The sequence below is a fragment of the Heterodontus francisci genome, chromosome 29, assembly GCF_036365525.1.
Source record: "Heterodontus francisci isolate sHetFra1 chromosome 29, sHetFra1.hap1, whole genome shotgun sequence".
In the NCBI taxonomy this organism is placed as follows: Eukaryota; Metazoa; Chordata; class Chondrichthyes; order Heterodontiformes; family Heterodontidae; genus Heterodontus; species Heterodontus francisci.
This window is the reverse complement of record NC_090399.1, coordinates 52249909-52321997: the sequence shown is the minus strand read 5'-3', so window position 1 is coordinate 52321997 and position 72089 is coordinate 52249909. Positions and strand designations below refer to the sequence as shown.

General features: G+C 47.5%; 1 protein-coding gene across 2 annotated transcripts; it reads right to left on the bottom strand.

The window, feature by feature from the left end:
- Positions 1–13405: 13405 nt before the first annotated feature.
- Positions 13406–63237, bottom strand: LOC137346293 (class I histocompatibility antigen, F10 alpha chain-like). Of its 2 annotated transcripts, XM_068009774.1 has the most exons (6): positions 63053–63237; positions 49160–49420; positions 29652–29927; positions 29256–29534; positions 21271–21390; positions 13406–16097 (listed from the first exon to the last, which is right to left on the bottom strand). In XM_068009774.1, the coding sequence occupies exons 1-6, from the start codon at positions 63102–63104 to the stop codon at positions 15766–15768; spliced, it is 1320 nt and encodes a 439-aa protein (XP_067865875.1). In that variant the 5' UTR covers positions 63105–63237; the 3' UTR covers positions 13406–15765. The 2 variants fall into 2 exon arrangements, with proteins under 2 accessions (XP_067865875.1, XP_067865876.1); XM_068009775.1 differs by lacking the exon at positions 21271–21390.
- Positions 63238–72089: the final 8852 nt, after the last annotated feature.

Genomic DNA, 72089 nt, shown 5'->3' with positions numbered 1-72089 from the left:
TAAGCCAGCAGATTTCCTTCCCGAAAGGACATTAGTGAATCAGTTGCCCTGGACAATATTTATCCATCAATCAACATCACAACAACAGATGATCTGGTCATTTTCACATTTCTGCTTATGGGAGCTTCCTGCGTGCAATTTGGCTGCTGTGTTTCCTACATTACAGCACTGTTTACACCTTGTTAAGAAAAAAAAACATGCTAAGCCAAATGAGGATTCTTAACTTATTAATTAGAACCTCACAATTAAACGTTTAAAAAGGAAAGGTGAGATCCTACATTTAACTTGTTGAAAGTTGGCAGCCAAGATGGCCACCAGAATTTGCATTGAAATACCTCATATTCCAGGACATCGAACTGGGGACACATGTCGAACAAGAATCCCATCCAAGACAATGCTTTAGATAACTGAGTTGATTATCCAATATCACCCTTGTTAGCAGGATATTCAAAGCCATCTTGAAGCATTCATGAGTGGAGTCGTAGCTCCAGGGGGTAAGTACTGGCAATACAACCTGAGAGAGATTTGGGGTTTAGACTTTGGACCTGATTTAAATCAAAGGGTATTGAGAGAACCATGTGACAGTCTCTTCAGCCTGTGTTAAACTTGGAGCCTTGATTTTTAACCCCTGACCCTTGACAGACAGGAAAGGGTCAGGAATGCGGATAAAATCTTAAAAATCAAGATCTTGCCTCCAGCCCAACCCCATTCCTGACCATCATAATATTAATGGCGTCATTCAGGCCCTGAGGAGAGTTTAAACTGTTTCTCTAGATGTGCAGTGAGGAGTAGGAGGGAGATCCTGTTCCCGAGCAGACCGTCAAAGTCATTTGGCGGAATGCCTCATCACCAGAACTTTCAAACAAGCACCAAGACGTAGCTTGGCTGGTGGTGAGAAGGGCCCTCCCCGTCAGATCCTTCATGCACACCCGAAGTTTCTCCCCCTCCGCACAGTGCCCCCGCGTTGGCTGTGGTGGGGAAGAGACGGTCGCCCACCTCCTCCTGGAATGTGCCTTTGCAAAGCAGGTGTGGAAAGAGATGCAGTGGTTTTTGTCAAGGTTCATCCCAAGCAGCTCTGTTACACAGGAGTCTGTGCTCTACGGGCTGTTCCCAGGGACGCACACCGAGACAAACATCAACTGCTGCTGGAGGACGATAAATTCGGTGAAAGACGCCCTTTGGTCTGCCCGAAACTTGCTGGTCTTCCAGCGCAAAGAGTTGTCCACCACCGAATGTTGCAGACTGGCACATTCCAAGGTCCAGGACTACGTGCTGAGGGACGCACTAAAGCTTGGGGCAGCCGCAGCAAAGGCTCAATGGGGAAAGACCACAGTGTAAGGTTCCCCCACCAAGCTAGACTGAGGGGCTGGATCCATGGGAAACCCCTCGAACTGTATCGTTAATATTCTGAATTGCTGTAAATGTAAAACTGTAATTGACATGACAATTGAGAAACGGAAGGGTTGGGAAGAAACTCATGACAGTATTGAAGGAAACTGATCTCCCTTGCAATGTTTGTATTTTTTGGTGCTGTTTGGAAACTGTTTGGCAATGTAATTTTTACAGATTTTTATGAATAAAGTATATTTTGGAAATAAAAAAAAAGATATGACCAGTTCAGGAAAGGTCAGCAAATGTCTCGGTGCATCTAAATTATATCGTGCACCCCCTCCCACTCTGTAATGTCAATCCCATTCCATTCACAGCAATCCTCACACTCACTTCACTTCCAACAGCAACATTGTTCCACTGTACATCCTCTCATCGTCACTCCTCTCACTCTCACCTCCGCCTTCCTCCATCCACACTCCCAATCACACTAATCCTCATGTAATCTGATAGCTCAGTCAGCTCCCCTGATTCCCAGTACACATCTTCAAATGGCATCATTAATACATTCCTCAAAAGCATATCACTGACATTCGTGATGCCTCTCCCTAACAGTCTCCCTCACCGAATACACTGAATTCATCGGTTGTACACATGCCTCTGAGTCACTCATTGGTTTGTCATTCCCCCCCCTGCCTTGCCTTAGGGAAGAAAGTTCAGAATGCCAGGGAGAGGGCGAGACCCAGACTGGGACCCAGAGATCATGGAGCTTTACTCAGCAGAGGAACAGGCTCTGCAAATACATAGTGTATACTGTAGGTCAGGAGGAATGGACTGGAGGAGGAGGCCAGCAAGCTTCATTATGAAGGCATGGCTGGAGGTGGCCGAGAAGGTCAACAACTGCCGGGTGGTCACACAAACATGTACGCAGTGCCACAAGCGTTTCAATGACCTGGTGCAGTCAGGCAAAGTGAGTAGTATTCATAACGGCAAACTCACAGCCCTGCATGTCTGAATTGGTGCCCATGAGATGTAAGGTGAGCTGGCTTACCCATCCATCGGGCCTGACCAGGGACCAGCATCCACACTGAAACACAGGGTTGCCTCACATGGCCCATGGTCAATGAGAGGTGAGCGCTGCATTGACAAGACTGAATGGCTATTCACTCTCATGCAGGAGTCCATGAGTGGCCCAATGTCTGTGGTGTATGAGCACATGGCCTCCTCCATTGAGCGAGGGGTGACCCTCATGGAGAGCCACATTCACCAAGGGAATGCAGGAGATGCACATCGACCTCCACATTATGGCTTCACCCATGAGCTGTGTTGAGCGATGGGTAGACCAGATGGCCCAGAGACACATGGACCCATTTTCAGGTCTTCAACCACTCCAGGTAAACAGGGACGGGCTGGTGGGGCCTCGAAAGGATTGAGGAGCAGCTGCCTGAAGCTTATGGGGGCTCCTTCTAAGGCAATCCTTGTGTTTACGATGGGTTCTCAGCCCCTTTGATGGTAAAATGAATGCTGCAGTTGCCTGAGTGAGACGTTTGCCAGAGTGAATTTGGAAATTTGGTGCATATGGGAATTCGGCGCAGCGGGGGAAGGAGGGGCTCCTTTTTTCTAACTTTTTCAGCCTCCAGCAGTTGGTGAGTCTTCTTCCTCTGTCTCCAAGGTAGGGGAGTGCAACTTTCCATTAATTCAGCTTGAATTATTAACTAATTGACTCAAAAAAGATTGTAGATGGATGGCAGGGGCGGTGCTGTGCTGGAACTGCAGCATGTGGGAATCTGTGGAATGCACTGCAATCCTAAATCCTGGACAACAATGTTTGCAGCTTGCCCGACTTCAGCTCTGAATTACTGAGCAGGAGACTGAGTTGCAGACATTGCGCAGAATCAGGGAGGGGAGAGTTACCTGGACACTTTGATCCAGGAGGCAGCCACACCCCTTATAGTAAGGCGAACATTAGAGATAGCCAATGGTCAGGGACAGGAGTATGTGACTGTGAGTGAGGCAGGTAGGGGGAATCAGCATGCAGTGATGGAGGAGCCTCAGCCCCTGACCTTGTCCAACAGGTCCGAGGTCCTTGCTACCTGTGTGGATGAAGAGAAGGACTGCAAGGTGGATGAGCGAACTGACAATGGCACCATAGTGAAAGATGCCATTTCAGTTGGGGCAATGAAGAGAAATGTGGTAGTGATAGGAGACAGTATAGTCAGGGGGATAGATACTGTTCTCTATAGCTGTGACCGGGTGCTCTGACGTCTGTGTTGCCTGCCCGGTGCCAGGGTTAAGGACATCTCGTCGCAGCTGGAGAGGAACCTGGAGTGGGAGGGGGAGGATCCAGTTGTCGTGGTCCATGTGGGAACCAATGACATAGGTAGAACCAGAAATGATGTTCTGCTTAGAGAATTTGAGGAGTCAGTGTCCAAACTAAAATGCAGAAGATCAAAGGTCATCATCTCCGGATTGTTACCTGAACCACACGCAAATTGGCACAGGGTCAATCAGATTAGCGAAATAAACGTGTGGCTCAAAGAGTGGTATGGGAAGAAGGGGTTTCGATTCTTGGGGCACTAGCATCAGTACTCACAGAAGAGGAGCTATTCTGTTCGGATGGGCTTCACTTGAACCGGACTGGAACCAGTGTCTTGCCCAAATGCATAACTAGGACTGTGGAGAGGGCTTTAAACTAACAGACGGGTGAGGGGAGGGTTTGGGGAATGCCAGATGCAATAACCTGCTCAGTGACTCTCAGTTTGGGTTCTGCCAGGGCCACTCAGCTCCTGACCTCATTACAGCCTTGGTTCAAGCATGGGCAAAAGAGCTGAACTCAAGAGGTGAGGTGACAGTGACTGCCCTTGACATCAAGGTAGCATTTGACCAAGTATGGCATCAAGGAGCCCTAGCAAAACTAAGGTCAATGGGAATCAGGGGGAAAACCCTCCGCTGGCTGGAGTCATACCAAGCGCAAAGGAAGATGGTTGTGGTTGTTGGAGGTCAATCATCTTATCTCCAGGACATTATTGCAGGAGTTCCTCAGGGTAGTGTCCGAGGCCCAACCACCTTCAGCTGCTTCATCAATGACCTTCCTTCAATCATAAGGTCAGAAGTGGGGATATCGCTGATGATTGCACAATGTTCAGCACCATTCATGATTCCTCAAATACTGAATCAGTCCATGCAGAAATGCAGCAAGACCCAGACAATATCCAGGCTTGGGCTGATAAGTGGCAAGTAACATTCGTGCCACACAAGTGCCAGGCAATGGCCATCTCCAGCAAGAGAGAATCTAACCATCTCCCCTTGACATTCAATTATTTTTTTATTCGTTCACGGGATGTGGGCGTCGCTGGCCAGGCCAGTATTTATTGTCCATCCCTAATTGCCCTTGAGAAGGTGGTGGTGAGCTGCCTTCTTGAACCGCTGCAGTCCATGTGGGGTAGGTACACCCACAGTGCTGTTAGGAAGGGAGTTCCAGGATTTTGACCCAGCGACAGTGAAGGAATGCCGATATAGTTCCAAGTCAGGATGGTGTGTGACTTGCAGCGGAACTTTCAGGTGGTGGTGTTCCCATGTATTTGCTGCCCTTGTCCTTCTAGTTGGTCGAGGTCGTGGGTTTGTAAGGTGCTGTCTAAGGAGCCTTGGTGCGTTGCTGCAGTGCATCTTGTAGATGGTACACACTACTGCCACTGTGCGTCGGTGTTGGAGGGAGTGAATGTTTGAAGATGGGGTGCCAATCAAGCGGGCTGCTTTGTCCTGGATGGTGTCGAGCTTCTTGAGTGTTGTTGGAGCTGCACCCATCCAGGCAAGTGGAGAGTATTCCATCACACTCCTGACCTGTGCCTTGTAGATGGTGGACAGGCTTTGGAAAGTCAGGAGGTGAGTTACTCGTCTCAGGATTCCTAGCCTCTGACCTGCTCTTGTAGCCACGGTATTTATATGGCTACTCCAGTTCAGTTTCTGGTCAATGGTAGCCCCTAGGATGTTGATAGTGGGGGTTTCAGCAATGGTAATGCCGTTGAATGTCTGTTCAACATAGAAGAGTACTGAGTCATCAGCTGAGGGAGGGCAGTAGGTGGTAATCAGTAGGAGGTTACCTTGCCCATGTTTGACCTGATGCCATGAGGCTTCATGGGGTCCAGTGTCAATGTTGAGGACTCTCAGGGCAACTCCCTCCCTACTGTATCCCACTGTGCCACCACCTCTGCTGGGTCTGTCCTGCCGGTGGGACAGGACGTACCCGGGGATGGTGATGGCTGTGTCTGGGACATTGTCTGCAAGGTATGATTCCGTGACTATGACTATGTCAGGCTGTTGCTTGACTAGTCTGTGGGACAGCTCTCCCAACTTTGGCACACGCCCCCAGATGTTAGTAAGGAGGACTTTGCAGGGTCAATAGGGCTGGGTTTGCCGTTGTCGTTTCCGGTGCCGATGTCGATGCTGGGTGGTCCGTCCGGTTTCATTCCTTTTTATAGACTTCGTAGCGGTTAGGTACAACTGAATGGCTTGCTAGGCATGTAAGAGTTAACCACATTGCCGTGGGTCTGGAGTCACATGTAGGCCAGACCAGGTAAGGACAGCAGATTTCTTTCCCTAAAGGACATTAGTGAACCAGATGGGCTTTTACAACAATCGACAATGGTTTCATGGCCATCATTAGACTAGTTTTAATTCCAGATTTATTAATTCAAATTCCACCTTCTGCTGTGGTAGGATTCGAACCCATGTCCCCAGTGGAATACCCTGGGTCTCTGGGTTATTAGTCCAGTGATAGTACCACTACGCCACCGCCTACCCTTTGCTTAAGTCCTGATCAATTGTTACCTTAAACCATAGTTTATTATGGTCACTATTGCCTAGATGTACCCCTACTTTCACTTCGCTTTTCTGCTCTGGTTCATTCCCCATTACTAGATTCAGTGATTCTTCGGCTTTTTATGTCATGAGTAATGAAGGAATCATGCACAAATTGTAGGAACTCCATTCCCTTATCCCCTTTATCCCCTCTTCTGGTCCATTAAAATCAGAATAATTAAAATCCCCCATGATTTTTTTTTGCTCATTTCCCTAAGTCTGTAGCTTTCACTATCTACGATCAAGTGAGGGGGGGGTGGGGGGGGGTCAAAGGCCTTCTTTCTTTTTCCTCTCCCTATTTGACTCAACAGGTTTAATTCATTTTTAAAGTCGATGTACTGGCCAATTCAGTAAGTGTTTGATTATTTACTTGCTATGATCATAACAAGAACCAATCAGACAGTTTTTCTTGAGTTTGACAAAGCAAAAGGTTAACTTTATTGCACCTAAACAGAATTAATGAAAATGATAAATGATGTGCCAACTTTCACTCACGCACACACACTAGAGGTTTACACACATACGGATAGGTTACAAAGTGAGGAAAGATAGATTGATTGTGTTAAAATCCATAGAAAAAAGAGGTATACAGTCTGTGGCATTTGGTGATTCAGCTGGCTTCTAGCTGAATTCGCTGGTCCTGAGACTTTTAGTTTGAAGAGGTAGATGACTGGTTTAATGGGTCTCTTGGAAACAACAAAGGGGTTGATTTCCTCCAATGGGGTTTCTGATTGTGGCCGGAGTATGCAAAAGTGGTCGGTCAACAGCCAGAGTTCGAAGATTGTAAGCTGAAATGGAGCGAGAGAGAGAGAGAGAGAGGGGTCCCCCACTTAGGGTCTGCACATGTCAGAGTGCATAAGCTTCCCACTTCTCTGCTGCAGAAAGACACAAACTTAAAACCACAGATGGGGGCGGGGGGTGGTGGGGGCTTGTCACATGGCAGTCACTCAGTGTTTCAAGCATAGTAATTAGCAGTATTTCTCTCCCTCTGGCTAAAAAGAAAAAAACAAGCAATTTCCTTAAACTTCCTGGGTCTTGGTTCATGCTGTGACATGAGCAGACATTTCGTCTCCCTCCTCACAAGCCTTGCATTGTATGATCCATTGTTGCAAATTAAGTAGCCAGCTTACCCTGCTAGCAAAGTCATCTTCTTTAAATGTGTCTTTTAAATTTCTTCAAAAAAATATAAATTCAGATCTCCAGTCAGTGGATTAAAGAAAATTATCATTCAACAAAGCTATTTGGTGGAACAGTAGTTTGTAGACTACCCCTATTATCTCTAAAGCCTACCTCGAGTCGCTCTGAACAGGCTCCAGAAGCTGGCCGAGCGCGTCTACCCTGAGGCACAGTGTGGCTTTCGTGCAGAGAGATCGACCATTGACATGCTGTTCTCCCTTCGTCAGATACAGAAGAAATGCCGTGAACAACAGATGCCCCTCTACATTGCTTTCATTGATCTCACCAAAGCCTTTGACCTCGTCAGCAGACGTGGTCTCTTCAGACTACTAGAAAAGATCGGATGTCCACCAAAGCTACTAAGTATCATCACCTCATTCCATGACAATATGAAAGGCACAATTCAACATGGTGGCTCCTCATCAGAGCCCTTTCCTATCCTGAGTGGTGTGAAACAGGGCTGTGTTCTCGCACCCACACTTTTTGGGATTTTCTTCTCCCTGCTGCTTTCACATGCGTTCAAATCCTCTGAAGAAGGAATTTTCCTCCACACAAGATCAGGGGGCAGGTTGTTCAACCTTGCCCGTCTAAGAGCGAAGTCCAAAGTACGGAAAGTCCTCATCAGAGAACTCCTCTTTGCTGACGATGCTGCTTTAACATCTCACACTGAAGAGTGCCTGCAGAGTCTCATCGACAGGTTTGCGTCTGCCTGCAATAAATTTGGCCTAACCATCAGCCTCAAGAAAATGAACATCATGGCGCAGAATGTCAGAAATGCTCCACCCATCAATATTGGCGACCACGCTCTGGAAGTGGTTCAAGAGTTCACCTACCTAGGCTCAACTATCACCAGTAACCTGTCTCTAGATGCAGAAATCAACAAGCGCATGGGTAAGGCTTCCACTGCTATGTCCAGACTGGCCAAGAGAGTGTGGGAAAATGGCGCACTGACACGGAACACAAAAGTCCGAGTGTATCAGGCCTGTGTCCTCAGTACCTTGCTCTACGGCAGCGAGGCCTGGACAACGTATGCCAGCCAAGAGCGACGTCTCAATTCATTCCATCTTCGCTGCCTTCGGAGAATACTTGGCATCAGGTGGCAGGACTATATCTCCAACACAGAAGTCCTTGAAGCGGCCAACACCCCCAGCTTATACACACGACTGAGTCAGCGGCGCTTGAGATGGCTTGGCCATGTGAGCCGCATGGAAGATGGCAGGATCCCCAAAGACACATTGTACAGTGAGCTCGCCACTGGTATCAGACCCACCGGCCATCCATGTCTCCGCTATAAAGACGTCTGCAAACGCGACATGAAATCGTGTGACATTGATCACAAGTCGTGGGAGTCAGTTGCCAGCATTCGCCAGAGCTGGCGGGCAGCCATAAAGACAGGGCTAAATTGTGGCGAGTCGAAGAGACTTAGTAGTTGGCAGGAAAAAAGACAGAGGCGCAAGGGGAGAGCCAACTGTGCAACAGCCCCGACAAACAAATTTCTCTGCAGCACCTGTGGAAGAGCCTGTCACTCCAGCATTGGCCTTTATAGCCACTCCAGGCGCTGCTTCACAAACCACTGACCACCTCCAGGCGCATATCCATTGTCTCTCGAGATAAGGAGGCCCAAAGAAGACCTCTTTGACCAGTTTTTGGTCACCTCTCCTAATATTTCCTTTGGTTCCATGCCCTTTATCTTTCATTACCTGTCTATGAGGCACCTGAGGAACTTTTCTAGGTTAAAGGCTCTATATAAACGCAAGTCATTGTTGTTCTTGTTAAATTTGCTTCCCAGTTCAGAGTTCAAACTACTGTCTGATAGGATATATATGCCACCCCTTTTCAAAGGCCAGGGGTTGCTCGAGCTGTGATTTGCAAATTTCTGTTTAGATGAAGAACCCCTTTTCAAATGGATTTGTAATCACGGATCTCCCCAACTAAATTAGAGAAAATTGGACTCAGAGATTTTTTAATTTTCCGCCCTTACTTATATTGATGCCCCTGAGTGTTGGATCCCCCACATTCCAATCTCATCATATCACAGTGTAATGGAAAGTGATTCCAGCCCCTCTCTGCCACCAGATGGTGATATTGCACTGTCCTGTCCGATTAACATCCTTCATCTTCCCTTTATATATCTTAAATAGTTCAGCACTTTCTAGTAATAAGCAAATTCCTTTTTAAAATAAGGGAAATCTGTGAATAGTGTTTTCTGGGAGAAAATCTGAAATGTCCTCTTCAGGGACATATGGGACCAGAACAAGAAGGACGGGTTGCATCTAAACTGGAAGGGCACTAATATCCTGGCTGCAAGGTTTGCTAGAGTCACTCGGGAGGGTTTAAACTAGTGTGGTAGGGGGGTGGGAACCAGAGCAGTAGGACAGCTAGTGAAGTAAATGAGGAGGGCATAGTAAATAAGGCCAGTAGGATGAAGAGGAAGTGCAGGCAGGGAGATGTTGTTGAGCACAGCGGGACTGGTGGTCTAAAGTGCATTTGTTTCAATGCGAGAAGTATAACAGGTAAGGCAGATGAACTTAGAGCTTGGATTAGTACTTGGAAATATGATGTTGTTGCTACAGAGAATTGGTTGAGGGAAGGATTGGCAGCTAAATGTTCCAGGCTTTAGAAGCTTCAGGCGGGATAGAGGGGGATGTAAAAGGGGTGGGGGAGTTGCATTACTGGTTAAGGAGAATATCACAGCTGTACTGCGGGAGGACACCTGATGAGTCATGCAGCGAGGCAATATGGGTGGATCTCAGGAATAGGAAGGGTGCAGTCACGATGTTGGGGGTTTACTACAGGCCTCCCAACAGCCAGCGGGAGGTAGAGGAGCAGATATGTAGACAGATTTTGGAAAGATGTAAAGGTAACAGGGTTGTAGTGGTGGGTGATTTGAACTTCCCCAATATTGACTGGGACTCACTTAGTGCTAGGGGCTTGGATGGGGCAGAATTTGTGAGGAGCATCCAGTCGGGCTTGTTGAAACAATATGTAGATAGTCCAACTAGGGATGGGGCCATTCTGGACCTGGTATTGGGGAATGAGCCCAGCCAGGTGGTCGAAGTTTCAGTGGGGGAACATTTCGGGAGCAGTGACCGTAATTCCATAAGTTTTAAGGTACTTGTGGATAAGGATAAGAGTAGTCCTCGGGTGAAGGTGCTAAATTGGGGGAAGGCTAATTATAACAATATTAGGCAGGAACTGAAGAATTTAGATTGGAGGCGGCTGTTTGAGGGTAAATCAACATCTGACAGTCTTCCAAATGTCAGTTGATTAGAATCCAGGACCGTCATGTTCCTGTGAGGAAGAAAGACAAGTTTGGCAAGTTTCGGGAAGATTGGATAACACGGGATATTGTGAGTGTAGTCAAAAAGAAAAAGGAAGCATTTGTAAGCGCTGGAAGGCTAGGAACAGTTGAAGCACTTGAGGAATATAAAGACAGTAGGAAGAAACTTAAGCAAGGAGTTAGGAGGGCTAAAAGTGGTCATGAAAAGTCATTGGCAAACAGGATTAAGGAAAATCCCAAGGCTTTTTATACATATATGAAGACCAAGAGGGTAACCAGGGAAAGGGTTGGCCCACTCAAGGACAGAGATGGGAATCTATGCGTGGAGCCAGAGGAAATGGGCGAGGTGCTAAATGAGTACTTTGCATCAGTATTGACCAAGGAGAAGAACTTGATGGATGATGAGCGTAGGGAAGGGAGTGCAGATAGTCTCAGTCATCTCATTATCAAAAAGGAGGAGATGTTGGATGTCTTGCAAAGCATTAAGGTAGGTAAGTCCCCAGGGCCTGATGGGATCTACCCCAGAATACTGAGGGAGGCAAGGGAAGAAATTGCTGGGGCCTTGACAGAAATCTTTGCATCCACATTGGCTACAGGTGAGGTCCCAGAGGACTGGAGAATAGCCAAAGTTGTTCCTTTGTTTAAGAAGGGTGGCAAGGATAATCCGGGAAATTACAGGCCGGTGAGCCTAACGTCAGTGGTAGGGAAACTATTAGAGAGGATTCTTCGGGACAGGATTTACTCCCATTTGGAAACAAACAAACTTATTAGCGACAGACAGCATGGTTTTGTGAAGGGGAGGTCGTGTCTTATTAATTTGATTGAGTTTTTTGAGGAAGTGAAGAAGATGATTGATGAGTGAAGGGCGGTGGATGTTGTCCATATGGACTTTAGTGAAGCCTTTGACGAGGTCCCGCATGGCAGACTGGTGCAAAAGGTGAAGTCACACGGGATCAGAGGTGAGCTGGCAAGATGGATACAGAACTGGCTCGGTCACAGAAAACAGAGGGTAACAGTGGATGGGTGTTTTTCTGAATGGAGGGATGTTACTAGTGGTGTTCCGTAGGGATCAGTGCTGGGACCTTTGCTGTTTGTAGCATATATAAATGATTTGGAGGAAAATGTAGCTGGTCTGATTAGTAAGTTTGCGGACGACAGAAAGGTTGGTGGAGTTGCGGATAATGATGAGGATTGTCAGAGGATACAGCAGGATATAGATCGGTTGGAGACTTGGGCGGAGAAATGGCAGATGGAGTTTAATCCGGACAAATGTGAGGTAATGCATTTTGGAAGGTCTAATGCAGGTGGGAGGTATACAGTAAATGGCAGAACCCTTAGGAGTATTGACAGGCAGAGAGATCTGGGCGTACAGGTCCACAGGTCACTGAAAGTGGCAACGCAGGTGGATAAGGTAGTCAAGAAGGCATTCAGCATGCTTGCCTTCGTCGGTCGGAGCATAGAGTATAAAAATTGGCAAGTCATGTTGCAGCTGTACAGAACCTTAGTTAGGCCACACTTAGAATATTGCGTGCAATTCTGGTCGCCACACTATCAGAAGGATGTGGAGGCTTTGGAGAGGGTACAGAGGGGGTTTACCAGGATGTTGCCCGGTCTGGAGGGTATTAGCTATGAGGAGAGGTTGGAAAAACTCGGATTGTTTTCACTGGAACGACAGAGGTGGAGGGGCGACATGATAGAGGTTTACAAAGTTATGAGCGGCATGGAGAGAATGGATAGTCAGAAGCTTTTTCCCAGGATGGAAGAGTCAGTTACTTGGGGACATAGGTTGAAGGTGCGAGGGGCAAAGTTTAGAGGGGATGTGCGAGGCAAGTTTTTTACACAGAGGGTGGTGAGTGCCTGGAACTTGCTGCCAGGGGAGGTGGTGGAAGCAGATACGATAGCGACATTTAAGAGACATCTTGACAAATATATGAATAGGAAGGGAATAGAGGGATATGGGCCCCGGAAGTGCAGAAGGTTTTAGTTTCGGCAGGCATCAAGATCGGCGCAGGCTTGGAGGGCCGAATGGCCTGTTCCTGTGCTGTACTGTTCTTTGTTCTTTGTAATTTGCTGTTCTTGATGAATTTGCTTCATAGTTTATAGCCCAAACTGCTGTTGAATAGGATATATATTCCACCACTTTTCAAAGTCCAGGGCTTGCTACAACATGCTGAAGATCAGAATAAGGGATGCTATTCAGTATCGGAGTCAGGCTACGTTATTATACATACATTTACAGTAACACTTTGGTTTGTAGGAATTGGAGGGTCACTAATGGAGTGATTTTTGGCATGAGGAAAGTATCCGAGTAAAAACATAGCAAGCACTTAATACTAAAGTAATGATATTACATATGACTCGGGAAGGTTGAACATTCATCCTCCAGTTACTGACTCTCTACATATCTTTGTCCGGGTATTTAATTGTTATTAATGATGACGCTGAGCTGGATTAAATCATTTGTTGTATTGACAAGCAGGTGACAACTGATTAACGTTTATACCGTTACAAAGCAAATAACTTGATAAAGTCCACTTGACTGATGGAAACCTTGCAAACTTATAGAAAATTAAACTAAGTTCAAAAACTGTTCTACAGAATTTAAGCATTTGTTTATTGTGGAATTAAAATTCCGAACTATTTCAAAAAGAATTTCAGGATATACTCTTAGACAGTATTGTTTGATGCGATGATTTTAAATTCGACAAACAGGATAACATTCCCAGGGATCACAGATTGTCCAATAATTGAACACAAGCAACATCATTTGTAATCTGCTGTTTAATTATTTGCAGAAAATAACTGAAATAATAAAATGATAAAACATAACTATAGAAATAGTCTAGTACAAATGTTAATGTAATGTTCAACCTCTCTGTATTACAGATTAGAAACCTGTTACAGTTACTATTTATTTCTGAAGTTAGTCTCTGGTTTCCTTTTGATATTGATACATAATGATTAAACAATGAAACTCTTATCTAATTCTAAAATAAAACAGATAAAAATAGAAAATAATGCAAGTGCACGACAGGCCAGTCAGCATTTGAAAACAGAAAACACAGTTTAACATTTCAGATTGAGATCCCCGAATCAAAAATGCTATTTTAATCTTATTGTTTCTATTTTTAGGTCCTGACAGGCCTGTTGTGAATTTACATTGTTTTATTTTGGATTTTCACCATTATTTCTTTGTATCTAAAAGGTCTGAGCTGTTATTTCCCCTCTCCATCATACAGAACCTTCAAAAGGGAGTTTGATAAACATTTGAAAGTGAAACATTTACAGGGCCAGGGGGAAAGGGCAGGAAGTGGGATTAATGAAATAGCTCTTTCAAAGAACCAGCACAGGTCTAATGGGCTGAATGGCCTCCTTCTGTGCTGCATCATTCTATGATGATAGGATATTGAAGAATGTCTTTTTTTCCCAATTATTCTCTCAAATGTTTGAGCTGTCTGGTTCTCTCTGGCTATTGCATGCTTCTTTTGTTGTTTTGACTCCAAACTGATCAGCGTACAATCATTTGTTACGGTATATAAGGTTAAACTTTTACCGAAAGATTACTTGCCAGAAGAAAATAATTCAGCCAAAAAGTTAAAATAATTAACTAGAAAAGCTGATAGAAATTCAAGGACTGGGTGACATAAATATCAACTGTGCTTGTCTTTACTTTCATATATTTATTGGGGAAATTGTCAATCCCAATCAGACAGAAAAACAGAAAATGTTGGAAATACTCAGCAGCTCAGGCAGTATTGGTGGACAGAAACAGAGTTAATATTTCAGGTCAATGGCCTTTCATCAGAACCTCTCATTGACTGGAAATATTAACTCTGTTTCTCTCTCTGCAGATGCTGCCTGACCTGCTGAGTATTTCCACTATTCCCCATTTTATTCTTTCTGATTAACTCTTTATACGAGGGAACCAGTGAAGCAAATTAACTTTCACCACCTGCTAAACAGTGGGAGCACGTTTCAATATAAACTCCTTCAAATCTATTAAATAGGCTGGAAAATTCCTCAGAGCCACTCCCAATCCCATACGACAAGCTAGCCAGAAGGACAGGATTTCCAGCAGAGTGACAGTGAGAGAACAGGAGCGACTCCGAGGAATTTCCCACCCATATGGAGTTGATTGTGACTTCAGATGGTGAAAAGGCCTCAGTGATTCTGAGGTTCTGGTAAGTGAGCTGTAGATGTTAAACAGGGATCCTGATGGAGCCCGCCCCATGCTTCAACCTGAGAAATACCAGTCTGGACATCAGCAGGTAGGAGCTTGGAGTGAAGACGAGGACATTCAGGTTCACTGAGCACTGCAGGTAGATACTTGGAGTGGGAGGAGGAGGGATGGAGGGAGGGAGGGAGGGAGCTTCTCTGGTTATGTTTTTAAAATGAATAAGTTAAGTGAAATCAATAATCTTCAGTCATACAAAAGCACAGTGGCGCAGTGGTTAGCACCGCAGTCTCACAGCTCCAGCGACCCGGGTTCAGTTCTGGGTACTGCCTGTGTGGAGTTTTGCAAGTTCTCCCTGTGTCTGTGTGGGTTTTCTCCGGGTGCTCCGGTTTCCTCCCACAAGCCAAAAGACTTGCAGGTTGACAGGTAAATTGGCCATTATAAATTGCCCCTCTAATAGGTAGGTGGTAGGGGAATCTAGGGACAGGTGAGGATGTGGTAGGAATATGGGATTAGTGTAGGATTAGTATAAATGGGTGGTTAATGGTCGGCACAGACTCGGTGGGCTGAAGGGCCTGTTTCAGTGCTGTATCTCGAAATCTAAAATCTAAATCTAAATCAAATACCGTGGATGCTGGAAATCTGAAATAAAAACAGAAAATGCAGGAAATACTCAGCAGGTCATACTCAGAGAGAAACAGAACTATTGACGGGCCATTGACCTGAAATACTAACTCAGTGATGAAGGATCATATATTTTCTGATTTGTATTGGCTAATGGCCTCTCTTTTAATCTCATTATAAATGTTTGCAGGCCTTGCTTTGTCTTGTGAACACAGCTTGTCATTCTCATCTATTTCAATTCCCATGTCCGTTCAGTTATTGCCCGGTCCTCCAAACTCTTGAGTCCAGCTGGTCATCTGTTGATGGATTATGTCCAGGGCTTTTTTCAATGTGGATCGCAGTGTCTCAGTAAACTCTGTGTTGTTTCTCGTTCCTCATAGTCTGTTAAGAATTCTACAATATCATTGTCTGGATTACGTTTTACATCAGAAACATTGTTTGCAGGAATTGCAGTGTCTGTTTGGACTGAACTCTGTTCTTGTACAGTTGTGGTTTTGTTAGCGTCCACTGGGTCATGTGGACTTGTTCTGACATGTGACCCTCTCTGAAAAGGCTCCGTTTTGATCTGTGGGTCGGATTCAGTCGACTCCAGTTCCACTTCATTATCCATGGTTTCCGGGTGATGGAGAGTGGGGTCGATCTTCAGAAATAGTTGTGCTGAAACAAATGAAAATACTAAACATGTAAACTACATGATATTTGAGAAAAGAGTAACTGTAGACATTAAAGGGCCAGTAATTTAAACAGAATTTTGTAAAACATGGACACTGGTTTGAAGTCCTTTCCCAGCATTCATGTGGAATAGTTGCTGTGGGTTTCCTGCTTTATTTGCTTCTAAGGAAGACAGTAAGGAGTTTTCAATGTGAATCCTTTTTAACTACATGTTACACACTGAGATGTGGCAGCTCTGGTGAATCTTATACTGAACTCTATTTTTAACCCTACTTGTGATACATCCTGGGTAAAAGCAGCTGAGAGGTGACCTGAAGGGAAACTGTGGTTTGGACCTTCGTTGATCAAATGTTTCATTGGCCTGAAAGGTTTAAAAGGAACCAAATGGTCAGAGGGTAAAATTCAGTAGAAATCCAGTAGAGATCAAAAAGAGACAGACTTCAGTGTCAGAACTGAAAGATTAGCAGATTAGCAGAATCTCAGAGCCCCAGATGTAGGTAGAACTGAAACAATATAACTGAGTACCAAGACCATGATTACCAAGATGGCAGTGGCCTGAGAAGGTCTATGAGGAATGCAAAGAAAGGATTACAATGCATGTGTAAATGCACAAAGTGTGGTGAATAAGGTTGGTGAGCTACAAGCACAAATAGCAGTCTGGGAATATGATGTAGTGACAATAACGGAAATGTGGCTTAAAAATGGTGAGGACGTGGTGCTTTATGTACAAGGATATAAAATGTTCAGAAAAGATAGAGAAAGAAAAAAAGGGAGGGAAGGTGCCAGTACTGATCAGGGCAGACATTGTCGTGTTGGAAAGGGAGGACGTCCTCGAAGGGGCAAGGACAGAATCCATTTGGTTAGAGTTGAGGAGAAAGTTGTTGAGTACTTTGTATCAATGTTCACTAAGAAAGAGGAATCTGACAAAATATCAGTAGAAGCAGAAAGGGGAGAGGAAATGGGTATGGTAATGGAAGGGGGGAGGTACTAAATATTTAATATCATTGGTGGGTAAGGTTTTCGAAACAATAATCAGGGGAAATATCAACAAGCACTTAAAGAGATTTGAGTTAGTTCAGGATAGGCAGCATGGATTTATAAAATGCTCAACTAATTCAACTGAATGTTTTGATGAAGTAATAGAGAAAGTTGATGAAGGGAATACAGTGGTTGTTGTTTATGTGGATTTTTAAAAAGCATTTGATAAGGTAACACATAAAAGAGTGGTTAGCAAAATTGAGGTTCATGGAATAGGAGGGTCAGTGTCCAATTGGATAAAAAAAACTGGCTTAAGTACAGACAAGAGTGAGTTGTAGTAAATGGTTGTTTCAGACTGGAGGATGGTTGACAGTGATGTTCCCCAAGCGTCAATGCTGGAACGACTGAGTTTTTTGCAATATATAAACGACTGGGGTTCATTTCCACAGGAATAGAACTGAAAATAGAGAAGTTATATTAAACTAAGAAAGACTCTTGGTTGGACCACACAGAGTCAAGTGAACAGTTTTGATCTCGATATCCAATAGGGTAGATGTGTAGCGGATGTTGCCACTTGTGGGTTGTCCAAAACTAGAGGCCTTGAAGATAAAACAGTCATGAATAAATTCAATAAGGAATTCAGGAGAAACTTCTTTATGCAGACTGTGGAACTCACTACCACAGGGAGTAGTGGAGGGGATTTGATAGATGCATTAGGGAGAAGCTAGATAAATAGATGAGGGAGAAAGAAATAACAGGATGTGCTGATAGGGTTAGATACAGTATGATGGGAGGAGGCCCATGTGGGACAGAAACACCAGGACAAAGCTGTTGGGTCGAATGGCCTGTGCTTTCTATAAATTCCATTTAGTCCTATAAAATTCCCCAGTCTCTCACTCTCTCCTCTCTCTGATTCTTACCTCTCAGTGTCCTGTACTCCCAGTACTGGAGATTCCCTCACACTCACTCTGTCCCCTCACTTCTACATTCCCCTCTCTCTCACTCTCCCCTCTCAGTGTCCTGTACTCCCAGTACGGGAGATTCCCTCAAACTCACTCTGTCCCCTCAGTTCTACATTCCCCTCTCTCTCACTCTCCCCTCTCAGTGTCCTGTACTCCCAGTACTGGAGATTCCCTCACACTCACTCTGTCCCCTCAGTTCCACATTCCCTCTCTCTCACTCTACCCTCTCAGTGTCCTGTACTCCCAGTACTGGAGATTCCCTCACACTCACTCTGTCCCCTCAGTTCTACATTCCCCCTCTCTCACTCTCCCCTCTCAGTGTCCTGTACTCCCAGTACTGGAGATTCCCTCACACTCACTCTGTCCCCTCAGTTCCACATTCCCCTCTCTCTCAGTCTCCCCTCTCAGTGTCCTGTACTCCCAGTACTGGAGATTCCCTCACACTCACTCTGTCCCCTCAGTTCTACATTCCCCTCTCTCTCACTCTCCCCTCTCAGTGTCCTGTACTCCCAGTACTGGAGATTCCCTCACACTCACTCTGTCCCTCAGTTCTACATTCCCCTCTCTCTCCCCTCTCAGTGTCCTGTACTCCCAGTACTGGAGATTCCTTCACACTCACTCTGTCCCCTCAGTTCTACATTCCCTCTCTCTCACTCTCCCCTCTCAGTGTCCTGTACTCCCAGTACTGGAGATTCCCTCACACTCACTCTGTCCCTCAGTTCTACATTCCCCTCTCTCTCACTCTCCCCTCTCAGTGACCTGTACTCCCAGTACTGGAGATTCCTTCACACTCACTCTGTCCCCTCAGTTCTACATTCCCCTCTCTCACTCTCCCCTCTCAGTGTCCTGTACTCCCAGTACTGGAGATTCCCTCACTCTCACTCTGTCCCCTCAGTTCTACATTCCCTTCTCCCTCACTCTCCCCTCTAAGTGTCCTGTACTCCCACTACTGTAGATTCCCTCACACTCACTCTGTCCCCTCAGTTCCACATTCCCTCTCTCTCACTCTCCCCTCTCAGTGTCCTGTACTCCCAGTACTGGAGATTCCCTCACACTCACTCTGTCCCCTCAGTTCCACATTCCCTCTCTCTCACTCTCCCCTCTCAGTGTCCTGTACTCCCAGTACTGGAGATTCCCTCACACTCACTCTGTCCCCTCAGTTCTACATTCCCCCTCTCTCACTCTCCCCTCTCAGTGTCCTGTACTCCCAGTACTGGAGATTCCCTCACACTCACTTTGTCCCCTCAGTTCCACATTCCCCTCTCTCTCAGTCTCCCCTCTCAGTGTCCTGTACTCCCAGTACTGGAGATTCCCTCACACTCACTCTGTCCCCTCAGTTCTACATTCCCCTCTCTCTCACTCTCCCCTCTCAGTGTCCTGTACTCCCAGTACTGGAGATTCCCTCACACTCACTCTGTCCCTCAGTTCTACATTCCCCTCTCTCTCACTCACCCCTCTCAGTGTCCTGTACTCCCAGTACTGGAGATTCCTTCACACTCACTCTGTCCCCTCAGTTCTACATTCCCCTCTCTCTCACTCTCCCCTCTCAGTGTCCTGTACTCCCAGTACTGGAGATTCCCTCACACTCACTCTGTCCCTCAGTTCCACATTCCCTCTCTCTCACTCTCCCCTCTCAGTGTCCTGTACTCCCAGTACTGGAGATTCCCTCACACTCACTCTGTCCCCTCAGTTCCACATTCCCCTCTCTCTCAGTCTCCCCTCTCAGTGTCCTGTACTCCCAGTACTGGAGATTCCCTCACACTCACTCTGTCCCTCAGTTCTACATTCCCCTCTCTCTCACTCTCCCCTCTCAGTGTCCTGTACTCCCAGTACTGGAGATTCCCTCACACTCACTCTGTCCCTCAGTTCTACATTCCCCTCTCTCTCACTCTCCCCTCTCAGGGTCCTGTACTCCCAGTACTGGAGATTCCTTCACACTCACTCTGTCCCCTCAGTTCTACATTCCCCTCTCTCTCACTCTCCCCTCTCAGTGTCCTGTACTCCCAGTACTGGAGATTCCCTCACACTCACTCTGTCCCCTCAGTTCTACATTCCCTTCTCCCTCACTCTCCCCTCTCAGTGTCCTGTACTCCCAGTACTGGAGATTCCTTCACACTCACTCTGTCCCCTCAGTTCTACATTCCCTCTCTCTCACTCTCCCCCTCAATGTCCTGTACTCCCAGTACTGGAGATTCCTTCACACTCACTCTGTCCCCTCAGTTCTACATTACCCTCTCTCTCACTCTCCCCTCTCAGTGTCCTGTACTCCCAGTACTGGAGATTCCCTCACACTCACTCTGTCCCCTCAGTTCTACATTCCCTCTCTCACTCTCCCCTCTCAGTGTCCTGTACTCCCAGTACTGGAGATTCCCTCACACTCACTCTGTCCCCTCAGTTCCACATTCCCTCTCTCTCACTCTCCCCTCTCAGGGTCCTGTACTCCCAGTACTGGAGATTCCCTCACACTCACTCTGTCCCCTCAGTTCTACATTCCCCTCTCTCTCACTCACCCCTCTCAGTGTCCTGTACTCCCAGTTCTGGAGATTCCTTCACACTCACTCTGTCCCCTCAGTTCTACATTCCCTCTCTCTCACTCTCCCCCTCAATGTCCTGTACTCCCAGTACTGGAGATTCCCTCACTCTCTCTCTGTCCCCTCAGTTCTACATTCCCTCTCTCTCACTCTCCCCCTCAATGTCCTGTACTCCCAGTACTGGAGATTCCCTCACACTCACTCTGTCCCCTCAGTTCTACATTCCCCTCTCTCTCACTCTCCCCTCTCAGTGTCCTGTACTCCCAGTACTGGAGATTCCTTCACACTCACTCTGTCCCCTCAGTTCTACATTCCCTTCTCCCTCACTCTTCCCTCTCAGTGTCCTGTACTCCCAGTACTGGAGATTCCTTCACACTCACTCTGTCCCCTCAGTTCTACATTTCCTTCTCCCTCACTCTTCCCTCTCAGTGTCCTGTACTCCCAGTACTGGAGATTCCCTCACACTCACTCTGTCCCCTCTGTTCCACATTCCCTCTCTCTCACTCTCCCCTCTCAATGTCCTGTACTCCCAGTACTGGAGATTCCCTCACACTCACTCTGTCCCCTCAGTTCTACATTCCCTCTCTCTCACTCTCCCCTCTCAGTGTCCTGTACTCCCACTACTGGAGATTCCCTCACACTCACTCTGTCCCTTCCGTTCCACATTCCTCTCTCTCTGTTTCTTACCTCTCTGTTGCCTTTTCCAGATGACTATTCCGATTATTCCCAATATAACAGCCGGTGCAGCGATCACTGATCCAGTTATAATTCCAAGGAGCAAGTGTCCCCCACTGTTTTCTGGCATTTCTGAAACATATTGAAAATGTCAGGATTGTCTCTCTATTCCCGGATCCATTCCCAGTCTGTCTGTCTGTGTGTTGTCTTTGTTCAATCTCTGAGATGACATTGTACAGCCCAGGAAACAGCCTCACTGCTGAATCTCACACGTCTGCTCGTAGAAAATACCTGATTTCCATTGTTACGAGGACAAGATTCACACCCGAGCAGCAAGTAAAAATTCCACCCTGGATCTCGGACTAGCAACACACAGGTAGTGGAGGGGTCAAGAGAGACGTTGTGGACAGGGAAAACTGAGCACAATTAGACTTCTGAGCACAAAAGCTAGGCTGACACTCCATTGCAGTATTGAGGGAGTGCCGCACTGTCGGAGGGCCAGTACTGAGGGAGTGCCGCACTGTTGGAGGGTCAGTACATGGGAGTGCCGTACTGTCGGAGGGCCAGTACTGAGGGAGTGCCGCACTGTCGGAGGGTCAGTACATGGGAGTGCCGCACTGTCGGAGCGTCAGTACTGAGGGAGTGCCGCACTGTCGGAGGGTCAGTACTGAGGGAGTGCCGCACTGTCGGAGGGTCAGTACTGAGGGAGTGCCGCACTATCAGTTGCCATCGTTCTACGAGACATTAAAATACGGCTGCATTTGCTGACAATGCCACCACCAGGTGGCGCTGCAATGGCACATGCACAAAAGCAGCCTGTGCCACTAAAACGTCACAGTCTGCAATGTCAGGCAGCTGCCAGGGTTAAAGATGGCACTGCTCAAATAATCACATGATGACAACCTAAACACATGGCAGCACACAATGGCCGGAGGGGAGAGCGCGAGTGGGCCAGGGAGGGGAGGGGGCGAGCGGGCGGGCGGGCGAGCCAGCGGTCGGGGGTGTGGCAAGAGGGCGGTGAGCGTGCGGTCGGGGAGGGGGGCAGTGAGCGGGCGGGCACGGCAACCCCATCTGCCCACGTTACATGATGATGTCATCTGCGCATGCGCCAACCAGTCCTGGCACTGAGGAATGCAGCGCATGCACAGAGGGTAGGGACCAAACTACGCATGTGCGCAGATTGGCGCAGTCGGATGACGTAAGCTGCTGGCTGCGTTGTCAGTAATCACTTTGTTAAAATACGCCCCAGTCTGCCCTCTCAGATGGATTTAAATATCCCATGGCACTATTTCGAAGAAGGGCAGGGAAGTTCTCCCTGCTGTCCTGGCCAAAATATTTTCCAGTCACTATTAAATTAATGTTTGTGGGAGGTTGCAGTGTGTAAATATTCTGATGCATTTCCTATATTACAGCAGTAACTACACTTCAAAAAGCTGTAAAGAGCTTTAGGATATTCTGAGTTAATGAAAGACGCTATGAAAATGTAAGTCTTTCCTTGCGAATTGCTCTGTTCATGTGCAGCTGTGTCCACTTAAGCCACAAAATCTAATGGTTATTAAGTAAACACAGACTCATTGCTGCACATTCAGAGAATTCTGAGATTGGAATTAGCTTGAAACTGAATAGATTGTTAGCTCTGGGGGCTTTAGGTCAGAAACCAGGAAGAAAGGTCTGGCTTCTCTTTAATGTTTTCTAAGATTGTTTGTGAAGTTATTTCTATTGTTGGGAGTCTCTCTGCATCTTTTAAATGATTGACATTCTCTGTTTAGTGATTGTGGGAAATGAAGTGTCTATGAGCATTAATCAGCTGCAAAATATTTGCTCTGAACAAGATTGCTTCAAATTCCCTCAATGTAAGTGTAACAGACTGGAAATGTGTTACATTTATCTGAGAGTTCTTTCTTAACTATTCATTGTGCACACATACTTGTATTTATCACTCAGTTCTGTCACACTCACTGCATGTGTCATGAACATGACTACCTCCTGACTGAATTTAATGCATAGAATTATTGGGATGTTTCTACAAACTTTTCTCAGGATATTAATTTCCCCCATCCCCCAGTCCCAGTGTGTCTCGGGGCTGACCAGCCCATCCCCCATCCCCCATCCCCCAGTCCCAGTGTCTCAGGTCTGACCAGCCCATTCCCCAGTCCCAGTGTGTCTCGGGGCTGACCAGCCCATCCCCCATCCCCCAGTCCCAGTGTCTCGGGGCTGACCAGTCAATCTCCAGTGCCATCATTTCATGTCTCACCAGCCCAAAAACAACCTCTATCAAACCCCCCTGGATTATTAAGCATTAGAAAACCCCTCTATCAAACCCCCTGGATTATTACCCATTAGAGAACCCCTCTGTCAAACCCCCCTGGAATATTACCCATTAGAGAACCCCTCTATCAAACCCCCCTGGATTATTACCCATTAGAGAACCCCTCTATCAACCCCCCACCCCGGAACATTACCCATTAGAGAACCCCTCTGTCAATCCCCCTTGGAATATTATCCATTAGAGAACCCCTCTATCAAACCCCCCTGGATTATTACCCATTAGAGAACCCCTCTATCAAACCCCCCGGAATATTACCCATTAGAGAACCCCTCTGTCAAACCCCCCTGGAATATTATCCATTAGAGAACCCCTCTATCAAACCCCCCTGGATTATTACCCATTAGAGAACCCCTCTATCAAACCCCCCGGAATATTACCCATTAGAGAACCCCTCTGTCAAACCCCCCTGGAATATTATCCATTAGAGAACCCCTCTATCAAACCCCCCTGGATTATTACCCATTAGAGAACCCCTCTATCAAACCCCCTGGAATATTACCCATTAGAGAACCCCTCTGTCAAACCCCCCTGGAATATTATCCATTAGAGAACCCCTCTATCAAACCCCCCTGGATTATTACCCATTAGAGAACCCCTCTATCAAACCCCCTAGATTATTACCCATTAGAGAACCCCTCTGTCAAACCCCCCTGGAATATTATCCATTAGAGAACCCCTCTATCAAACCCCCCTGGATTATTACCCATTAGAGAACCCCTCTATCAAACCCCCCGGAATATTACCCATTAGAGAACCCCTCTGTCAAACCCCCCTGGAATATTATCCATTAGAGAACCCCTCTATCAAACCCCCCTGGATTATTACCCATTAGAGAACCCCTCTATCAAACCCCCTAGATTATTACCCATTAGAGAACCCCTCTGTCAACCCCCCCCCCCCCTGGAATATTACCCATTAGAGAACCCCTCTATCAAACCCCCTTGATTATTAACCATTAGAGAACCCCTCTATCAAACCCCCCTGGAATATTGCCCATTAGAGAACCCCTCTATCAAACCCCCCTTGATTATTACCCATTAGAGAACCCCTCTATCAAACGCCCTGGATTATTACCCATTAGAGAACCCCTCTTTTAGACTCCCTGAATTATTACCCATTAGAGAACCCTTCTATTAAACCTCCCTGAATTATTACCCATTAGAGAACCCCTCTATCAAACCCCCGGATTATTAACCATTAGAGAACCCCTCTATCAAACCCCCCTGGAATATTACCCATTAGAGAACCCCTCTTTCAAACCCCCTGAATTATTACCCATTAGAGAACCCTTCTATCAAACCTCCCTGAATTATTACCCATTAGAGAACCCTTCTATCAAACCTCCCTGAATTATTACCCATTAGAGAACCCCTCTATGAAACCCCCCTGGATTATTACCCATTAGAGAACCCCTCTATCAAACCCCCCTGGATTATTACCCATTAGAGAACCCCTCTATGAAACCCCCCTGGATTATTACCCATTAGAGAACCCCTCTATGAAACCCCCCTGGATTATTACCCATTAGAGAACCCCTCTATGAAACCCCCCTGGATTATTACCCATTAGAGAACCCCTCTATCAAACCTCCCTGGATTATTACCCATTACAGAACCCCTCTGTCAAACCGCCCTGGATTATATCTCATTACAGAACCCCTCTGTCAAACCCCCCTGGATTATTACCCATTAGAGAACCCCTCTATCAAACCCCCTTTGGATTCCATTACAACAATTTCAATTGACAATCAGATATGTTTTATCATGGGTTTGTGATCTAATTTGCCATATTGCCTTTCAGAGAATGAAGAAAATCTGCCTCTAGAAGAGGGATTGAGGAGGAGCACACTGGGGTTATGCTGACGGTGAAATGAGGATCAGATCAGGCAGTTCTGAGCTGGGACAGAGGGACACGAGGCTGATTGGGCAAACAACCCGAGTAAGTAGGAAAGGTGCTGATCATGGCTGATCTTGGGCTTCAATTCCACTTTCCTGCCCACTCCCCAGATCCCTTGATTCCCTGAGAGACCAAAAATCTGTCTCAGTGATGGAGAATCCACTGCCCTCTGTGGTAAACAGAGTGAAGAAATGTCTCCTCATCTTAGTCCTTAAATGATCCTCCCCTTGCCCTGGGACTGTGCTGCCATGTTTTAGATTCCCCGGCCATGGGAAACGATGCCTCAGTATCTACCATATCAAGCCCCTTCATAATCTTGTATGTTTCAATGAGACCACCTCACATACTTCTAAACTCCAGAAAGTATAGGCCCAATTTACTCAGCTTCTCATCATCGGACAACCCTCTCACCTGAGAAACCAACATAGTGAACCTTCGCTGTGCTGCCTCCAATGTAAGTATTTCATCCTTGCGCACAGTATTCCAGGGGTGGTCTCACCAAATCCCTGTACTATTGTAGCAAGACTTCCTTATTCATGTACTCTAATCCTTTACAATAAAGGCCAACATTCCATTTGCCTTCCTAATTGCTTGCTGTACCTGTATGCTAACTTTCTGTGTTCCTTGTAGAGCACATCCAATTCAATTATAATTACTTTATCCAAGCCAATCTTTTACTATGAGATTACTAGTTAAAGCCACCTGATTGCACAATACAAGATATAAAATAGGTTTACTCCAAGTTTGGTTCCACGATGTATTTTTCCAGGAAACTGTTGGGACAGCATTCTACAAACTCATCTTCCAGATCACCTTTGCTAATTTGTATTTGTCCAGTCCATATGAAGATTAAAATGCTCCACAATTATTAGATTGGCTTTATTACAGTGTCCAATTATTTCTTGCTTAATACTCTGTCCAATTATATAACTACTATTAGGGGGCCTATAAACTACTCCCACGAGCGTTTTATGACCCTTGTTATTCCTAATCTCCACCTATACTGATTCTACTTCCTGATCCTCTGAGCCAAGATCCTATCTCAATACTGTCCTTATGTCATCCTTTACTATAGGGCTACTCCTCCTCCTTTTCCATTCTGTCTGTCTTTTCGAAATCTTGTGTACCTTGGAAAACGTATTTCCCAATCTTGGTCACCTTGTAACCATGTCACTGTAATGGTGATTAGAACAAAACCCTTTATCTCTATTCATGCCATGAGTTCATCTACATTATTACGAATGCTTCACCCATTCAGATAAAGAGATGTTAATTATATTTTTTTACGACTATTCTTTGCATGGACCTTATTCACTGATGCACTATTGCCGTTAAACTCTGTCACTTCCTGTCCTACTCTGTTTGTCTTTACCCAAATCACTACACTGCTCTTTTGGCTCGACTTTTCTCTTCAGATTTCTAAATCTTCCTTCACCTGAACCCTTCCAACCCTTTGTTAGTTTAAAACCCTATCCACAGCCCTAGTTATACAATTCGTCAGGACACTGGTCCCAGCCTGGTTGAAGCACATTCCATCCCAATGCAACAGCTCCCTCTTTCCCAACTACTGGTGCCAGTGCCCCATGAAGCAAACCCCTTCTTGCCACACCACTCTCGGAGCCACATGCTTAATTCTGGAATCTGCTTGACTCTATGCCAATTGGCATGTAGTTAAGGTAATAATGCAGAGATTATAATCTTTGAGATTCTGCATTTTAATTTGGATCCTAACTCCTCAAAGTTTCTCAGCAGAACATCACTCCTAGTTCTTTCTATGTGGGCCACGAAAGTTGGATCCTCCCCCTCCGACTCCAAGTCCATCTCCAGCTATGAGGAAATGCCTCTAACACTGGCACTAGGCAGGCATCACAACCTTTGGAACTCCCAGTCACAGCTGCAGAGAACTGAACCTATCCCCCTAACTATACTAAAAGAAAAGCAAAATTCTGCAGATGCTGGAAATCTGAAATAAAAACAAAAATGCCGGAAATACTCAGCAGGTCTGGCAGCATCTTGGGAGAGAGAAGCAGAGTTAATGTTTCAGGTCAGTGACCCTTCTTCAGAACTGACAAATATTAGAAATATAAAAGGTTTCAAGCAAGTAAAGCGGCAGTGGGGCAAGAGATAACAAAAGAGGTGTTGATAGGACCCGGTCACAGAGAAGAACTGACCAGAAGGTCATGGAACAAATGCAAACGGTATGTTAATGGTGCGCTGGAAGACAAAGCGTTAGTACAGAGAGGGTGTCAATTGACTGTAAAATGAACAGCCCTGGCCCCAAGTACAAACATGAAAAAAGCAGTGACTGGGCACAGTAGAAATAAACTAAAATAAAATAAAGAAATAAAAAATTAAAGAAAAAAAAACTAAAAATAAAAAGGGGGGTCTGTCATGCTCTGAAATTATTGAACTCAATGTTCAGGCTGTAGTGTGCCTAATCAGTCGATGAGATGCTGTTCCTTGTGCTTGCATTGATGTTCACTGGAACACTGCAGTTTTCCCAGGACAGAGATGTGAGCATGAGAGCGGCGGGGAGGGGGGGAGGGGTAGATGTTAAAATGGCAAGCAACCGGAAGCTCGGGGTCATGCTTTCGCACTGCAAAGCGGTCACCCAATGTAGAGGAGACCACATTGTGAGAAACGAATACAGTATACTACATTGAAAGAAGTACAAGTAAATCGCTGCTTCACCTGAAAGGAGTGTTTGGGGCCTTGTTCTCATCTACACAGGTAGCAAATACCTCGTACCCATTGGTCAAAGTCAAGGGCCGAGGCTCCCTCATCACTACATCCTGGATCCCCATACCTGCCTGACACTCAATCACATCCTCCGGTCCCTGACCATTGACCAACTTTAAAGTTCTACTTAACCTAAGGGATGTGACTGCCTCCTGAATAAAATGTCCAGGTAACTCCCCACACCACCACACTGCCCCCCGCACCACCACCCCCACCTCTCCCTGATACTCTGCAATGTCTGCAACTTGGACTTTAGTTCAACTCTGAGCCTGATTTGCTCAAACTGCAGGCACTTAGCGCAGATATGGTTGTCCAAGGCTGCAATACTTTGCACAAACTCCCACATGTTGCAGTCATGGCACACCACCTGCCTTGCCATATCTGTTGAAACTTATTATTTATTTGATTAGTTAACTAGTTACTGATTTAGTAAAGTGATAGCAAGTTACAGTCTCCTAGCTTGAAGACAAAAGTAGAACACTCACCAGCTACTGGAGAAACCAAGCAAAACTTGCCCCACGTTCTAATTTCTGGGCTCCGAGCAGCCACCTCGTGCTTTGCTCTGGGGGTTGAGGCCATCGTAATATTGGATGTGTGTTTGTCAGCACAGTACCAAGAAATCCCCATGTCTCCAACTGATGTGGTTTGTGAAAAACACAATTCAGACAGCCACTTTATAAAATCCCAGTTGCTGATCGAACAAGTTTTCCTAGAAAGCTTGTTCGCTGGGTGGATTTAACCACTTGTCTGCTAAATTTACTTTAACGGCAACATAGCAATGTAAGTCAGTTCAAAACTCCTGCAGCCAAACATGGGATAAATCCAAAAATATTATTTGCTTGGTGATGTCTTTTATTTTAATTTACCCAGTTCCACTCTTCTATTCATTTTTTTGAATCTGTTTCCTTGCCACAGTCTCAGTTTCTCCTGTCCATTACAATCTATATCTCATTCATTCTCCCCTCTCGCTCACACCCACTCTCTCTCTCATTCTCTGTCTCTCCTCTCACACACATCCAGGGCAGTTCCTTACCCCACTGAGAGAGCTTGGCCTCTGCCAGGCTGCTGTGATCAATTCGACAGGAGTATTGATCCTCTTCCCCAGCATTTATTTCAATCTCTTTCTGGATCTGATGGGTCCCATCGTGGTTCGGTCGCACCCCCGAGGATTGACTCTCAGACATTACCTCTCCATTCCTTAGCCAGTTCACCTCAATGACTACAGGATAAAATCCAGTAACCAGGCAGGAGAGAGTGAGAGGCTTGTACTGACTATTGGGGTCACTTCTGGAGATGAACACTTCAGGCTGAACTGTAATGGGAAAGGATAAAAACACAAACAATACACAAACACTGAATGGAACAGGATAATGGATTCATAGATTAGTGATGTTAGATCAGAACATGGGGTAAAAACTGAAATAAATACCTTTCCTTTGGAGATATTCCTTTCCAAAGTGTAAACGTAGTTTTAAACGTTCAACAAGTTCTACTTCCAAATTCCATTTCCAATAATTGTTCCAGGATTCATCAGAATCCCATTTCTCCTTGGTCTTCACTGCATTCTGATTGGTTGCAACCCATTTCATTCTGTCAGGTTCTAAACTAATATAATCCTTTCCATCATATCCAAAACGCATCGATCTCTTAATGGAGCCGTTGTCAGTGATCTCAACAGTTCTTATCCATTGGAAAGTGTGAATTCCTGTCAAGTCAACAGAAATTCAAAAATTGATTGTTAATGGAAAAAGTCCCTTTATTACGTGAGTAGATCCCAGTGTGGGCTCAGTATCACAGCAATAGATACCACCGCGGGCTCGGTATCACAGCAATAGATCCCACCGCAGGCTCAGTATCACAGCAATAGATCCCACCGCGGGCTCAGTATCACAGTAATAGATTCCACCACGGGCTCGATATCACAGCAATAGATACCAGTGCGGGCTCAGTATCACAGCAATAGATCCCACTGCGGGCTCAGTATCACAGCAATAGATCCCACCGCGGGCTCAGTATCACAGCAATAGATCCCACCACGGGCTCAGTATCACAGCAATAGATACCAGTGCGGGCTCAGTATCTCAGGAATAGATCCCACCGCGGGCTCAGTATCACAGTAATAAATCCCACAGCGGGCTCAGTATCACAGCAACAGATACCAGTGCGGGCTCAGTATCACAGTAATAGATCCCACCGCGGGCTCAGTATCACAGCAATAGATACCACCGCGGGCTCGGTATCACAGCAATAGATCCCACCGCGGGCTCAGTATCACAGTAATAGATTCCACCACGGGCTCGGTATCACAGCAATAGATACCAGTGCGGGCTCAGTATCACAGCAATAGATCCCACCGCGGGCTCAGTATCACAGCAATAGATCCCACTGCGGGCTCAGTATCACAGTAATAAGTCCCACCGCGGGCTCAGTATCACAGCAATAGATACCAGTGCGGGCTCAGTATCACAGTAATAGATCCCACCGCGGGCTCAGTATCACAGCAATAGATCCCACTGCGGGCTCAGTATCACAGCAATAGATACCAGTGCGGGCTCAGTATCACAGTAATAGATCCCACCGCGGGCTCAGGATCACAGCAATAGATCCCACCGCGGGCTCAGTATCACAGCAATAGATTCCACCACGGGCTCGGTATCACAGTAACAGATCCCACCACGGGCTCGGTATCACAGCAATAGATACCAGTGCGGGCTCAGTATCACAGCAATAGATCCCACCGCGGGCTCAGTATCACAGCAATAGATCCCACCGCGGGCTCAGTATCACAGTAATAGATCCCACCGCGGGCCCAGTATCACAGCAATAGATCCCACCACGGGCTCGGTATCACAGTAATAGATCCCACCACGGGCTCGGTATCACAGCAATAGATCCCACCGCGGGCAGAGTATCACAGTAATAGATCCCACCACGGGCTCGGTATCACAGCAATAGATCCCATTGCGGGCTCAGTATCACAGTAATAGATCCCACTGCGGGCTCAGTATCACAGTAATAGATACCAGTGCGGGCTCAGTATCACAGTAATAGATAACAGTGCGGGCTCAGTATCACAGCAATAGATCCCACTGCGGGCTCGGTATCACAGCAATAGATCCCATTGCGGGCTCAGTATCACAGTAATAGATACCAGTGCGGGCTCAGTATCACAGCAATAGATACCACCGCGGGCTCAGTATCAAAGCAATAGATCCCACTGCGGGCTCAGTATCACAGTAATAGATACCAGTGCGGGCTCGGTATCACAGCAATAGATACCAGTGCGGGCTCGGTATCACAGGCAATAGATACCAGTGCGGGCTCGGTATCACAGCAAAGGATAACACCACGGGCTCTGTATCACAGCAATAGATACCACCACGGGCTCTGTATCACAGCAATAGATTCCACCGCGGGCTCAGTATCACAGCAATAGATACCAGTGCGGGCTCGGTATCACAGCAATAGATCCCATTGCAGGCTCAGTATCACAGTAATAGATCCCACTGCGGGCTCGGTATCACAATATTGGATTCCACCGCGGGCTCAGTATCACAGCAATAGATCCCACTGCGGGCTCGGTATCACAGCAATAGATACCAGTGCGGGCTCAGTATCACAGTAATAGATACCAGTGCGGGCTCAGGATCACAGAAATAGATACCAGTGCGGGCTCAGTATCACAGTAATAAATCCCACCGCGGGCTCGGTATCACAGTAATAGATTCCACCACGGGCTCCGTATCACAGTAATAGATCCCACCGCGGGCTCGGTATCACAGCAATAGATCCCACCGCGGGCTCGGTATCACAGTAATAGATTCCACCACGGGCTCAGTATCACAGTAATAGATTCCACCGCGGGCTCGGTATCACAGTAATAGATTCCACCACGGGCTCGGTATCACAGCAATAGATCCCACCGCGGGCTCAGTATCACAGTATAGATTCCACCACGGGCTCGGTATCACAGCAATAGATACCACCACGGGATCAGTATCACAGCAATAGATCCAACACGGGCTCAGTATCACATCAATAGATCCCACCGCGGGCTCAGTATCACAGCAATAGATACCACCGCGGGCACGGTATCACATCAATAGATCCCACCGCGGGCTCAGTATCACAGCAATAGATCCCACCGCGGGCTCAGTATCACAGTATTAGATACCAGTGCGGGCTCAGTATCACAGTAATAGATCCCACCGCGGGCTCAGTATCACAGCAATAGATACCAGTGCGGGCTCAGTATCACAGCAATAGATCCCACCGCGGGCTCAGTATCACAGTAATAGATTCCACCACGGGCTCGGTATCAGAGCAATAGATCCCACTGCGGGCTCAGTATCACAGCAATAGATCCCACCGCGGGCTCAGTATCACAGCAACAGATACCAGTGCGGGCTCAGTATCACAGCAATAGATACCAGTGCGGGCTCAGTATCACAGTAATAAATCCCACCGCGGGCTCAGTATCACAGCAATAGATCCCACCGCAGGCTCGGTATCACAGTAATAGATCCCACCGCGGGCTCAGCATCACAGCAATACATCCCACCGCGGGCTCAGTATCACAGCAATAGATCCCACCGCGGGCTCGGTATCACAGTAATAGATTCCACCACGGGCTCAGTATCACAGTAATAGATTCCACCGCGGGCTCAGTATCACAGTAATAGATCCCACCGCGGGCTCGGTATCACAGTAATAGATTCCACCACGGGCTCCGTATCACAGTAATAGATCCCACCGCGGGCTCGGTATCACAGCAATAGATCCCACCGCGGGCTCGGTATCACAGTAATAGATTCCACCACGGGCTCAGTATCACAGTAATAGATTCCACCGCGGGCTCGGTATCACAGTAATAGATTCCACCACGGGCTCGGTATCAAAGCAATAGATCCCACCGCGGGCTCAGTATCACAGTATAGATTCCACCACGGGCTCGGTATCACAGCAATAGATACCACCACGGGATCAGTATCACAGCAATAGATCCAACACGGGCTCAGTATCACATCAATAGATCCCACCGCGGGCTCAGTATCACAGCAATAGATACCACCGCGGGCACGGTATCACATCAATAGATCCCACCGCGGGCTCAGTATCACAGCAATAGATCCCACCGCGGGCTCAGTATCACAGTATTAGATACCAGTGCGGGCTCAGTATCACAGCAATAGATCCCACCACGGGCTCAGTATCACAGCAATAGATCCCACTGCGGGCTCAGTATCACAGTAATAGATACCAGTGCGGGCTCAGTATCACAGTAATAGATACCAGTGTGGGCTCAGTATCACAGCAATAGATCCCACCGCGGGCTCGGTATCACAGCAATAGATCCCACCACAGGCTCAGTATCACAGCAATAGATCCCACCGCGGGCTCGGTATCACGGCAATAGATCCCACCGCGGGCTCAGTATCACAGTAATAGATCCCACCGCGGGCTCAGTATCACAGCAATAGATACCAGTGCGGGCTCAGTATCACAGTAATAGATCCCATTGCGGGCTCAGTATCACAGAAATAGATCCCACTGCAGGCTCGGTATCACAGCAATAGATCCCATTGCGGGCTCAGTATCACAGCAATAGATCCCACTGCGGGCTCGGTATCACAGCAATATATCCCATTGCGGGCTCAGTATCACAGTAATAGATCCCACTGCAGGCTCGGTATCACAGCAATAGATCCCACCGCGGGCTCGGTATCACGGCAATAGATCCCACCGCGGGCTCAGTATCACAGTAATAGATCCCACCGCGGGCTCAGTATCACAGCAATAGATACCAGTGCGGGCTCAGTATCACAGTAATAGATCCCATTGCGGGCTCAGTATCACAGAAATAGATCCCACTGCAGGCTCGGTATCACAGCAATAGATCCCATTGCGGGCTCAGTATCACAGTAATAGATCCCACTGCGGGCTCAGTATCACAGTAATAGATAACAGTGCGGGCTCAGTATCACAGTAATAGATAACAGTGCGGGCTCAGTATCACAGCAATAGATCCCACCGCGGGCTCAGTATCACAGCAATAGATCCCATTGCGGGCTCAGTATCACAGCAATAGATCCCACTGCGGGCTCGGTATCACAGCAATATATCCCATTGCGGGCTCAGTATCACAGTAATAGATCCCACTGCGGGCTCAGTATCACAGTAATAGATACCAGTGCGGGCTCAGTATCACAGTAATAGATAACAGTGCGGGCTCAGTATCACAGCAATAGATCCCACTGCGGGCTCGGTATCACAGCAATAGATACCATTGCGGGCTCAGTATCACAGTAATAGATACCAGTGCGGGCTCAGTATCACAGCAATAGATCCCACTGCGGGCTCAGTATCACAGCAATAGATCCCACTGCAGGCTCAGTATCACAGCAATAGATCCCACTGCGGGCTCAGTATCACAGTAATAGATACCAGTGCGGGCTCAGTATCACAGCAATAGATACCACCGCGGGCTCAGTATCAAAGCAATAGATCCCACTGCGGGCTCAGTATCACAGTAATAGATCCCACCGCGGGCTCGGTATCACAGCAAAAGATCCCACTGCGGGCTCAGTATCACAGTAATAGATACCAGTGCGGGCTCGGTATCACAGCAATAGATACCAGTGCGGGCTCGGTATCACAGGCAATAGATACCAGTGCGGGCTCGGTATCACAGCAAAAGATAACACCACGGGCTCTGTTTCACAGCAATAGATACCACCAGGGCTCTGTATCACAGCAATAGATTCCACCGCGGGCTCAGTATCACAGCAATAGATACCAGTGCGGGCTCGGTATCACAGCAATAGATCCCATTGCAGGCTCAGTATCACACTAATAGATACCAGTGCGGGCTCAGTATCACAATATTGGATTCCACCGCGGGCTCAGTATCACAGTAATAGATCCCACCGCGGGCCCAGTATCACAGCAATAGATCCCACCACGGGCTCGGTATCACAGTAATAGATCCCACCACGGGCTCGGTATCACAGCAATAGATCCCACCGCGGGCAGAGTATCACAGTAATAGATCCCACCACGGGCTCGGTATCACAGCAATAGATCCCATTGCGGGCTCAGTATCACAGTAATAGATCCCACTGCGGGCTCAGTATCACAGTAATAGATACCAGTGCGGGCTCAGTATCACAGTAATAGATAACAGTGCGGGCTCAGTATCACAGCAATAGATCCCACTGCGGGCTCGGTATCACAGCAATAGATCCCATTGCGGGCTCAGTATCACAGTAATAGATACCAGTGCGGGCTCAGTATCACAGCAATAGATACCACCGCGGGCTCAGTATCAAAGCAATAGATCCCACTGCGGGCTCAGTATCACAGTAATAGATACCAGTGCGGGCTCGGTATCACAGCAATAGATACCAGTGCGGGCTCGGTATCACAGGCAATAGATACCAGTGCGGGCTCGGTATCACAGCAAAGGATAACACCACGGGCTCTGTATCACAGCAATAGATACCACCACGGGCTCTGTATCACAGCAATAGATTCCACCGCGGGCTCAGTATCACAGCAATAGATACCAGTGCGGGCTCGGTATCACAGCAATAGATCCCATTGCAGGCTCAGTATCACAGTAATAGATCCCACTGCGGGCTCGGTATCACAATATTGGATTCCACCGCGGGCTCAGTATCACAGCAATAGATCCCACTGCGGGCTCGGTATCACAGCAATAGATACCAGTGCGGGCTCAGTATCACAGTAATAGATACCAGTGCGGGCTCAGTATCACAGAAATAGATACCAGTGCGGGCTCAGTATCACAGTAATAAATCCCACCGCGGGCTCGGTATCACAGTAATAGATTCCACCACGGGCTCCGTATCACAGTAATAGATCCCACCGCGGGCTCGGTATCACAGCAATAGATCCCACCGCGGGCTCGGTATCACAGTAATAGATTCCACCACGGGCTCAGTATCACAGTAATAGATTCCACCGCGGGCTCGGTATCACAGTAATAGATTCCACCACGGGCTCGGTATCACAGCAATAGATCCCACCGCGGGCTCAGTATCACAGTATAGATTCCACCACGGGCTCGGTATCACAGCAATAGATACCACCACGGGATCAGTATCACAGCAATAGATCCAACACGGGCTCAGTATCACATCAATAGATCCCACCGCGGGCTCAGTATCACAGCAATAGATACCACCGCGGGCACGGTATCACATCAATAGATCCCACCGCGGGCTCAGTATCACAGCAATAGATCCCACCGCGGGCTCAGTATCACAGTATTAGATACCAGTGCGGGCTCAGTATCACAGTAATAGATCCCACCGCGGGCTCAGTATCACAGCAATAGATACCAGTGCGGGCTCAGTATCACAGCAATAGATCCCACCGCGGGCTCAGTATCACAGTAATAGATTCCACCACGGGCTCGGTATCAGAGCAATAGATCCCACTGCGGGCTCAGTATCACAGCAATAGATCCCACCGCGGGCTCAGTATCACAGCAACAGATACCAGTGCGGGCTCAGTATCACAGCAATAGATACCAGTGCGGGCTCAGTATCACAGTAATAAATCCCACCGCGGGCTCAGTATCACAGCAATAGATCCCACCGCAGGCTCGGTATCACAGTAATAGATCCCACCGCGGGCTCAGCATCACAGCAATACATCCCACCGCGGGCTCAGTATCACAGCAATAGATCCCACCGCGGGCTCGGTATCACAGTAATAGATTCCACCACGGGCTCAGTATCACAGTAATAGATTCCACCGCGGGCTCAGTATCACAGTAATAGATCCCACCGCGGGCTCGGTATCACAGTAATAGATTCCACCACGGGCTCCGTATCACAGTAATAGATCCCACCGCGGGCTCGGTATCACAGCAATAGATCCCACCGCGGGCTCGGTATCACAGTAATAGATTCCACCACGGGCTCAGTATCACAGTAATAGATTCCACCGCGGGCTCGGTATCACAGTAATAGATTCCACCACGGGCTCGGTATCACAGCAATAGATCCCACCGCGGGCTCAGTATCACAGTATAGATTCCACCACGGGCTCGGTATCACAGCAATAGATACCACCACGGGATCAGTATCACAGCAATAGATCCAACACGGGCTCAGTATCACATCAATAGATCCCACCGCGGGCTCAGTATCACAGCAATAGATACCACCGCGGGCACGGTATCACATCAATAGATCCCACCGCGGGCTCAGTATCACAGCAATAGATCCCACCGCGGGCTCAGTATCACAGTATTAGATACCAGTGCGGGCTCAGTATCACAGCAATAGATCCCACCACGGGCTCAGTATCACAGCAATAGATCCCACTGCGGGCTCAGTATCACAGTAATAGATACCAGTGCGGGCTCAGTATCACAGTAATAGATACCAGTGTGGGCTCAGTATCACAGCAATAGATCCCACCGCGGGCTCGGTATCACAGCAATAGATCCCACCACAGGCTCAGTATCACAGCAATAGATCCCACCGCGGGCTCGGTATCACGGCAATAGATCCCACCGCGGGCTCAGTATCACAGTAATAGATCCCACCGCGGGCTCAGTATCACAGCAATAGATACCAGTGCGGGCTCAGTATCACAGTAATAGATCCCATTGCGGGCTCAGTATCACAGAAATAGATCCCACTGCAGGCTCGGTATCACAGCAATAGATCCCATTGCGGGCTCAGTATCACAGCAATAGATCCCACTGCGGGCTCGGTATCACAGCAATATATCCCATTGCGGGCTCAGTATCACAGTAATAGATCCCACTGCAGGCTCGGTATCACAGCAATAGATCCCACCGCGGGCTCGGTATCACGGCAATAGATCCCACCGCGGGCTCAGTATCACAGTAATAGATCCCACCGCGGGCTCAGTATCACAGCAATAGATACCAGTGCGGGCTCAGTATCACAGTAATAGATCCCATTGCGGGCTCAGTATCACAGAAATAGATCCCACTGCAGGCTCGGTATCACAGCAATAGATCCCATTGCGGGCTCAGTATCACAGTAATAGATCCCACTGCGGGCTCAGTATCACAGTAATAGATAACAGTGCGGGCTCAGTATCACAGTAATAGATAACAGTGCGGGCTCAGTATCACAGCAATAGATCCCACCGCGGGCTCAGTATCACAGCAATAGATCCCATTGCGGGCTCAGTATCACAGCAATAGATCCCACTGCGGGCTCGGTATCACAGCAATATATCCCATTGCGGGCTCAGTATCACAGTAATAGATCCCACTGCGGGCTCAGTATCACAGTAATAGATACCAGTGCGGGCTCAGTATCACAGTAATAGATAACAGTGCGGGCTCAGTATCACAGCAATAGATCCCACTGCGGGCTCGGTATCACAGCAATAGATACCATTGCGGGCTCAGTATCACAGTAATAGATACCAGTGCGGGCTCAGTATCACAGCAATAGATCCCACTGCGGGCTCAGTATCACAGCAATAGATCCCACTGCAGGCTCAGTATCACAGCAATAGATCCCACTGCGGGCTCAGTATCACAGTAATAGATACCAGTGCGGGCTCAGTATCACAGCAATAGATACCACCGCGGGCTCAGTATCAAAGCAATAGATCCCACTGCGGGCTCAGTATCACAGTAATAGATCCCACCGCGGGCTCGGTATCACAGCAAAAGATCCCACTGCGGGCTCAGTATCACAGTAATAGATACCAGTGCGGGCTCGGTATCACAGCAATAGATACCAGTGCGGGCTCGGTATCACAGGCAATAGATACCAGTGCGGGCTCGGTATCACAGCAAAAGATAACACCACGGGCTCTGTTTCACAGCAATAGATACCACCAGGGCTCTGTATCACAGCAATAGATTCCACCGCGGGCTCAGTATCACAGCAATAGATACCAGTGCGGGCTCGGTATCACAGCAATAGATCCCATTGCAGGCTCAGTATCACACTAATAGATACCAGTGCGGGCTCAGTATCACAATATTGGATTCCACCGCGGGCTCAGTATCACAGCAATAGATCCCACCGCGGGCTCAGTATCACAGCAATAGATACCAGTGCGGGCTCAGTATCACAGCAATAGATACCAGTGCGGGCTCAGTATCACAGCAATAGATACCAGTGCGGGCTCGGTATCACAGCAATAGATCCCATTGCAGGCTCAGTATCACACTAATAGATACCAGTGCGGGCTCAGTATCACAATATTGGATTCCACCGCGGGCTCAGTATCACAGCAATAGATCCCACCGCGGGCTCAGTATCACAGTAATAGATACCAGTGCGGGCTCAGTATCACAGTAATAAATCCCACTGCGGGCTCAGTATCACAGCAATAGATCCCACCGCGGGCTCAGTCTCACAGTAATAGATCCCACCGCTGGCTCAGTATCACAGCAATAGATCCCACTGCGGGCTCAGTATCACAGCAACAGATACCAGTGCGGGCTCAGTTTCACAGTAATAAATCCCACTGCGGGCTCAGTATCACAGTAATAGATACCAGTGCGGGCTCAGTATCACAGTAATAAATCCCACTGCGGGCTCAGTATCACAGCAATAGATCCCACCGCGGGCTCAGTCTCACAGTAATAGATCCCACCGCTGGCTCAGTATCACAGCAATAGATCCCACCGCGGGCTCAGTATCACAGCAACAGATACCAGTGCGGGCTCAGTATCACAGCAATAGATACCAGTGCGGGCTCAGTATCACAGTAATAAATCCCACCGCGGGCTCAGTATCACAGCAACAGATACCAGTGCGGGCTCAGTATCACAGTAATAGTTCCCACCGCGGGCTCAGTATCACAGTAATAGATCCCACCGCGGGCTCAGCATCACAGCAACAGATACCACCACGGGCTCGGTATCACAGCAAAAGATCCCACTGCGGGCTCAGTATCACAGTAATAGATACCAGTGCGGGCTCGGTATCACAGCAATAGATACCAGTGCGGGCTCGGTATCACAGGCAATAGATACCAGTGCGGGCTCGGTATCACAGCAATAGATACCAGTGCGGGCTCGGTATCACAGCAAAAGATAACACCACGGGCTCTGTATCACAGCAATAGATACCACCACGGGCTCAGTATCACACTAATAGATACCAGTGCGGGCTCGGTATCACAGCAAAAGATAACACCACGGGCTCTGTATCACAGCAATAGATACCACCGCGGGCTCTGTATCACAGTAATAGATCCAACCGCGGGCTCAGTATCACAGTAATAGACCCACCGCGGGGTCGGTATCACAGTAATAGATCCCACCGCGGGCTCAGTATCACACTAATAGATGCAACCGCGGGCTCAGTATCACAGTAATAGATCCCACCGCGGGCCCGGTATCACCGTAATAGATCCCACCGCGGGCCCGGTATCACCGTAATAGATCCCACCGCGGGCTCGGTATCACAGTAATAGATCCCACCGCGGGCTCAGTATCACAGTAATGGATCCCACCGCGGGCTCAGTATCACACTAATAGATCCAACCGCGGGCTCAGTATCACAGTAATAGATCCCACCGCGGGCCCAGTATCACTGTAATAGATCCCACCGCGGGCCCGGTATCACAGCAATAGATCTCACCGCGGGCACGGTATCACATTAATAGATCCCACCGCGGGCTCATTATCACACTAATAGATCCTACCGCGGGCTCACTATCACTGTAATAGATCCCACCTCGGGCTCTGTATCACAGCAATAGATCCCACAGCGGGCTTTGTATCACAGCAATAGATCCCACCGCGGGCCTGGTATCACAGCAATAGATCTCACCGCGGGCTCTGTATCACAGCAATAGATCCCACCGCGGGCTCGGTGTCACACTAATAGATCCCACCGCAGGCTCGGTATCACACTAATAGATCCCACTGCGGGCTGTGTATCACAGCAATAGATCCCACCGCGGGCTCGGTAGCACACTAATAGATCCCACCGCGGGCTCTGTATCACAGCAATAGATCCCACCGCGGGCTCGGTATCACAGTAATAGATCTCACCGCGGGCTCGGCCTCACAGCGATGGATGCCACCGCCGGCCCAGCATCACCACGATGGATGCCACCGCCGGCCTGGCATCACCACGATGGATGCCACCGCCGGCCCGGCATCACCGCGATGGATCCCACCGCCGGCCCGCAACCTTCGCGATGGATCCCACCGCCGGCCTGGCATCACCGCGATGGATGCAACCGCCGGCCCAGCATCACCACGATGGATGCCACCGCCGGCCTGGCATCACCGCGATGTATGCCACCGCCGGCCCGGCATCACCGCGATGGATCCCACCGCCGGCCTGGAAACATCGTGATGGATCCCACCACCGGCCCTGCACCACCGCAATGGATCCCAGCGCCGGCCCGCATCACCGCGATGGTTCCCAGCGTCGGCCCAGCGTCACAGCGATGGATGCCCCTGCCAGCCCGGCATCACCGCGATGGATCCCACCGCCGGCCCTGCACCACTGCGATGGATGCCTCCGCCAGCCTGGCATCACCGCGATGGATCCCACCGCCGACCCTGCACCACCGCGATGGATCCCAGCGCTGGCCCGCATCACCGCGATGGATCCCAGTGTCGGCCCGGCGTCACAGCGATGGATGCCTCCGCCGACCTGGCATCACCGCGATGGATCCCAGCGCCGGCCCGCCATCACCGCGATGGATCCCACCGCCGGCCTTGCACCACCGCGATGGATGCCTCCGCCGGCCTGGCATCACCGCGATGGATCCCACCGCCGACCCTGCACCACCGCGATGGATCCCAGCGCCGGCCCGCATCACCGCGATGGATCCCAGTGTCGGCCCGGCATCACCGCGATGGATGCCTCCATCGGCCCTGCACCACCGCGATGGATGCCTCCGCCGGCCTGGCATCATCGCGATGGATCCCACCGCCGACCCTGCACCACCGCGATGGATCCCAGCGCCGGCCCGCATCACCGCGATGGATCCCAGTGTCGGCCCGGCGTCGCAGCGATGGATGCCACTGCCAGCCCGGCATCACCGCGATGCATCCCAGCGCCGGCCCGGCATCACCGCGATGGATGCCTCCATGACTTTCTGCACAATCACTCTTTTATCTTTACTATGTATCACTGTAGAAAGACGGAATCTTGCTGCCATGTCTATGAAGTGCAAAACGAAAATGCTTTTATACTTGCCCCACTCCTTTTAAATCCCTAGCCGCTACTTCATTAAAGTCTCTTGCTAATGGGAAACCTACAACAGACCATGATGGTGTCCTCTGATACTTTTTGCATATATCAATGTTTTCATTAATCTCTGCAATATAAGCTTTCTGTACTCATCATCAGCCACCCCGCATCTTTTAATAAGATTTTTAATCTATGACAAGAGGGATGAGCAAATTGTTGATGTAACTTTAAGACAATTTGCTTTTTGTCTCTTAAACTCCTACCACCTGACAGAACACAAGAATAAGGAGCAGGAATGAAAACAAGAAATGCTGGAAATACTCAGCAGGTCTGGCAGCATCTGTGGAGAGAGAAGCAGAGTTAACGTTTCGGGTCAGTGTCCCTTCATCAAAACTGGCAAATATTAGAAATGTGAAAGGTTACAAGCAAATAAAGTGGGGGTAGGGCAAGAGATAACAAAGGAGAAGGTGCAGATAGGACAAGGCCACAGAATAGCTGACCAGATAGTCATGGAGCAAATGCAAACAATATGTTAATGGTGCGTTGAAAGACAAAGCATTAGTACCGATAGGGTTTTAACAGAGTGAAAATTGAACAGCCACAAGCTGTGGGTAAAGTGGGTAAGCAAACTGAACAAACTAAGATGAAATAAAATAAAACTAACACAAAAAAAGAAACAGAAAAAATAAATTAAAAAAAAATTAAAATGGGGGGCCCGTCATGCTCTGAAATTATTGAACTCAATGTTCAGTCCATCAGGCTGTAGTATGCCCAATCGGAAAATGAGATGCTGTTCCTCGAGCTTGCGTTGATGTTCACTGGAACACTGCAGTTTTCCCAGGACAGAGAGGTGAGCATGAGGGCAGGGGGGAGTGTTGAAATGGCAAGCAACCGGAAGCTCGGGGTCCTGCTTGCGGACTGAGCGGAGATGTTCCGCAAAACAGTCAGCCAGTCTGCGTTTGGTCTCCCCAATGTAGAGGAGACCACATTGTGAGCAGCGAATACAGTATACTACATTGAAAGAAGTACAAGTAAATCGCTGCTTCACCTGAAAGGAGTGTTTGGGGCCTGGGATAGTGAGGAGAGAGGAGGTAAATGGGCAGGTATTACACTTCCTGCGATTGAAGGGGAAGGTGCCGTGTTTGTCGATGGGGTGCCAATCAAGCGGGTTGCTTTGTTCTGGATGGTGTCGAGCTTCTTGAGTGTTGTTGGAGATCCAGCCATCCAGGCAAGTGGAGAGTATTCCATCACACTCCTGATATGTGCCTTGTAAATGGTGGACTGGCTTTGGGGAATCAGGAGGTGAGTTACTTGCCGCAGGATTCCTAGCCTCTGACCTGCTCTTGTAGCCACAGTGTGTATATGGCTACTCCAGTTCAGATTCCGGTCAATGGTAATCCCCAGAATGTTGATAGTGGGGGATTCAGCGATGATCATGCCATTGAATGTCAAGGGGAGATGGCTCGATTCTCTCTTGTTGGAGATGGTCATTGCCTGGCACTTATGTGGCACCAATGTTATTTGCCACTTATCAGCCCAAGCCTGGATATTGTCCAGGTCTTGCTGCATTTCTACACGGACTGCTTCAGTATCTGAGGAGTCATGAATGTTAGTTTAATTTAATTTTAGTTTTAGAGATACAGCACTGAAACAGGCCCTTCAGCCCACCGAGTCTGTGCTGACCATCAACCACCCATTTATACTAATCCTACACTAATCCCATATTCCTACCACATCCCCACCTGTCCCTATATTTCCCCACCACCTACCTATACTAGGGACAATTTATAATGGGCAATTTACCTACCAACATTGTGCAATCATCAGCGAACATCCCCACTTCTGACCTTATGATTGAAGGAAGGTCATTGATGAAGCAGCTGAAGATGGCTAGGCCTAGGACACTACCCTGAGGAACTCCTGCAGTGATATCCGGGAGCTGAGGTGATTGACCTCCAACAACCACAATCCTCTTCCTTTGCACTAGGTGCAACTCCAACCAGCAGAAAGTTTTCCCCTGATTCCCATTGACTCCAGTTTTGCTAGGGCTCCTTGATGCCATACTCGATCAAATGCTGCCTTGATGTCAAGGGCAGTCACTCTCACCTCACCTCTTGAGTTCAGCTTTTTTGGTCAAGTTTGAACCAAGGCTGTAATGAGGTCTGGAATTGAGTGGCCCTGACAGAACCCAAACTGAGCATCAGTGAGCAGGTTATTGCTAAGTACGTGCTACTTGATAGCACTGCTGAAGACACCATCCATCACTTTACTGATGTTTGAGAGCAGAGTGATGGGGCGGTAATTGACTTGTCCTGCTTTTTGTGTACAGGACATGCATGGGCAATTTTCCACATTGCTGGGTAGATGTCAGTGTTGTAGCCGAACTGCAACAGCTTGGCTAGGGGCCCGGCAAGTTCTGGAGCACAGGTCTTCAGTGCTATTGCCGGAATATTGTAAAGGCCCATCGCTTTTTCTGTATCCAGTGCCTTCAGTCATTTTTTGATATCACACGGAGTGAATTGAATTGCTGAAGACTGGCATCTATGATGCTGGGGACTTCGGGAGGAGGCTGCAATTGATCATCAACTCGGCACTTCTGACTTATGATTGTTGCAAATGCTTCAGCCTTATCTTTCGCACTGATGTGCTGGGCTCCCCCATCATTGAGGATGGGGATATTTGTGGAGCCACCTGCTCCAGCTAGTTGTTTAATTGTCCACCTGCAGAGCTTAGATCTGATCCGTTGGTTATGGGATCGCTTAGCTCTGTCTATCGCATGCTGCTTACACAGTTTGGCACGCAGATAGTCCTGTGTTGTAGCTTCACCAGGTTGACATCTCATTTTGAGCTATGCCTGGTGCTGCTCCTGGCATGCCCTCCTGCACTCTTCACTGATACAGGGTTAACCTCCCAGTTTGATGGTAATGGTAGAGTGGGGAATATGCCGAGCTATGAATTTACAGATTGTGGTTGAGTTCAATTCTGCTGCTGCTGCTGTTGGCCCACAGTGCCTCATGGATGCCCAGTTTTTAGCTGCTATATCAGTTCAAAATCTATCCCATTTAGCACGGTGTTAGTACCACACACACGATGGACGTTATCCTCAATGTGAAGATGGGGGTCTTCATCAAGGACTGTGTGGTGGTCACACATACCAATACTGTCATGGACAGATGCATCTGCGGCAGGCAGATTGGTGAGGATGAGGTCAAGTATATTTTTCCCTCTTGTTGGTTCCCTCACCACCTATGTCCTTTAGGATTTGGCCAGCTCGGTCAGTAGTGGTACTTTCGAGCCACTCCTGGTGATGGATATTGAAGTCCCCCACCCAGAGTACATCCTGCACCCTTGCCACCCTCAGTGCTTCCTCCAAGTGGTGTTCAACATGGAGGAGTACTGATTTATCAGCTGAGGGAGGGCAGTAGGTGGTAATCAGCAGAAAGTTTTCTTGCCCATGTTCGACCTGATGCCATCAGACTTCATGGACCTGGAGTCTATGTTGAGGACTGTTAGGGCAACTCTCTCCCTACTGCAGACCACTGTGCCACCACCTTTGCGGGGTCTGTCCTGCTGGGGAGATAGGGCATACCCAGGGATGGTGATGGTGGTGTCTGGGACATTACCTGTAAAGTATGATTTGGTGAGTATGACTGTGTCAGGCTGTTGCTTGACTTTTCTGTGGGACAGCTCTCCCAACTTTGGCACAAGCACCCAGATGTTAGTAAGGAGAACTTTGGATGGTCAATAGGGCTGGGTTTGTTGTTGTCATTTCGGGTGTGGATGTCGGGTGTTCTGTCCAGTTGCATTCCTTATTGATCTTGTAGCAGTCAAATACAATTGATTGGCTTGCTAGGCAATTTCAGAGGGCATTTATGAGTCAACTACATTGCTGTGGGTCTGGAGTCACTTGTAGGTCAGACCAGGTAAGGAGAGCAGATTTCCTTCTCTAAATGACATTTGTGAACCAGATGGGTTTTTACAAAAAGCAACAATGGCCATCATTAGACTAACTTTATAATTCCAATTATTTTTATTAATTGAATTTAAATTCTACCTTTTGACATGGTTGGATTTGACCCCACGTCGTCAGAGCAATACCTTGGGTCTCTAAGCTACTAGTCCGGTGACAATACCACTACACCACCACCTCCCATTTCCATCATTGGTACGACAAAATCTGAGGTTAATTGAGTGACACAATGGAATCCAGGTACATGTAAACATAAACAGCAAAAGTCTGGGAGTGTTTCAGATGTGGCAACTTGGGGCACTATGGAAGAGATGATCGCTGTCCTGCCAAGGAAAGATATGCAGAAAATGTGGGGGAAAAGACCATTTTGCCAAGCTGAACAAAGTGGGAAGCCTGGCAAACCATGTAAAGGAAGGAGATGGAAATATTACAACTGTGAGATGAGTTGAAGATGATGCAGTGAGTGAGGACATGAATAGCAATCATGGATGCATGTTTTCTGTCAATGGAAGCAACCATGAGAAAGTTCCAGTGATTGTTGGAGGTGTTGAAGTGAGTATTATTGTAGATTCAGGCAGTGAAGTAATGTCATCAGCAGAGCACTTTGGGAAGAACTGAAGACAAAGAGAATCAAGTGCACATCTCGAAAATGTGTCAAAAAGCTTTATCCTTACTAATCTAAAACCCCACTTCATACTGTTGTATGTTTCACAGTGAGTGAGAGCTGGGGATCAGAGTGCAGAGGAAGAATGTGTAGTTATTGAGGGGGATAGTGAGCCTCTTCTGAGCTGAGAAGCAGGCCAAGACTTGGGGGTGCTCCACACTGGATTGAAAGTGAATTCTGTGAAATCCTATGCAGAGCTTCCAGAGGTGGTTGAACCAGAGTTTCAAGGAATTGTGAAGTTGCACAACCACCAAGTGAAATTAACAATTGATGAGAACGTGAAGCCTGTAGTTCAGCCTGTACACAGAACACCTTTTGGTCTGAGAGGGAAAGTTGAGGCAAAGATCAAGGGACTGATTGACCAAGATACCATAGAGTCAGTTGAAGGACCAATCCCGTGGACGAGTCCTGTTGTGGTAGTGCCTAAACCAAATGGTGACATCAGATTCTGTGTCTATATATGACAGGTGAATAAAGCGGCAATGGGAGAATGTCACCCAATTCTCGCTGTGGATGAAATCTTTCAAGCAAGGTACTCTCCAAATTAGACTTAAAATGAAGATACCACCAGCTGGAGCTCCATCCTGATTCAAGGAAGGTGACAACTTTTGTCACTCATTGTGGACTTTAGTGATACAAGAGATTGGTATTTGACATCAGTGTGGCACCAGAGATTTACCAACATGAAATCCACTAGGTGACACAAAGGATCCTAGAAACAGTTAATATCTCTAAGGACATCATTGCTCATGCAGCCAATAGAGAGAAACATGACGAGAGGCTGAGATTAGTATTGGCTGGATTGCAGTCAGCAGGATTTACAGTAAATGCAGCTGGACATGACAGAGCTAAAGTTTTTGGGCCATAAACTCAAGTGCAGTGGAATCAATCCTGCCAAAGACAAAATAGAAGCAATAGCAGAGGCAAGTGGACCACAAAACTCTAGTGAAGTGAGAAGTTTTCTGGAATTTGTGAGCTATTGTGCGAGGTATATCCCAAACTTTGCTTGCTGATCCATTGAGGAAGTTAACCAGAAAGAGTGACTCAGATTTGATGAAGAACAGAAAGCTGCATCCAGAGCTTTGAAAGGCAGCTTGACAAATGCTCAAACCCTGGGATACTGTGATCCAAATGCAACAAAAGTCATTGCAGATGCTAGTCCAGTAGGATTAGGAGCAGTACTGGTGCAAATGCAGGCTGAGGGCCCGAGAATCGTTGCTTATGTGAGTATATCTCTGACTGATTTAGAGAGGAGATATTCTCAGATGGAGAAAGAGGCCTAGGATTGGTGTGGGCACGTGCACTATTCCATGCATACTTGTTCGGCATCGAGTTTGAATTAGCGATGGATCACAATCCATTACAGATGATTTATTCTCTCAGATCCAAACCATGTGCCCGAATTGAGAGATAAGTTTTGAGACTGCAGCAATACAAGTACAAGGTGGTTCATATTGCTGGAACAATGAACATTGCTGACTCACTGTCATGACTACTGAAAAAGGATCAAACACACAGATCTTCACTAGAGAAGGAAGCTGAATCGTTCGTGCGGTTTGTGGCCGTTTCTCTTTGGTAAGGACAGAACCCGTGACCACATATCTACTTTATTTTCCCATTGGTCATAAGGTTCAGCTTCTGAGAACATCGGTGGGAAGTCACAGCCTGACACTCTATACTTGGTTTCAGGCATTCTTCTCAAAAATAACTCCGATTACAACCCTCTGTTTGAGAAAAAAAAACCTTAGTTTCCAATCTTCTTGGCAGCCATCCTCTGCTATGTTAACTGGATCCATGCCAACAGGTGAAAAATGAAACTATACACAGATCCTATTCCTGATATTGAATTTATTCACAGAATGCAGCATTACATATCTGTTCAATCACCACCCTTGTATCCAACAGACTCTCTTTATATTCACTTCAAATCCTGAATTGAACAATGCCCTTCAGCTGTTTACCTTTAACATCATAATTAACCATTCATACAGACCACATTGTGAGCAGCAAATGCAGTATACTGTATTGAAAGAGTAAGGAGTGTTTGGGGCCTTGGACAGTGAGAGAGGAGGGAAAAGGGAAGGTGGGAGATTCTGCAGTGCTGATCTTACCCGATGTCTGGTTTCTCCCCTTCATTATCATATTCAGATTCTCCTTTGCAATTGCACAATGTTTATTCCCTCGATTTGTGAGATATTCCCAGTACTCTGCATCAAACGAGTCTGTCATCCACTGCTGCCGGGAGACTATGTGGTGGGTATCACTGTCGTAATAAGCTACTGGAACCTCATTGATCATTCCCACACCAACATACTCAGGTAATTCAGTCGTGCCAGAGGTTGCCAGATATATTACAGTAAAGACATTACTGTCTGTAAAACAAACAAATAAAGGGACAGGTTAAGTAAGCAGGCACAAAGGTAGCAGCTGGTGACTGAGTGCAGCTCGGGAATTTGGTTAAGTGTGGGAATTCAGTGCAGTGAGGGAGGAGGTGCTGCTCTGACCTTTTACAAAAAAGGAGTATTCAGAGGAAAGGAGCTGGAGACCAGCAGTGAGATGTGAGAACTGAAGCCCGGAAGCAGTAATTAGGTGAGCAGGCAGGCGGGTGGTTGGTGAGTTTTAAGTTTTTTTTTCTCTCTAAACAGGGCAGTAATTTAACTGGTTTTGGGGAATATAAGTACTGCATTAAATTAATAGATAGAGTGATGGATTAGAAAAGAGCGTGCCTGTGAGGGAGCAAAGCTAGAGCAGCGGACTAGAAAAGAGGGAGATAGTGTGTGGGTTCAGAGCTGACCAACAGCTCTTACCTTCGGGGAGCGGAGAGGAGCGGAGCAGACCTGTGGGGAGAACACCGAGAGCGGAGCCTATAAATCGAGCCCGAGGATCGAGGCCCAGTCTCTTACTTTCTGGGAGCGGAGCGGACCTGTGGGGAGAACGCCGAGAGCGGAGCCTATAAATCGAGCCCGAGGATCGAGGCCCAGTCTCTTACTTTCCGGGAGCGGAGAGCAGTCGGACCTCTTCCAGCGTGTCGAAGTTTTGAAAAAAAAAGCTAACAGTGACGTCACTGCAAAGTGATTGGTTGATGAGTCACTGCTGTTCAGGAATAGCTATAAATAACTGGGTAAGTATCTCAGATAAGAAAAGTTTAAAAGTTTAAACTTTATTTCAAATATAGTAAGTAGTGGTTTTTTTTAGGGAGTTCTGTAATAACGAGGACCAGGGAAGAAGGCCTCTAGAGTAACTGATATTATTGGACAGTAAGATCTTCCAGAAGGTTTAATTTAATTTAAAGGGTTAAGTCACGGCAGGAGAGCTCAAAGCCGTGGTGTGCTCCTCGTCCTCCATGTCGGAAGCCAGGAACAATTCCAGTGCCCGGGACCAGCATGTGTGCAGAAAGTGTCTCCAGCTGCAGCTCCTGGAAGCCCGGGTTTCAGAGCTGGAGGGGCAGCTGGGGACATTGTGGAGCATCCGTGGGTGGAGAGTATTGTTGATAGCACATATAGAGAGGTGGTCACATCGCAGGCTCAGACTCCACAGGCAGGACGGGAATGGGTGACCATCAGGCAGAGCAAGATGACTAGGCAGGCAGTGCAGGAATCTCCTGAGGCTATTCCCCTGCAAAACAGATATACTGCTTTGGATACTGTTGGGGGAATGGCCTCTCAGGGGAAAGCAGCAACAGCCCAAATCGTTGCACCACGGTTGGTTCTGCTGCACAGGGGAGGAGTAAAAAGTGTGGGAATGCAATAGTTATAGGAGATTCGATTATAAGGGGAATAGATAGGCATTTCTGTGGCTGCAAAAGAGACTCCAGGACAATGTGTTGCCTCCCTGGTGCTAGGGTTAAGGATGTCTCAGAGCGGTTACAGGACATTCTGAAGGGGGAGGGTGAACAGCCAGTGGTCGTGGTACACATTGGTACAAACAACATAGATTTTAAAAAAGGATGAGGTCCTAAAAGCAGAATATAGGGAGTCAGGAAGTAAGTTGAAAAGTAGGACCTCAAAGGTAGCGATCTCAGGATTACTACCAGTGCCACATGCAAGTCAGAGTAGAAATAGCAGGATATATCGGATGAATGCGTGGCTGAAGAGATGGTGTGAGGGGGAGGGTTTTAGAGTCCTGGGATATTGGGACCAGTTCTGGGGGAGGTGGGACCAGTACAAACTGGACAGGTTACACCTGGGCAGGATCGGGACAGATGTCCGAGGGGGAGTATTTGCTAGAGTGGTTGGGGAGGGTTTAAACTAAAATGGCAGGGGGATGGGAACCTTTGCAAGGAATCAGAGGAGGGGGGATCAAAGACCAGAACAAAAAACAGTAAGGGGAATAAGAAAAGTGATAGGCAGAGAAATCAAGGGCCAGAATCAAACAGGGCCACAGTGGAAAATAGTGGGAAGGGGACAAGTAATGTTAAAAGGACAAGCCTTAAGGCTTTGTGCCTTAATGTGTGGAGCATTCGCAATTAAGTGGATGAATTAATCACGCAAATAGATGTAAACGGTTATGATATAGTCGGGATTACAGAGACATGGCTGCAGGGTGACCAGGGATGGGAAATGAACGTCCAGGGGTATTCAGTATTTAGGAAGGACAGATAAAAAGCAAAAGGCGGTGGAGTTGCATTGCTGATTAAAGAGGAAATTAACGCAATAGTGAGGAAAGAGTAGGAATAAATGTGTCTTTTTCCGAATGGCAGGCATTGACTAGTGGGGTACCACAGGCATCAGTATTAGGACCCCAGCTATTCACAATATACATTAATGACTTAGATGAGGGAACTAAATGTAATAGAGTCATAGAGTCGTACAGCATAGAAACAGGCCCTTTGGTCCACCGCGTCTATACCGACCATAATGCCTATCTATACTAATCCCACCTGCCTGCATTAATTCCATATCCCTCTATGCCTTGCTCATTCAAGTACCTGTCCAGATGCCTCTTAAATGTTGCTACTGTTCCTGCCTCCACCACCTCCTCAGGCAGCTCAGTCCAGATACCCACTATTCTTTGTGTGAAAAATGTACCCCTTTGATCCCCTTTAAACCTCCACCCCCTCACCTTAAATCTATGCCCTCTAGTTTTAGTCACCCCTACCATGGGAAACAGACTCTGGCTATCTACCCTACCTATGCCTCTCATAATTTTATATACCTCTATCATGTCCCCTCTCAGCCTCCTTCGCTCCAGGGAAAACAGACCCAGCCTTTCCAATCTCTCTGAATAACTCAAGCCCTCTATACTAGGCAACATCCTTGTGAATCTTTTCTGCACCCTCTCTAGCTTAATCACATCTTTCCTGTAATGCGGTGACCAGAACTGCACACAGTACTCCAAGTGCGGCCTAACCAACGTTATGTACAACTGTAACGTGACGTCCCAACTCTTGTACTCAATGCCTTGACCGATGTAGGCAAGCATGCCATACGCCTTCTTTACCATCCTGTCCACCTGTGTTGCCACTTTCAGGGAACTATGTACTTGCACTCCAAGGTCTCTCTGCTCAACAACACTCCCCAGGGTGCCGTTCACTGTTTATGTCCTGCCCTGGTTTAACTTCCCAAAATGCATCACTTTACACTTGTCTGCGTTAAATTCCATTTGCCAATCCATTGCCCACTTTCCCAGTTTATCTATATCCTGTTGTAACCTCAGACAACCTTCTTCACTAACCAATATACCACAAATTTTGGTGTCATCTGCAAACTTACTAATCATGCCCCCTACATTCACATCCAAGTCATTAATATATATGACAAACAACAGAGGGCCCAGCAACGATCCCTGCGGCACACCGCTGGTCACCGGCCTCCAATCTGAAAAACAACCCTCCACTACCACCCTCTGCCTCCTATCACCAAGCCAATTTTGTATCCAATTTGCTAGCTCACCCTGGATCTCATATGTTCAAACCTTCTGGACCAGCATACAATGCGGGACCTTGTCAAAGGCCTTGCTAAAGTCCATGTAGACAACGTCCATCGCCCTGCCCTCGACAATCCTCTTGGTCACCTCCTCAAAAAACCCAATCAAATTTGTGAGACATGATTTCCCACGCACAAAGCCATGCTGACTATCCCTAATCAGACCTAATATCTCCAAATTTGCAGATGACACAAAACTGGGTGGGAGGGTGAGTTGTGAGGAGGATGCAGAGAGGCTTCAGGGTGATTTGGACAAGTTGAGTGAGTGGGCTAATGCATGGCAGATGCAGTATAATGTGGATAAATGTGAGGTTATCCACTTTGGTAGCAAAAACAGGAAAGCAGATTATCATCTGAATGGCTATAAACTGAGAGAGGGGAATCTGCAGTGAGACCTGGGTGTTCTCGTACACCAGTCGCTGAAGGTAAGCATGCAGGTGCAACAGGCGGTAGAAAAAGCAAATGGTATGTTGGCCTTCATAGCGAGAGGATTCGAGTACAGGAGCAGGGATGTCTTGCTGCAATTATACAGGGCCTTGGTGAGGCCACACCTGGAATATTGTGTGCAGTTTTGGTCTCCTTATCTGAGGAAGGATGTTCTTGCTATAGAGGAAGTGCAGCGAAGGTTTTCCAGACTGATTCCTGGGATGGTGGGACTGACATATGAGGAGAGATTGAGTCGGTTATGATTATATTCGCTGAAGTTCAGAAGAGTGAGGGGGAACTCATAGAAACCTATAAAATTCTAACAGGACTTGACAGGATAGATGCAGGAAGGATGTTCCCTATGGTGGGGGAGTCCAGAACCAGGGGTCATAATCTAAGGATACAGGGTAAACCTTTCAGGACTGAGATGAGGAGAAATTTCTTCACCCAGAGAGTGGTGAGCCTGTGGAATTTGCTACCACAGAAAGCAGTTGAGGCCAAAACATTGAATGTTTTCAAGAAGGAGTTAGATATAGCTCTTGGGTCTAAAGGGATCAAAGGGTATGGGGCGAAGGCAGGAACAGGTTACTGAGTTGGATGATCAGCCATGATCATAATGCATGGTGGAGCAGGCTCGAAGGGCCAAATGACCTACTCCTGCTCCTATTTTCTATGTTTCTATGAAACAGGTTGGTGAGTACTTTTAACCTTTAATTTTTTTCTTTTTTCCTCTCTCTCTCCACTCGGCTATTTATTAGTGGTACCCAGGTTTATTAGTGGTACCAAGGTTTATTGTCTAATAGGTAGAGGAATGGCAGGGCTGCTTCGATCTCTGGAGTGCACATCCTGTGCTCTGTGGGAACACCAGGACACTACTTGTGCCCTGGATACCTATATGTACAGTAAGTGTCATCAGTTGCAGCAGCTCGAGCTCCTGGTTACGGAGGTTAGAGCAACAGCTGGCGTCACCGTTGCGCATCCGTGAGGTTGAGAGCTTTGTGAACAGCAGGTTTATAAATGATGTGACCCCGCAGCTTAAGAATATGCAGGGATAGAGGGAATGGGTAACTATCAGGCAGTTATGAAGAAACAGGCAGTTAGTGTAGGAGTGCCCTGAGTGTGTCTCTCTCTCTAACTGGCATTCAGTTCTGAATACTGATGAGAGTGATGGTTCATCTGGGACTGCAGCCAGAGCCAAAGCCATGGCACCATAGCTGCACAGGGGGACACAAAGAATACTGAAAGAGCAATAGTAATAGGAAATCCGATAGGGGAATAGACAGGCATTTCTGTGGCTGCAGACGTGACTCCAGAATGATGTGTTGCCTCCCCGGTGCCAGGGCTAATGATGTCACTGAATGATTGTTGAGCACCCTGAGGGGAGAGGGTGAACAGCCAGCAGACATGGTCCACATTGGTATCAAGGACATAGGTGGGAAGAGGGATGTGGTCCTGGAGAAAGTGTTTCATGAGCTAGGTAAGAAATTAGCAAGCAGGACCTCAAAAGTAGTAATCTCCAGATTATTTCCAGTACCACACACAAGTGAGTATAGAAATAGGAGGATAGCGCAGATGAATGCATGGCTGGAGAGATGGTGCAGGAGAGAGGGGTTTATATTCCTGGGATACTGGGACCTGTTCTGGATGAGATTGGACCTTTACAGGCCAGAGAGGTTGCACCTGAACAGAGCTGGGAGAAATTTCCTTGTGGGGTAATTTGCTAGTGCGATTGGGGAAGTTTTAAATTAACTTGGCAGGGGTGTGGGAATCAGGAGATCATACAAAACAGGAACAGCAAGAGAATTGGGAGAGATAGATTGCATTACAGTAAGAAATAGTAAATTATGAGGTGGGGTCAGAGTAAGAGGGAAAGTAATAAAGTCTGAATTAGGGTTATGCATGTATGTGAATGTGCGGAGTGTGGCAAATAAGACTGATGAGCTACAGGCGCAGATAGCCACATAGAAATATGATGTTTTGGCAGTAACAGCCACCTAGCTCAAAGGAGGACAGGACTGGGTGTTAAACATTCCTGGTTACAGGGTTATCAGGCAAGATAGAAAAGGAAGGGAAGGGGGAGGGGTGGCAGTTTTGATTAAGGAGAGCAATGCAGTGCTGGAGGGAGAGGATGACCCAAAGGGGTCAAGGACAGAATCTATTTTGCTGGAGCTGAGGAATAAAAAAAGGTGCAGTTACATTGCTCAGTTAGTCTATAGACCACCTACTCGTGGAAAAGATGTAAAGGGACAAATTTGCAAGGAAAGGTGCAGGAATTATAGAGTGGTTATAATAGAGGATTTTAATTATCTGAATATAGATTGGAAAGCAGTAGTGTAAAGGATATAGAGGGGCAAGAGCTGCTAGAGTGTATTCAGGAGACTTTTCTACAGCAGTATGCTTCCAGTCCAATGAGAAAGGAGGCACTGCTAGACCTGGTTCTTGGGAATGAGGTGGGCCAAGTGGATCAAGTGTCAGCAAAGGAACAATTAGGAGACAGTGATCATTATATTTTTTTATTTGTTCATGGATATGGATGTCACTGACAATGCCAGCATTTATTTCCCATCCCTAATTGCCCTTGAGAAGGTGGTGGTGAACATCCTTCTTGAACCACTGTTGTCCATGTGGGGTAGGTACACACACAGTGCTGTTGGGAAAGGAGTTTATGTTGACTATGGAAAATGACAAGGAACAATCTAGAGTAAGAATAATTCACTGGGGGGAAGCCAACTTCAATGGGGTAAAAATGGATCTGGGCCAAATAAATTGGAATCAAAGATTGGCAGGCAAAACAGTAACTGAACAATGGGCTGCCTTTAAAGAAAAGATAGTTCGGGCACAGTCAAGGTATATTCCCAAGAAGGGCAAACAAATCCAAATTTTAAATTGCATGCTGGGATGTTGGTCACCTGATCGGGTTGCGTAGTGACGTCTGGCGTTAAGGAAAAAAATCTCATCGCTGGAGAGGCGGATGCTGTTTTCTAAACTGTTACTAAACTAATGATGAAAGAGAGAGATTAAGATGAAGAAGAAAAAGTGCACTTATGCCAGATATCAGGTGGATAATACATCCGAGAACCAGGCTAAATATGGAAGGTTCAGAGGGGAAATGAAAAAGCCAATAAAAGAAGCAAAGAGAGAGTATTTTCATACTGGCAGCTAATATAAAAGGGAATCTAAAAGTCTTTGATAGACATATAAATAGTAAAAAGTTGGTAAAAGAAGGAGTGGGGCTGATTTGGGACCAAAACGGGGATTTACACATAAAGGCAGGGCCCATGGCTGACGTGAATACTTGGCATCTGTCTTTACCAAGGAAGATGATGCTGTACAGGTAATGGTGAAAGAGGAGGTAATTCAGACATTTGAAGGGTTTAAAATTGATAAGTTGAAGTTATTGGATAGGCTGCCTGGATATTGGATAGGCTGCCTACATACTGGATAGGCTGTCTGTACTTAAAGGTGATAAGACACCAGGACCAGATGACATGTATCCAAGGATACTGAGGGAAGTGAGAGTGGAAATTGCGGAGGCACTGACCATAATTTTCCAGTCTTCCTTAGATTCAAGGGTGCTGATCGAGGACTGGAAAATTACAGTCAAGTTTGCTCAAAAAAGGGTGTACAGATAAACCCAGCAACTACAGGCCAGTCAGTTTAACTCTTGTAGTGGGAAGCTTCGAGAAAAAATAACTTGGGACAAAATTAAGTCACTTGGACAAATGCAGGTTAATTAAGGAAAACCAGCATGGATTTGTTAAGGGCAAGTCATGTTTAACTAACTTGCTGGAGTTTTTTGAAGAGGTAACAGAGAGGGTTGATGAGGGCAATACTGTTGATGTGGTGTACATGGACTTTCAAAAGGCATTTGATACTTTGCCACACAATAGACATCTGAGCAAAGTTACAGCTGATGGAATAAAAGGGACGGTAGCAACATGGATACGGAATTGGCTGAGTGACAGAAAACAAAGAGTAGTCATTAATGGGTATTTTTCGGGCTGGAGGAAGGTTTGTAGTGGAGTTCCCCAGGGATCAGTGTTGGGACCCTTGCTTTTCCTGATGTATATTAATGACCTAGACCTTGGTGTACAGGGCACAATTTCAAAATTTGCAGATGATACGAAACTTGTAAACATTGTGACCTGTGAGGAGGATAGTGTAGAACTTCAAACGTACATAGAAAAGTTGGTGGAATGGGCAGACAGGTGGCAGATGAAATTTAATGCAGAGAAGTGTGAAATGATTCCTTTTGGTAGGAAGGACACAGAGAGACAATATAAAATAAAGTGTGCAGTTCTAAAGAGGGTGCAGGAGCAGAGCGACCTGGCTCTATATGTGCATAAGTGATTGAAGGTGGCAGGACAAGTTGAGAGCGTGGTTTATAGAGCACACAGCATTCTAGGCTTCATTACAAACAAAGAACAAAAAAAATTACAACACAGGAACAGGCCCTTCGGCCCTCCAAGCCTGCGTCGATCCAGATCCTCTATCTAAACCTGTCGCCTATTTTCTAAGGGTCTGTATCTCTTTGCTTCCTGCCCATTCATGTATGTCTAGATACATCTTAAAAGACGCTATCGTGCCCGCGTCTACCACCTCCGCTGGCAACGCGTTCCAGGCACCCACCACCCTCTGCGTAAAGAAATTTCCACGCATATCCCCCCTAAACTTTTCCCCTCTCACTTTGAACTCGTGACCCCTCGTAATTGAATCCCCCACTCTGGGAAGAAGCTTCTTGCTATCCACCCTGTCTATACCTCTCATAATTTTGTACACCTCAATCAGGTCCCCCCTCAACCTCCGTCTTTCTAATGAAAATAATCCTAATCTACTCAACCTCTCTTCATAGCTAGCGCCTTCCATACCAGGCAACATCCTGGTGAACCTCCTCTGCACCCTCTCCAAAGCATCTACATCCTTTTGGTAATGTGGCGACCAGAACTGCACACAGTATTCCAAATGTGGCCGAACCAATGTCTTATACAACTGTAACATGACCTGCCAACTCTTGTACTCAATACCCCGTCCGATGAAGGAAAGCATGCCGTATGCCTTCTTGACCACTCTATTGACCTGCGTTGCCACCTTCAGGGAACAATGGACCTGAACACCCAAATCTCTCTGTGCATCAATTTTCTCCAGGACTTTTCCATTTATTGTATAGTTCACTGTTGAATTGGATCTTCCAAAATGCATCACCTCGCATTTGCCCGGATTGAACTCCATCTGCCATTTCTCTGCCCAACTCTCCAATCTATCTATATTCTGCTGTATTCTCTGACAGTCCCCTTCACTATCTGCTACTCCACCAATCTTAGTGTCGTCTGCAAACTTGGTAATCAGACCACCTATACTTTCCTCCAAATCATTTATGTATATCACAAATAATAGTGGTCCCAGCACGGATCCCTGTGGAACACCAATGGTCACACGTCTCCATTTTGAGAAACTCCCTTCCACTGCTACTCTCTGTCTCCTGTGGGCCCAGCCAGTTCTTTATCCATCTAGCTAGTACACCTTGGACCCCATGCAACTTCGCTTTCTCCATCAGCCTACCATGGGGAACCTTATCAAACGCCTTACTGAAGTCCATGTATATGACATCTACAGCCCTTCCCTCATCAATCAACTTTGTCACTTCCTCAAAGAATTCTATTAAGTTGGTAAGACATGACCTTCCCTTCACAAAACATAGGAGCATAGGGTAAAAAAGCAAGGAACTTATGTTAAACTTGTATAGAACACTGGTTCAGCCTCAACTGGAGCATTGTGTCCAGTTCTGGGGACACATTTTAGAAAAGATGTGTAGACATTAGAGAGAGTGCAGAAAAGATTCACGAGAATGGTTCCAGGGATGAGGAACTTCATTTACATGGATAGATTGGAGAAGCTGGGACTGTTTCCCTTGGAGAAGAGAAGATTGAGAGGAGATTTAATAGAGATATTCAAAATCATAAGGGATCTGGACAGAGTAAATTGGGAAAGACTGCTCCCATTGGTTGGAGGATTGAGAACAAGAGGGCACCGATTTAAGGTGATTGGCAAAAGAAGCAACGGGGACATGAGGAAAACATTTTCAGACAGCGACTGGTTAGGATCTGGAATGGACTGCCTGAGAGTGTGATGGAGGTATTCAAGAGAGAATCGGATTGTTACCTGAAAAGGAAGAATGTGCAGGGCTATGGGGAGAAGGTGGGCAGTAGCTCTCGGTAAATTGTTGTTTCAGAGGCCCAGCACAGACACAACTGGGAGAATGGCCTCTTTCTGTGCTATAAACAATTTTATTCACATAAATTTACAAACACCAATATCTGACCATAGTGAAGCCCATCCACACAGTGATCTCCAGTAATCAATCCTCTATGTCAAATTGGATTCAAAATTGGCTTAGTGGCAGGAGGCAGAGGGTGGTGGTCGAGGGTTGTTTTTGCAATTGAAAGCCTGTGACCAGTGGTGTATCACAGGGATCAGTGCTGGGACCCTTACGATTTGTAGTGTACAATAATGATTTCGACATGAATATAGGAGGTATGAGCAGTAAATTTGCAGATGACATGAAAATTGGTGGTGTCGTAAATAGTGAGGAGGAAAGCCTTAGACTACAGGACGATATAAATGGGCTGGTAAGGTGGGTGGAGCAGTGGCAAATGGAGTTAAATCCTGAGAAGTGTGAGGTGATGCACTTTGGGAGGTCTAACAAGGCAAGGGAATATACAATGGATGGTAGGAACCTAGGGAGTACAAAGGGTCAGAGGGACCTTGGTTTACTTGTCCATAGACCACTGAAGGCAGCAGCACAGGTAGAAAAGGCAGTTAGGAAGGCATATGGGATACTTGCCTTTATTAGCCAGGCATAGAATATAAGATCCGGGAGCTGTATAAAACATTGGTTAGGCCACAGCTGGAGTACTGTGTACAGTTCTGGGCACCACACTATAGGAAGGATGTGATTGCACTGGAGAGGGTGCAGAGGAGATTCACCAGGATGTTATCTGGGCTGGAGCATTTCAGCTATGAAGAGAGACTGTTTAGGCTGGGGTTGTTTTCCTTGGAGCAGAGAAGGCTGAGGGTGGACCTGATTGAGGTATACAAAATTATGAGGGGTATTAATAGGATAGATGGGAATAAACTTTTTCCTTTCGCAGAGAGGTTAATAACTAGGGGGCATAGATTAAAAGTAATGAGCAGGAGGTTTAGAGGGGAGTTGAGGAAGAATTTTTTAACCCAGAGGGTGGTTGAAATCTGGAACACACTGCCGGAAGCGATGGTAGAGGCAGGAACACTCACGACATTCAAGAAGTATTTAGATAAGCACTTGAAACGCCATAACATACAAGGTTACGGGCCAAGTGCGGGGAAATGGGATTAGTTAGGACGGGTACTTGATGGTCGGCACAGGCGCATTGGGCCGAAGGGCCTGTTTCTCTGCTGTAAAACTCTATGACTCTATGTATTATCAATGACAGGAATTATGAAATAAAGCCAGACAGTGCATTCACACCAGGGAATAGGCAGCCGTATCTCAAACAGCAGCTGGAAGCAGTGCTGAACACAATGAACCTTAAAACAACAGTCAGGCAGGTACCAGAAAGGTTCTTTATGGTAAAAAGAAAATGTTTCCGGAAGCTGCCAATTCAATATGTATAATCCTTTCAGATCAAACATTAAACAGACACCTGGAGCTGGGACTCAGAAACCATCAGCTCATTTTAAATCTTGTGGGCAACAAACAGTGGGAGAAAGAAACTTTTGTTTGCCTCCAATCCCAGTAAAAACGCAGGCAGGGAGTGTGTGTGAGAGAGAGAGACAGATACTCACAGGGAGTGAGACACACACACACAAACTCACAGGGCCTGCTGGACACACACACACACACACACTGGAAATGAAAGAGACACACATGGAATGAGAGAGACACACCCACATGTACACAGGGAGTGAGAGAGACAGAGAGAGACATACACATGCGCGCAGACACAGGAAAGTGAAAGAGACACACACAGACAGAAGTGAGACACCCACACACACATGCACACACAGGGAGTGACAGAGACAAACACACAAGGCGTGATAGAGACAAACACACAGGGAGTGATAGAGACAAACACACAGGGAATGATAGAGAGATACACATAGAGGGAGTTAGAGACACACACAGGGAATGAGTGTGTGAGAGAGAGACACACACACATAGGGAGTGTGAGACAGAGACACACACATGCACACACATACACAGGGAGTGAGAGACACACACATACATACAGGGAGTGAGAGAGAGAGAGGCACACACACAAGGAGTGAGAGAGAGACACACACACACAGCGGGTGAGAGAAAGACACACACAGGGAATGAGAGACCCACACACATACAGGGAGTGATAAGGAGAGACAGACACACACAGGGAGTGAGAGACACACGGAGGAAGTGAAAGGCACATGCATGCATGCACAGGGAGTGAGAGAGACACACACGGAGTGAGCGAGAGACACACATACAGGGAGAGATATACACACACACACATGAGGTGAGAGAGGGACACACACACAGGAAGTTAAAGACATACACACACACAGGGAGTGAGACACACGCGCTCACACACAGTCAGTGAGAGACACAACACATGCACACACACACAGTGTGAGACCCACACAGGGAGTGAAGGAGACATATACACACACAGGGAGTGAGACACAGGGAGTGAGAGACAGACACACACATACACAGAAAGTGAGTGAGAGAGAGAGAGACACACACAGGGAGTGAGAGACAGACACACACACATACACAGGGAGTGAGAGACACACACACAGGGAGTGAGAGAGGGGCACACATACACAGAGTGAGAGAGAGACACACACACACACACGGAGTGAAAGAGACATATACACACACAGGGAGTGAGAGACTCACATATACGGACACTGGGAGTGAGAGAAACACACACAGGGAGTGAGAGACACACACATACAGAGAAAGTGAGAGACACACACATACAGACACTGGGAGTGAGAGAGACAGACACACACAGGGAGTGTACGAGAGGTCATAGTTTTAGGATAAGGGGATTTAAAACAGAGATGAGGAGAAATTACTTCTCTCAAAGGGTCGTGAGTCTGTGGAATTCACTACCCCAGAGTGCGGTGGATGCCGGGACATTGAGTAAATTTAAGGAGGAGATAGACAAGTTTTTAATTAGTAATGGGTTGAAGGGTTATGGAGAACGGGCAGGAAAGTGGAGTTGAGGCCGAGATGAGATCAGCCATGATCGTATTGAATGGTGGAGCAGGCTCGAGGGGCTGAATTGCCTACTCCTGCTCCTAGTTCTTATGTTCTTATGAAAGACACACACACACACACACACAGGGAGTGAGAGAGAGAGAGAGACAGACACACACAGAGGGAACGAGAAAGACACACACACAGGGAGTGAGAGAGACACACACACGGGGAGTGAGAGAGACACACACACGGGGAGTGAGAAAGAGAGAGAGACACAAAGGCCTGTCAGTACAACATTGCGACACACTTTGCCTGCAGACACTGACACTCCTACTCCCAGTAAAATCCCAGGAAGTTTCCTGCTTAGGATCTGAGCTGGAGAAATGAGAGTGACAAGAGAGTGAGAATAGAAAGCTGAATCCTGTACTTACCGGGATAGACCCAGGAAAAACACAGGGATATGGAGAAAAGAATCAGTAACATTCTGGGAATCCACTGTCCCTATTCAATCAGTGACTGGGAAAAAAACATGAGAGGGACACAACTACTGTTCATAGTCTGGTAACACAACAAATCCATCAAGACTTGATCTTACTGTCGAACTTGAACTTTGATCATTTCCTGAACATAAACTGTTGAATGAGTTGGTGGATGATTGGTCAATACACTGAAAAATATCCAATGAAAGGGATAAAGAAAGAGTCCTCCTTCCCAGTTACTAGGAAGCAGAATACAGGCAGATTGAGTTTCAGACTGAAACAGAAACTCAGAGTGAGATTGAACAGGTCTCATGACCAGCTCCAGTGTAAAAAGAGGAGACACTGGGACCCTGGGCTCCCCCCACCCCCTCACAGTAAACACACTGACACTGGTCCCACTCCCACTGGGAACTGTTAAACTGTCTCTGGTCAGACTGGAGTTATACCACAACAAGTTACAGTTATAAACCACCTTTAATATAGTGACCATCACAAAGGGGGAGACACTGGGATCCTGGGCTTCCCCCTCACAGTAAACTCATTGATGTAGAGTTTCTGCCCAGGACTACTGGATGTTTCAGTGTAAATTACTCAAAACTGATAGAACTCGCACAAAAAATCACACAATTGTAAATGCAAAATATATTAACTTTGCCCCCACACCCTGCGGCTGCATTCCCACTCATGACTCCCGAAACCCCGCTCCCCTCCACTTCCCCTGGGACTGCACTCTCACTCTTCCCCCACTCCCCCCACCCCGGGGTCACACTCTCACTCTTCCCCCACTCCCCTCACACCGGGGTCACACTCTCACTCTTCCCCCACTCCCCCCACCCCAGGGTCACACTCTCACTCTTCCCCCACTCCCCCCACCCCAGGGTCACACTCTCATTCTTCTCCCACTCTCCCCTCCCCGGGGTCACACTCTCACTCTTCCCCCACTCCCCCCACCCCAGGGTCACACTCTCATTCTTCTCCCATTCTCCCCTCCCCGGGGTCACACTCTCATTCTTCTCCCACTCTCCCCTCCCCGGGGTCACACTCTCACTCTTCCCCCACTCCCCCCACCCCAGGGTCACACTCTCATTCTTCTCCCATTCTCCCCTCCCCGGGGTCACACTCTCATTCTTCTCCCACTCTCCCCTCCCCGGGGTCACACTCTCACTCTTCCCCCACTCCCCTCACACCGGGGTTGCACTCATACTCTTCTCCCACTTCTCCCACTCCCCCCACCCCGGGATCACACTCTCACTCTTCCCCCACTCCCCTCACACCGGGGTTGCACTCATACTCTTCTCCCACTTCTCCCACTCCTCCCACCCCGGGATCACACTCTCACTCTTCTCCCACTCTCCCCTCCCCGGGGTCCCACTATTACTCTTCTCCCACTCCCCCCACCCCGGGATCACACTCTCACTCTTCTCCCACTCTCCCCACCCCGGGGTCACACTATCACTCTTCTCCCACTCCCCCCACCCCGGGATCACACTCTCACTCTTCTCCCACTCCCCCCACCCCGGGATCACACTCTCACTCTTCTCCCACTCTCCCCAACCCGGGGTCACACTCTCACTCTTCCCCCACTCCCCCCACCCCGGGGTCACACTCTCACTCTTCTCCCACTCCCTCCACCCCGGGATCACACTCTCACTCTTCTCCCACTCTCCCCAACCCGGGGTCACACTCTCACTCTTCCCCCACTCCCCCCACCCCGGGGTCGCACTCATACTCTTCTCCCACTCCCCCAACCCCGGGATCACACTCTCACTCTTCTCCCACTCCCCTCACAACAGGGTCCCACTCTCAATCTTCTCCCACTCCCCCCACCCCGGGGTCCCACTCTCAATCTTCTCCCACTCCCCCCACCCGGGTTCACACTCACTCTTCTCCCACTCCCCCCACCCCGGGATCACACTCTCACTCTTCTCCCACTCCCCCCACCCTGGGATCACACTCTCACTCTTCTCCCACTCCCCACCATGGGGTCACACTCTCACTCTTCCCCCACTCCGCTCATCCCGGGGCCGCACTCTCACTCTTCCCCCACTCCGCTCACCCGGGGCCGCACTCTCACTCTTCCCCCACTCCGCTCACCCCAGGGTCACACTCTCACTCTTCCCCCACTCCCCTCCCCGGGGTCACACTCTCACTCTTCCCCCACTCCCCTCCCTGGGGTCGCACTCTCTCTCTTTCCCCACTCCCCTCTCCGGGGTCACTCTTTCCCACCACCCCGCTTGCATCTACATTTATTGCCTGCTTCGAGCCAGAGTAAGGGACATCTCGAATTCGCATGAATGGATTTTGGTGAGGGAGGGGCCGATCCAGTCATTGTGATCCATGTTGGAAATAACTACATAGGGAAGAATTGGCAAGAAGTCCTGTTTGGTGAGTACCAGGAACTAGTAGCTCTATTAAAGCACAATTGGCATAGGGATAAGGAGATTAGGGAGATGAACACGTGAGTGAAGGAGTGGTGTGAGAAAGAAAGGTTTCATTTCATGGGACATGAACACCCGTACTGGGACAGGCAGGGAGTGTACCATTAGGACAGGCTTCGCCTGAACTGGACAGGGCCCAGAGTCCGAGTGGAAGGGATAAACAGGGTAGGACTTTAAATTAGTCAGTGTTGGGGAGGAGTTCAGGTGGAATAGATGTAGAGATAATGGGTTGAAAACAAACAAAAAGGATTGGAGTAGATTAACAGTCAGAAATTGTGCTTTAGGCACCACAGGTAAAGGGAAAATAGAAGATGTAAAGTTATTGTAGTAGGAGAGCGAAATAAGAAAAAATATGTGTAAAACATTGGAGCAGAAGAACAGGTCAGGCTGTGTGACCCAAATAAGTGTTTTTTATGCAAACACACAGAGTATAAGGAAGAAATTGAATGAATTGCAGGCAGAAGTTCATATTGAAAGATATGACATGTTCATCATGATGAGACATAACTGCAAGACAAGCCAGGACTGGAAACTGAATGTAACAGGGTGTAAAGCCGACAGGAAAGAGAGTGAAAATGGTAGAGTGGGAGGAGTCACCATCGTGATTAAGGATGAAATCACTTCAATGATGAGAGAGGATGTAACGTGAAATAAGCAGGCAGTGGGGACTTTATGGGTAGAATTAAGAAATAGAAAAGTATTTGACTGCAGTAGGAGCTGTGTATAGACCCCTGACAGCAACTGTAGATTGTATAAATGTTGAGATTAGACAAGCATGTAAGAAAGGCAGTGTGGTTTTAATGGGGGATTTTAACTTTCTTACACATTGGGATAAAGTGACTCATACATCTTAGAAAGATCGTGAATATCTTGAGTATGTCTGGAATAGTTTTCTCAAACAATATCTCCGAGAACCAACAAAACATGACAGACCACATTAGCTTTAGTTAGTAGTGTAACTGTACATAAACATTTATCAAATAGCGATAATAATATGATTAAGTTCAACCTAGTGTTTGAAAAGGAGAAACATGAAACAACAACTAAGATTCTAGATTTAGGTAACGCTGAATTCAATGGGATGACAGAAAATGTGCACAGTAAACTGGGTAAATCAGTGAATAAAAGACAAAAGATCATGGAGTCATGGAGACAAAACGGCACAGAAGGAGGCCATTCAGCCCACTGAATTCATGCCAGCTCTCTGTAGAGCTATCCACTCTGTCTAGTCCCCCGCTCGACCCGTGTAGCCATGTGAGTTTATTTCTCTCAAGTGCCTATCCAATTTTCTTTGAAATTGTTCATCATCCCTACTTCCAGCTCCATCATGGGCAGCGAATGGTCATTGCTACACACTGCGTAAAAGTTTTTCCTCACCTCCCCTCTGTAGCTCTTTCCCAAAATGTCCATCCAAGAGTGGCTCGGTAGCACCACTACTTGACCGAGCTGGCTGAGTCTTAAAGGACATAGCTGCTAGACTGGGTGTGTGGCAGGTGGTGAAGGAACCAACAAGAGGGAAAAACATACTTGACCTCGTCCTCACCAATCTGCCTGCTGGAGATGCATTTGTCCATGACAGTATTGGTAGGAGTGACGTCTCAATTCATTCCATCTTCGCTGCCTCCGGAGAATACTTGGCATCAGGTGGCAGGACCGTATCTCCAACACAGAAGTCCTCGAGGCGGCCAACATCCCCAGCTTGTACACACTACTGAGTCAGCGGCGCTTGAGATGGCTTGGCCATGTGAGCCGCATGGAAGATGGCAGGATCGCCAAAGACACATTGTACAGCGAGCTCGCCACTGGTATCAGACCCACCGGCCGTCCATGTCTCCGCTATAAAGACGTCTGCAAACGCGACATGAAATCCTGTGACATTGATCACAAGTCGTGGGAGTCAGTTGCCAGCGTTCGCCAGAGCTGGCGGGCAGCCATAAAGACGGGGCTAAAATGTGGCGAGTCAAAGAGACTTAGTAGTTGGCAGGAAAAAAGACAGAGGCGCAAGGGGAGAGCCAACTGTGCAACAGCCCCGACAAACAAATTTCTCTGCAGCACCTGTGGAAAAGCCTGTCACTCTAGAATTGGCCTTTATAGCCACTCCAGGCGCTGCTTCACAAACCACTGACCACCTCCTGGCTCGTATCCATTGTCTCTCGAGATAAGGAGGCCCAAAAGAAAAGACCACCACACAGTCCTTGTGGAGACGATGTCCCATCTTCACATTAGGGATACCCTCCATCGTGTTGTGTGGCACTATCACTGTGCCAAATGGGATAGATTTCGAACAGATCTAGCAATGCAAAACTGGGCATCCATGAGGCGCTGTGGGCCATCAGCAGCAGCAGAATTGTACTCAACCACAATCTGTAACCTCATGGCCCGGCATATCCCCCACTCTACCATTACTGTCAAGCCAGGAAACCAGCCCTGGTTCAATGAAGAGTGCAGAAGGGCATGCCAGGAGCAGCACTAGGCATACCTCAAAGTGAGGTGTCAACCTGTTGAAGCTACAACCCAGGGCTATCTGCATGCCAAACTGCGTAAGCAGCATGCGATAGACAGAGCTAAGTGATCCCACAACCAACGGATCAGATCTAAGCTCTGCAGTCCTGTCACATCCAGCCGTGAATGGTGGTGGACAATTAAACAACTAACTGGTGGAGGTGGCTCCACAAATATCCCCCTCCTCAATGATGGGGGAGCCCAGCACATCTGTACAAAAAACAAAGCTGAAGCATTTGCAATAATCTTCAGCCAGAAGTGCCGAGTTGATGATCCATCTCGGCCTCCTCCTGAAGTCCCCAACATCACAGATGCCAGACTTCAGCCAAACCGATTCGCTTTACGTGATATCAAGAAACGACTGAGGCACTGGATACTGCAAAGGCTATGGGCCCTGACAATATTCCGGATAGTACTGAAGACTTATGCTCCAGATCTAGCTGTGCCAATCTGTTCCAGTACAATACTGACATCTACCCAGCAATGTGGAAAATTGCCCAGGCGTGTCCTGTCAACAAAAAGGAGGACAAATCCAACCCAGTCAATTTCCGCCCCATCATTCTATTCCTGATCGCAGTAAAGTGATGGAAAGTGTCATTGACAGTGCTATCAAGCAACACTTACTCAACAATAGCTGCTCAGTTGGATTCCACCAGGGCCACTCAGCCTTTTTTTATTCATTTATAGGATGTGGGCATCACTGGCCAGGCCAGCATTTATTGCCCATCCCTAATTGCCCTTGAGAAGTTGGTGGTGAGCTGCCTTCTTGAACCGCTGCAGTCCATTTGGGGTAAGTACACCCACAGTGCTGTTAGGAAGTGAGTTCTAGGATTTTGATCCAGCGACAATGAAGGAACGACGATATAGTTCCAAGTCAGGATGCTGTGTGACTTGGAGGGGAACTTGCAGGTGGTGGTGTTCCCATGCATTTGCTGTCCTTGTCTGTCGAGGTGGTAGAGGTCGCGGATTTGGAAGGTGCTGTCTAAGGAGCCTTGGTGCATTGCAGTACATCTTGTAGATGGTACACACTGCTGCCACTGTGCATCGGTGGTGGAGGGAGTGAATGTTTGTGAATGGGGTACCAAACAAGTGGGCTGCTTTGTCCTGGATGGTGTCGAGCTTCTTGAGAGTTGTTGGAGCTCCGCCCATTCAGGCAAGTGGAGAGCATTCCATCGCACTCCTGACTTGCTCCTGACCTCATTTCAGCCTTCATCCAAACATGGTTAAAAGAGCTGAACTCCAGAGGTGAGGTGAAAGTGACTGCCCTTGACATCAAGGCAGCATTTGACCAAGTATGGCATCAAGGCGCCTTAGCACAACTGGAGTCAATGGGAATCAGGGGAAAACTCCGCTGGTTGGAGTCGTAGCGAGCGCAAAGGAAGATGGTTGTGTTTGTTAGAGGTCAATCATCTAAGACTCAGGACATCACTGCAGGACTACTTCAGGGTATGTCCGAGGCCGAACCATCTTAAGTTGCTTCATCAATGACCTTCCCTCCATCAGAAGTTCAGAACTGGGCATTACCATCACTGAATGCCCCACTATGAACATCGTGGGGGGTTACCATTGAATAGCAACTGAACTGCATCAGCCACATAAATGCTGCGGCTACAAGAGCAGGTCAGAAGCAGGGAATCCTGCGGCGAATAACTCATCTCCTGACTCTCCAAAGCGTTTCCACCATTTACAAGTCACAAGTCAGGAGTGTGATGGAATACTCTCCACTTGCCTGGATGGGTGCAGCTACAACAACACTCAAGAAGCTCGACTCCATCCAGGACAAAGCAGCCCGCTTGATTGGCAACCCATCCACAAACATTCACTCCCTCCACCACCAATGCACAGGGGCAGCAGTGTGTACCATCTACAAGATACACTGCAGCAATGCATCAAGGCTCCTTCAACAGCACCTTCCAAACCCGCGACCTCTGCCAACTAGAAGGGCAAGGGCAGCAAATACATGGGAACACCACCACCTACAAGTTCCCCTGCAAGTCACACACCATCCTGACTTGGAACAATATCGGCGTTCCTTCACTGTCGCTGGGTCAAAATCCTGGAACTCCCTTCCTAACAGCACTTTGGGTATACCTACCTCACATGGACTGCAGCGGTTCAAGAAGGCAGCTCACCACCACCTTCTCAAGGGCAATTAGTGATGGGCAATAAATGCTGACCTAGCCAGCGACACCCACATCCCATGAAAGAATTTTTAAAAATCCTGCTCCTGCTGCCTTGAGACAGGTCCAAGGTGTGATCGACTGCACATATGTGGCCACCAAAGCTCCCTCAGACCAATCAACTGCCTTCACAAACAGAAAGGGGATTCATTCCATAAAAGTCCAACTGGTGTGCGACCACAGAAAGCCTTCCAACAAGTGTGTGCCACTTCCTGGGAAGGTGCCGTGACTCATACATATTTCGCCAGTCCCAGGTGCCACTGTTTCTCAATCGCCCTTCTTGCCTAGAGGGGTGGCTTCTTGGGGATAAGGTTTACCATTGATGCCCTGGCTTCTGGCGTTAGTAAGTGACCCCAGCAATGATGTGGAAGAGCGGTACATGGCCTTCCACAGCTCCACTCGAGTGACCAGCGAACAGGCCTTTGGTATGCTCAAGGTACGGTTCCGCTGCGTCAATAGCTCTGGTGGAGCCCTTCAATATGCACCAGGCCGGGTTACGTGCCTCGTTCTACACAAAATCGCAGTACAGAGGGAGAGGCCTTGCAAGATGAGAGCATGAGACATCCTCTGACAATGAGGCCATGGAGGGCAATCAAGGCAAAGCACAGATAAGAAATGAGAAAACAGCGATGGAGGCCAGACATGGTCAGCAGCATACAAGGAGCACAAGGCAGAGATGAATAATTGTGCATTTCCACAATCCATGACATGATGGTGTACGTGGAACAAACACTGTAACCAAAATGATGGTGTGTGTGAAACAGAAACCGGAAATGACATGATGGGGAGTGTGAAACAGACACAGTAACTGACATGATGGGGAGTGTGGAACAGACACAGGAACTGACATGATGGGGAGTGTGGAACAGACACTGTAACTGACATGATGGTGTGTGTGGAATTGACACTGCAACTGGCATGATGGTGTGTGTGAAACAGAAACTGTAACTGACATGATGGTGCCTGTGGAACAAACACTGTAACTAACATGATGGTGTTTGTGAAACAGACACTGTAATTGACATTATGGTGTGAGTTAAACAGACACTGTAACTGACATGAAGTTGCCTTGTGGAACAAACACTGTAACTAACATGATGGTGTGTGTGAAACAGACACTGGAACTGACATGATGATGTGTGTAAAACAGACACTGGAACTGACATGACGGTGCATGTGAAACAGCCACTGTAACTTACATGATGGTGTGTGTGAAACAGACACTGGAACTGACATGATGCTGTGTGTAAAACAGACACTGGAACTGACATGAAGGTGCCTGTGGAACAAACATTGTAACGAACATGATGCTGTGTGTGAGACAGACACTGTAACTGACATGACGGTGCATGCGAAACAGACACTGCAACTGACATGACGGTGCATGTGAAACAGCCACTGTAACTTACATGACGGTGCATGTGAAACAGCCACTGTAACTTACATGATGGTGTGTGTGAAACAGACACTGGAACTGACATGATGATGTGTGTAAAACAGACACTGGAACTGACATGAAGGTGCCTGTGGAACAAACATTGTAACGAACATGATGCTGTGTGTGAGACAGACACTGTAACTGACATGACGGTGCATGTGAAACAGACACTATAACTGACATGACGGTGCATGTGAAACAGCCACTGTAAATTACATGATGGTGTGTGTGAAACAGACACTGGAACTGACATGATGATGTGTGTAAAACAGACACTGGAACTGACATGAAGGTGCCTGTGGAACAAATATTGTAATGAACATGATGCTGTGTGTGAGACAGACACTGTAACTGACATGACGGTGCATGTGAAACGGACACTATAACTGACATGTCGGTGCATGTGAAACAGCCACTGTAACTTACATGAT

Coding starts and splice junctions, on each gene's coding strand:
- LOC137346293 (XM_068009774.1), bottom strand. CDS start 63,104: ATGTTACTGATTCTTTTCTCCATATCCCTGTGTTTTTCCTGGGTCTAT. Junction 49,421..63,052: donor TTTTTCCTGGGTCTATCCCG/GTAAGTACAGGA, acceptor TTTGTTTTACAG/ACAGTAATGTCTTTACTGTA. Junction 16,098..21,270: donor CTGGAAAAGGCAACAGAGAG/GTAAGAAACAGA, acceptor CATTTGTTTCAG/CACAACTATTTCTGAAGATC.